Here is a 72089-nt window from a genome sequence, read left to right on the forward strand (position 1 = left end):
AGCCTTACACATAGCCTCTACTACTCTGGTGTAGCCTAACTTACATAGTCTCTACTACTCTGGTGTAGCCTAGCTTACATAGCCTCTACTACTCTGGTGTAGCCTAGCTTACATAGCCTCTACTATTCTGGTGTAGCCTAGCTTACATAGTCTCTACAACTCTGGTATCGACTTATATAGCCTCTACTACCCTGGTGTAGCCTAGCTTACATAACCTCAACTACTCTGGTATCGACTTACATAGTCTCCACTACCCTGCAATTAAATCTGTGTGGCCTTGGCTTAGTCAGTGCAGGATGGTTGTTACTTCTAGCTCGGCACCGGCCGTTGTCAGTAAGTTTGAATTGCTTATCACTAATGTTTGTGCATTGTCATTAACTGGGCTTTTGCCTTTCAATTTTGTCTATTTTCATTCCATTTGGCGTAATGGGCAAACTAGCGGTCATAAGATATGAACGAACCACTGAAAATCATTGATGACACCATTCGCGAAAACTTGTTTACCGGTTAGCCTTTGGTTACCATATCTGAAGTGTGACATTTGCCTTTTGTCATTTTCTTTCTGGCAATACATACTTTAAACACAACCAGACTTGCTTCTCGAGCACGGTGCCCAGTGAAAGAGAACCGGAAGAGAACGGGTCTTCACCAAAGCAAGCTTGTCGTAGGGAGACTAACAGGATCGGGCGTCAGTCTCAAATAAGTAGATAAATGCTCATGACGTCAATCATTGGACTGGCTGTTCCAGTCTCGATTATTTACAGACTGCCGCCACATGGAGCTAGATCTACAGCTAGGTGTAATATTGCTGACCGAATGCAAAAGAACAAACAAACAAAACAAACAAGCACGATAGGAGTATAGTGTGTGTACAGATACTAAAACAGAATATTATATTTTCAAACCTTTTTTCACCAACCAGAACAAACAAAATGTAGCGTAAAGTTTAATCCGGAAAGGCCTTTCGTTATAAACTCTGCAGCACTCGCAGGGATCGGGGAATTCCCTTGCCGATCCCTACACTTCACTGTAGTGAGTATGGTGAGTGATAACCGGGCCGTAATAAACCTGTCTCCGTCTCGTGATATCCCTTGTTGAGGAAGCGCATAGAGATTCGGGAACCTGCTTAAATAGAATGTCTGTGCGTGCGCACGAAGAATGGATATGACATCAGGAACGGAAGTTGGGAATTCCAGATTTCAGTTACTTCGTTGTTTACATCGAACTTTGATAAGTTTTCGCTGCATATTGTAAAAGTTCGAAATAACACACATGAATAACACGCGACAAGGTGTGTACGTTATCGTTACTGTCTATAGATTATGAAAAATATAGTTTTTGTGTGAAATGAAGTGATATATAGAGTGCACAAACGACAAATAATGTCCGCAACGGAAAGTTCTGATGAATTCATCGTTTGTCGTGATAAGGTCGGGTTGATCGACGCTCTGAAAAGCAAAGTAGAAAGGTTGTACGGCACAAGAGTTTTCTTTCACGAAGTATCAAATGACGGTGGCAAGCAAAAGAGATGGGTTTCCGTCACAGGAGGAAAATGGGACAGACAGAATGCAAAGGTGAGTATGGGTAAAACTCAAAACAGACACATTTTCTTATTATCTGAATATCAACTAGCCAAAATAATAGTGTCCTTAATATAATTTTTCTCTTGATATTAGAGAAAATGATGCTTGAGAAGTACTTACTAGATCAGTGCAGTGCATTAATATGTTTGATTAATTAAAAAATAATTAATGAATTAGCCTAATCCGCTAGGACTTTCAACTCTGTTACGTATCACAAAATGGAAAGTATTTTTAATAGCGCTAGGTTACTTTGAAATATGAAATCATATTCACCAATTAACTTTAAGGATGAATACTATTCAGTGTTAATATAAATGGAAACTTGCTAAATAAAATGTATGCTTAGACAATTGTAAGTACTCCATCCATATTTCAAAAGTTTGTCAAACAACAAAGTCATTTGAAAGACGGTATCCAAAATATGGTATTTTTAATCTTTTGTCACAACATATATTATCATTAATCCTAATCTAAAGTTAACACTCATAAAAACATCAAAGTTTTTCGGCAGTTGTCAAACACTGTCAAAAGAGTTGTCATCTATATAAAAATCCTGACGTAGCAAAGTTGAGTTTGTTGTTACGGAGTTGTAACTCATACATTTTGTTATTGCTACATAACATAAAATAAGAACCTTTTCACCCCTTTTGAGATGAAATGTGAAAAAACATGTACTGTATTGTGTTACTTGCTAGGACTTTGGTACTCAATCAGTCATGCCAGAGACCATCTAGAGAATTTATTGTATGGTCTCTGGTAATTCCTTATAAGCCAGTTACTGTGGTAATGACATACAAAACTAGGTCTACTAAATTACTAATGTTCAACCCTTTGTGTATATATAAGTACAAAAACAACACTGAGAAAATATGTACACGTTTTTACCTCCCCGTTATGCTCAACAGCATTACAGAGTTGAGTGTTAAGGAGTAGAGAAACATTACTTTTTATGCCTCGTATCCCACCATGCTTTGCTTTTTATAGATCTATAGACAGTATAAAAGAGTTTAGATTTTTTATTTGGTACTTCAGGCCACCGGCCCATAATACAATGGAAATATACTGTATATATATCTGCATGCTGAGTAGATTTAATAATGATTTACCGTTCAACACAAGGTTTCGTTCGAATGTTCATGACTTGGAGGAGAAATTTACCTAAGCTTTTTATAATTTGTTCGTTTTCAGCTGACATAAGTCTTATAAAATTCTCAGTAGAGGGAGGGGTAACGAGACGCTTGGGAAAAGAGTTTCTTCTTGCTTTAGAATACTGGTCACAAATCATAAGAACATGGAATTCATCTTCTACGTGGTTATGTCCCTTCGTAAAACAGAAAGTGCAGACACGTTCATTATATGGGATGTTGTTGTGACGCCCCAGTTCAACAGCAAGTCTGAAATTATTACACCAGAACATGGCTATAAGTCTACGTTGGTAAGAAGACATATCACAAGTAATATATGATTCCACATTTAGTAATGACTTGAACTGTGAGTAGTAACTGCATTTCGTTGATGATGTCAGGGAAAAGAGCCAATTTTGAGTGAGGCAGTCGTAAAATCTTCGTTTAAAATCTGTCATGAAATGTTGAATATTACCAATGTCTTGGGTTAGCCAAACTAAACCAAATCCAAACTGGAATAAAATCATTCTAATATGTGATGCCCATGTAATTTTACCATTATCATCCAGAGATTTTAGTATATAATAAGCTTGGATGGGTAGCCTGTGTTGTTCCATCTGAATTAGTCTGCACCAGTACTTGACTGCTCTTGACATGTAGTTATATGATAGGGGGATCCTACCACAGTCTCCTAGAACCATGTTGTTATTAGTGAACTTGTTTACTTTCAAAAAGGATTTGCAGAATCTGTTATGGACACTCTCAATAATGTTACAGTAGCTGGTTCCCCAGATCTCTGATCCATAACATAGGATTGGTGAAATCATAGCATTAAAAATATTATAAAGATCATGGTGATTAATGTGTCCAAATTGTTTTTGATAATTATATGTTGATAGAAGTGCTTCCCTTGCCTGGGCCGCTAGACATGCTTGGGCCTTGGTCCAAGATAACTTTGGTGAGAAAATATTTCCTAAATATCTGTACATGTTGACAACTTCTATCTGTTGACCATTCAAAAACCACTTTTCATAACTGCAAAGAGAACCTCCATTCTGGAATACTATTATTTTAGTCTTATTCAGATTGACTTTCATGCCAGTATCGTCACAGAATTTCTCCAGGGTCTTTATTTTCTTTTGAAGCTGTAAAGCAGTATCAGAGACGGTTGACACATCATCAGCAAATAACAGAGCAAACACATGAGGGAGATGAGTAGATATAAACACACCTCTACCACCTTCTTCCTCCAACATTGAAACTAACAGATTAATAAATATGATGAAGATCTGAGGGCTTAAGATACACCCCTGACGAGTACCCATGGTACACATGAAGTATGGGAATAGTCCACAATCAGTTCTCACACATGCACATAGTGTTGAATACATCTGAATTGTAAACTTGAGAGATTTACTTTTAACTCCCAGTTGAAGGAATCTGTTAAATAACATTTTGTGGTTCACACTGTCAAAAGTTTTTGAAAAATCTATGAAAAGACAATAAAACCTTCCTTTTCTCTTTGATAAATATTTGTTGACCATAGCTTGTAGGGTAAATATCTGGTCAATAGTGGAATAATTTTTTCTGAAGCCAGCTTGAAATTCAGATATAATTTTGGTGTTATCACATCAATGTTGAAGTCTGCTGTTGACTAATGTTGTAAGAACCTTACACAATGAATTTATCAAGGAGATGCCTTTGTAATTGTTTGGGTCTGAGAAGCTGCCTGATTTGTGTAGGGGACAAACACAATGACTTGTTTCATGGAGATGCCTCTGTTATTGTTTGGTTCTGAGAAGCTGTCTGATTTGTGTAGGGGACAAACACAATGAATTTATCAAGGAGATGCCTCTGTTATTGTTTGGGTCTGAGAAGCTGTCTGATTTGTGTAGGGGACAAACACAATGACTTGTTTCACGGAGATGCCTCTGTTATTGTTTGGGTCTGAGAAGCTGTCTGATTTGTGTAGGGGACAAACACAATGACTTGTTTCATGGAGATGCCTCTGTTATTGTTTGGGTCTGAGAAGCTGCCTGATTTGTGTAGGGGACAAACACAATGACTTGTTTCATGGAGATGCCTCTGTTATTGTTTGGTTCTGAGAAGCTGTCTGATTTGTGTAGGGGACAAACACAATGAATTTATCAAGGAGATGCCTCTGTTATTGTTTGGGTCTGAGAAGCTGTCTGATTTGTGTAGGGGACAAACACAATGACTTGTTTCACGGAGATGCCTCTGTTATTGTTTGGGTCTGAGAAGCTGTCTGATTTGTGTAGGGGACAAACACAATGACTTGTTTCATGGAGATGCCTCTGTTATTGTTTGGGTCTGAGAAGCTGTCTGATTTGTGTAGGGGACAAACACAATGACTTGTTTCACGGAGATGCCTCTGTTATTGTTTGGGTCTGAGAAGCTGTCTGATTTGTGTAGGGGACAAACACAATGACTTGTTTCACGGAGATGCCTCTGTTATTGTTTGGTTCTGAGAAGCTGTCTGATTTGTGTAGGGGACAAATAATACTCTTGCCCCAGCTGCTAGGAAATATACCACTGTCATAAAGTTTATTGAATAGTTTTGTTATTAATGGTGAGACATAGTTCTGGGCCAGGAGATTTGCTTGTTTTGAACAATTTCCAACTTGCATTAATTTCCTCTTGTGTAAAAGCCAGGTTCGATTCCAGACATGGGTACAATGTGTGAAGCCCATTTCTGGTGTCCCCCGCCGTGATATTGCTGGAATATTGCTAAAAGCGGCGTAAAATCAAACTCACTCACTCACTCTTGTGTAAAAGTGTCATTTAATTCACATAAATAGTCACTGTCATCTGGGGCTGTGTATTCTAGGGCTGTTACGATTCACTCGCGTATTCGGTGAATCGAACTGTAACCATTCATGAATTGAATTCGTTATTCATGGCCACTAGAATCAAATATTTATGAATATGCTATCATATATATTTACATACCCTGTACCTAAAAATATCCATAACAACATATTATATGCATAGATTCTTTCAATGACAATACTCTATTCTAATAATATTTTATTTGATAGAATTGTTTTCACTGGTCCTATATAAGTGCAGTATATAAATGTATAATTTATTAATAATTACCAAACCATGTCAAATAAATTATGTTGTTATTGTTTCACTGAATATGATAAATAATACATAAACTGCTGACTTGTTATTGTAATTGTTAATTAATATTTGTATTCGTTACCCTATATTCGTGATATGAATCGTATTCGCCTCATAGTGTATTCGTTGCAGCCCTAGTGTATTCCCCTATTGGGTCACTGTAATCATAGCGGCAGTCAGAATTACAGTTCAACAGGTTATTAAAATGTTCAAACCACTGGTCTACTGTTATGCTGGAAGGATTTTTATGATTTACTCTGCAGGAGTTTAACACTTTCAAAAAAGATTTTGAATCATGTCTGGATGCACTGAGAATTTCCCTCTGTTTATCACTGTTAATGGCAATAATCTTCCTTTTTCAAATAAAATGTTTCTTTAAATTTCCTTTTACATTCCATATATATTTCCTATGGAGCCTTAGAGCTGTTTATTTCTTTTGTTTTAATACTTCCAGCTGATCATCCTATCATGGTTAACATTTATACTAAGTTATCTTATAATAATTAGATCTACATCAAGTGCTTTTATGAGTTATCATGGTGTAATATTTATACATCATTTCATATAATTATAGTTTAGCAAGTAATAATTATCATTAGGTAAAATGCATATATAAAATATCAGCAGTTTCAGTTATAGCTTTTTAGATGGTTGCTAGCCTAAGGTAATGGGAGCGCATCTTCTAGACATACTATTCAATCAGACAAGTGTTTAATTGATTTGAAGCTTTTAGATAAATGCTAGCCTAAGGTATCAAGATTCCATCTCCCAGACAAAGGATATTTATTTAAGTATATCTGTCATCACCTACCGGGGTATATTAGAATAACATCACTTCAATTAAGACTCATTAAGGATTAGCCCCCATACAAGCTCGTCTATAGTGCATTAAGGATTAGCCCCCATACAAGCTCGTCTATAGGGCATTAAGGATTAGCCCCCACACAAGCTCATCTATAGTGACACCCTAATCTCTTTCAAAGCATCCAGTAAATATGTCAACAAGATCACATTCCTTTTTATTGTTCAAATTTCTGTTAAATACATACTGTAGGCAGGTTTTAAGGACTATCAAATACTTAAAAGCTCCAACGACCTAACTAAGGCAGGCAAACAAATAACCTTCTTGTGGATCCCCGCCCACGTAGGAATATACGGTAATGAAAACGCCGATGAAGCAGCTAAACTATCCCTCAAAATCCCAGAAATAAGCTTAAACTTACCCATCTCAAAATCAGAAATTAAAAGTGTAAACAAGCAAAAAATCACAAAAAATGGCATAACCTTTATCTAAACTCAAGTAGCCAAATCAAAAAAGTGCTCAGCAAACCACTAACCAAACCAAAAATTCTCCATCCATCAAAACAAATCGACAGAGTAATCACTAAACTCCAAACAGGACACACCAACCTAAATAACCACCTAAACAAAATAAAAAAACACACTACAGGTAACTGCCCACATTGCAAACAACTAGAAACCCCAGAACACGCACTCATCCACTGCACACACTACCTCACACATCGAACCGCATTACAAACCACCCTCAATCTAAACAAGGCTCTCACTCTAGAAGCAATACTAAACCCACAAAATAAACTAGAAAACTTCAAGGCCTTAGGCGTATTCTTAATCAAAACGGAACTAATAAAACGCATCTAAAAACATAATAACCTACCAAATCAAAATCACATAAACAAACAAACACCCACCATACCCAGCTCCCTTATTTCTCCTCCCCAACCCCATCGGTATCTATTCCAAATCTCAAAATTCCCAAATTATATATAAGCAACCCCTAAAGCTCCCTCTTAGGGTTGCACAGACCACCTTCGCCCCTTTCGGAAACACATTAAATGGCCTGGCCGGGCCCGTGTGCGAAATACGCATCAGTCGGAAAGCGCACGTTAAATCTCCAAAGTAAGTAAGTAAGTAGGTAAAGTTTTAAGGAGAGAAGGGGTTTGACTCTCTTACCAAGCAGACCTCTCTCCCACAGCCCAGAGTGTGTACCGACTCTCTGTGGCACCCTCAGTTATTATCTAAGTATATTGTAAATTGTTAATTGTTTTTGTAAATAAAATTGTGATTAGTCTCCTTTGACTCTGGCTCTTTGCTGACTAATTCCCCAAGAAAACCAGCACATCATTTGGAAGGTATTGTTCACCCAGAACAGTTCCATGATAATTTGGCGGAGAATCATCGTTTTCGGAACAACGGAGTCCAGGAACTAACTACAACCAGCTACAAGAAACCATTGGAGGACATGTCCATCCGTGATCATCTGATGGAATAACAAGCAAGCTGCATCTACCTCTGACCTCAACACTGGATTAAAGACAACCAACTCCTGCACAAAGACACCAACAAAGGAAGAAAAAGTCTTCAAATATTGTAAGTACTACATTGTTGATTACTTGTCTTTCTTTAATTTAGTACGGTACATACTAATAGGTGTCATGGCAAATATGGAGTCTGGTATGGAAAGTAACTTTGAAAGTGAAATTCCAACAGTGTCTTTATTTACGCCCCTTGCCAACAGTGTAATTCAGGCAAAATTTGGCACAAAAACAACAAATTGTTTAGTAGATACAGGGGCATCCATTTGTTGTATTTCGTCTGCTTTTCTGAGCACAGCTTTTGAAAACCTTACTCTTGGAAACTCACCCTTTCCACAGGTTAAAGGTGTTGACGGCGAATTGCACAAAGTGTTAGGTTCAGTTTTGTTAGATTTTGTCATTGAGGATCAGGAATTTTCTCAAAGATTCCATATTCTGCCTACACTTCCAGAAGCATTGATACTAGGTGAAAACTTCCTTGATGACAATGATATCATGTCTTATATTATAGCTGTCATTCCTTGATACTTAACAACAGCACCTCAGATAGGCAGAATATCAATTTCAAAGCCAATTCAGTGCAAGAGATTAGTGGATTAGCAAAAACAATAGATCAGATTTACATCCCCCCTCAGAGTGAAATTCATTTCAAGGTTAGACTATCAGAGCCCAAAGAGGATTCCCTCATCCTGATTGAACCCATTGCTTCCCTCACTGCTCATTCTGAAGTAGCAGGTGGTAGAACTCTTTCCAAAGTGAAATGCAAGACTGCTACATTAAGGCGTATGAATCCCTCACAAGAAGAAAAGGTTCTTGACAAGCGCACAGTTGTAGGCAAATTTAGTTACATTGACAAAGACTCTGTTTTTGAAATCGACTCTGACCAACCATTCATCAGCACCGTTAACACCGACAATGAGAAGAGAGACAATGACACCAGGGATTATGTTAAAATTGCACAAGAATTAGGATTTGATTTGACCAATACACAACTGACTCCAGATCAACGACACAGACTACTTAGATTTTTGGGACAAAATAGAGACATGTTTTCAACGAGTCTTGCAGATGTAGGAAAGGCTGACATGCACCAACATATCATTGAGACTGGCGACCACCCACCCGTTAAGTGTAGACCATATCGCCAATCTCCTCATCTCCAAAAAGTCACTGAAGAACTTATAGATGATTTTCTGAAGTATGATTTGTTTGTGACTACAGAAAGTTGAATTCTGTCACTTTACCAATGTCACGGCCTCTTCCTGTTTTCGATGATGATGTTGATAACATCGCCAATGCACAAGCTAAGATCTTCTCTACTTTAGACCTTGCTAATGGCTTCTTCCAAGTGCCATTACATGAAGATTCAAAGCATAAAACTGCTTTCGTCACCCATCAAGGCCTTTATCAATTCAAACGATTGCCCCAAGGTTTGACAAATTCTCCACTTTGTTTTCAACAGCTCATGAGCAAAGTGCTACGAAAATTGCTTTTTAAGGTTGCGCTGATCTACATTGATGATTTGATAATTTACAGCAAAAACTTTGAAGAGCATCTCCAACATTTGGAGCAAGTAGTTTACTATCTGAAACAGGCAAAATTAACACTAAAGCCATCCAAATGCAATTTTGCAACGGACAAAGTTTCTTTTCTGGGTCATGTTTTATCATGTGGAGGTGTTCAAGTTGATGACAAAAAGATTGAAGCAATTAGAACCTTTCCAGTGCCCAAATCACAAAAGCAGATCCGCTCCTTCTTAGGTCTCACAAACTTCTACAGGAAGTATATGAAAAATTACGCTCACATAGCGCTTCCACTGAATGCCTTGCTAAAGAAGCATTCGGAGGCAGAAGTAGGAAAGAAACCAAAGTTCCAATGGTCACTTGAGTGTGATCAGGCTTTCAACACACTCAAACATGCTATGAGTAATACACCTGTTCTGGCGTTTCCAAATTTTGACAAAGAATTTCTTCTTGCAACTGATGCCAGTGATATGAGCATAGGTTTTGTTTTGAGTCAAAAAGACGAGAAAAATAATGAACATCCAATAGCTTTTGGTGGTAGAGCTCTTCATGGCAGCGAAAAGAACTGGAGCATTACAGAAATGGAAGGCTTAGCTCTAGTTGAAGCCATTAGATCCTTTCGTCCATACCTTGCAAATTCCAAATTCACAGTCTACACTGATCATATAGCATTGAAATGGCTGAAATCCATCAAGGATGCCACAGGTAGGTTAGGGCAATGGTCTTTGGAACTTTCTACCTACATTTTTGACATTGTTCACCACAGCGGCAAAGCCAATGGGAATGCCGATGCACTCTCACGTAGGGAATATGAGGAAAATATAAACTGTAATGATCAGAAGGAAGAAGATGCTGAGAAAACAGTCTTCTCAGTAACTTCAACTCAGCAAAGCAAATCAACTAGCAGTACAATCTTGCCAAACACCCATTCATCCACACAGGTCACACAGACAACTCAGACTGAGGATAATTGCACACCTATTGTCAATCACTTAGAATCAGACACACAGACAACACATTGGTCAGTCACCTTTGAATATGAAGAAGATTATCAGTACCAGTTAATGTTGTCGCAGCATTACATGCTACAAATGCTGATGTTACCCAAGACACATTGGTTGAAGTAAGTATAAAAGAACATCCAAATTTTCGTCACCTACAAAGGATTTGTCCAGATTTCATCCAAATCTTTGACTACAAAGAGGATGATGTCCTTCCACAAAATGAAAAGGATCGTCAAAAGATTCTTATCGAAGCCAATACTTTTGAAATTGATGAAGGCATCCTATACAGATTCGTTCCACAAAGACAGAAAGGCCATGCAGACAAGTTCATTAAACAGCTGGCAGTCCCAAGAACCCTCAGGAATCAAGTCCTGCGAACCTACCATGACTCAGAGTTTGGCGGTTGCCACCATGGGAAAGAAAGGATGCACAACACCATGACACCTAAGTACTACTGGCCCAAAATGTACAGCGATATTGCTACTTATGTCCAGACATGTGAGGTATGTCAACAGACCAAGAGGCACTACCATGGCAAGAAGGCACCACTTCGTCCACTACCTGTAGAAGAGGTATTCACCCGATGGCACGTTGACATTCTCGATCCCCTGCTAACAACACCAGATAAGTACAAGTACATTTTGGTCATCACAGATGCATCATCCAGATGGTGTGAAGCCTTTCCACTTCGGACCCAAGAAGCCAAAGAAGTAGCAGATGTTCTCGTCAGAGAAATATTTTGTCGGTATGGCGCTCCAAGGACCTTAATTTCAGACAGAGATCAGAACTTCATGTCCAAACTCATCAAAGCAATTTGTGAAATTTGGCAATTAAATTTACCCATACCAGCCCATACCATCCTCAAACTAACAGCTGTGTAGAAAGGCTCAATTCCTATATCAATCAGTCACTAAGAGCCTATTGTAACAAGTCTCAAAATGATTGGCCCCGTTTTACTCCTGGCATCATGATGGCCTATCGGATGGCCCCAAATTCATCAACACAAAAATCCCCATATGTTATGCTTTTTGGCCGAGAAATGAGAGCTCCACAAGATGTAGCATTAATTCCAAAAGAGAATTTAGGCCACAATAACAAAATCTTTCAAATTTGCTTGAGGAGCTTGAAATCACTAGAACAATCGCAGCTGAAAACACTGCTCGGGCTAAGGAGGTGTATTCAGAACAATACAATAGAAAGGCTAAAGAACCAGAATTTGCCCCAGGTCAAAGAGTTTGGCTTTACTGTCAAAAAGTTGTAAAAGGTCTTTCCAACAAATTAACCAAAAAGTGGTATGGTAGCTATTATATCATCCATACAGGTCCAAATTATACCTACAAACTACGCCGAAGTTCTGACGACAAAAACACAAACCACTGGTCCTTGCCAACCGTCTGAAGCCATATTTTGATCCTGCTGATCGTCCACAGTATCCTCCAGAACCATACCTCAATGACACCAGTAACATAGATTCAGGAGTCATGGATGACAATGAGGAACCAGTCAATGATTCACAGCTTGACGGCAACAATTCCCCATCAACAAGTTCAACTTACCAAGCGGCTGATCAATCCCCTCCACAACAGAAAGGTAACAAGGTAAATTCCAAAACTAAGGCAGGCACTTCCGGCAACAAGAATTTGAAGCAAATAACCACAACAAAGAAGAAAAACCCTGCTCGAAGTACAACAGAAAAACCTACCAGTCCCACGGCAATAATGAAGGAAAATCATGCCACACCAGGTCCTAATGCTCCAACCAAGGTAAATGAAAAGGTAAACAAAAGGAAAAGAGGAGTGAATAGTAAGCATCACCAGCCCAAATCCAGAAAACAACCTGACGACAGCCCGGTACAACCTCCAAGTCCAACATCAGGTAATCAAACCAAGGATATCCCTCAGGTTTTCAATCCAGAGGACATCCACTCAATTGTAAGTTCCAAGAGGGCAAATGGCAAATGGCAAAATCTACTACAGAGTAAAATGGAAGGATCAGGAAAGAGGAAACACATGGGAGTATGGCAGCAACATTCCAGACTCCATTCGGAGAGAATTTCACCTCAAAAGAAGTATGTCAGGAAAACGATGAAAATGTCCACGGAAGAATCATAAGTTTTTTGACCAAAAGGAATCAGCACAAGACAATAAATCAGTCAATGTTCTGTCAGGTAATTCAATGTCAGGGAATGTCCATCAAGAGAACACCAAACAATGCATAGAATTAGACGTCAAACCATATCCGTTTTTCCAAAACACCTACGAAAAGTAGATCATGAAATAGAAAGAGTTATGGGCATTGAAATTATTCAAGGAGACTGCTATGTCAAGGTCTCATATGGAGATGATCATCATGATTACCAAACACGCTATTTTGAAAGTGTTCCTCCCCACCTCATACAGCGCTACCTTGATGATAGCTGGAAGGATCTTTCTAAGTGGCCTGTTAAAGTAGACAGTTGTCCATATGATCCGACTCAACTATCAATCTATAAATCCAAAAGGGTTATTTTTCCACATGGGGACTTGGGAAACATTGACAGGTTTTACTACCGTGCTACAACCATACACTATAGACGCAGTCTACCATTTCATGATCAACTCCCCATATATGCCTGTGAATGCCAATTGAAAATATTCTTGTGCAAAATACAAAATCTCCTAAATAAACGGTGCAAAACACAAAACAGCTATTAGATGTATCATGTTATGTTTATTTATGTCAAGTCTTTTCACTCTGGGTCACCAGTTTCTCAAGTTGGGAACAAATGGCATCAGCCTGATCATCTGAGTTATTTGTATCACAACAAATTTTGAGCATTCACCTGATCAGCCAATCTCAAAAGCGAAGTGAAACGAACCAAACCAAAGAAAACCTTATCGCGAATTGAAATGAAAACTAAAAGCGAATCAAACCGAATTGAAACGAACCGTATCGCAAATCGAAATGAAGTGAACCAAACCAAACCATACCGTGAATCGAAACAAAACCGAACCTTATCGCAAATTGAAATGAAATGAACCAAACCAAAGCAACCCATACTGCGAATCGTACCGAAGCAAATCAAACTATACTACTCAAAATTTGATAAGGATCGTAGATATTTTTCTAAATAAAAAAACAAAACAACTGCATAACTGGCAATATTGTGTTCAAGTGAAATCAAAAACGTCTCCAACACACGTGCACGTCCATTTCATGCCATGGGAAATGCGTTTCACATCACAGTTCATGCTTTTGCTACCATTGCACGATTTCCAATCAGGCAACGGTGTCTGATTCATTCTGAAACTGTAAACTGAATTGAGTGTTTACACTACGTTTATCTACGCAATGCCCCCTCAACATGTAAGGCGTCGCCTGACGACAGAACAACTGGGCAGATGTATTGGAATGCTTGATGCTGGCTATTCACAACGTGACGTTGCCAATGCACTAAACGTCAGCCAGAGCGTTGTAAGCAGGGCCTGGTCCCGACAGCAAAATTTTGGTACAGCAGCACACCGACATGGGGGTGGTCGTCAGAGGTCGACAACCCAACGCCAAGATCATTTTGTGGCACTTCAGGCACGACGTCATCCCTTCTGGACAGCAACCAGCCTACGTAACGACCTCCTGAACGCCTCGGGGGTGAATGTGTCAACTCAGACGATACGGAATCGTCTTCACAATGCAGGTCTCTACTCGAGAAGGGCATGTGTCCAAATCCCCCTGACTGTTCGACACTGGCGGGAGTGATTGGAATGGGCTGAAGATCATGTCACTTGGACACGGAACGATTGGGTTCCAGTTCTCTTCACCGATGAGTCCAGGTATTGTTTGGACTTTACAGACAGGAGGCAGCGGGTGTGGTGACGACAACGTGAACGTTTCCATGATGCCAACATCTGTGAACATGACCGTTATGGTGGTGGTTCCATCATGGTCTGGGGTGGAATCAACAGAGATGGAAGGACAGATCTTCATGTCCTGGAGAGAGGAACAATGACGGGGGTGAGGTACCGGGATGAGATCCTCGATGTGTACGTCAGACCCTACGCTGGTGCTGTTGGCCCTGAGTTCATCCTGATGGATGATAACGCCCGTCCTCATCGCGCCAGGGTGGTTGAGCAGTACCTTGAGCAGGAGACAATTGTCCGCATGGATTGGCCAGCGCGCTCGCCGGACTTGAACCCGATTGAGCATGTCTGGAACATGCTGCAGGTTGCCCTTTCACGTCGTAGAGCACAACCCACGACTTTGGCAGAGCTCGGACATGCCCTCGTGGAAGAGTGGAACAACCTTCCCATTGGGAACATCCGGGTGCTTATTGACAGCATATCTCGACGTTGTCAGGCCGTCATTGCTGCAAGGGGAGGTCATACTCGATATTGACACTTCATCGACTAAGTGTAATGATGGACTATCCCTCATAACTGTGTAATTCTTTCTCTTGTTTGCTGTTAACATTTTTTAATGAAATGCCTTTTGGTGTTTGCAGAATTCAGACATTCCATATTGATACAAGTTCATGCCGTTCATGAATTTTCATTCATAACATGATTAAACACGTTTCTGAGTCAGAGTCATGTCTTTTGTTATGTTTGTGGTAACTTACACACATATCACCTAGTGATCCTTATCAAATTTTGAGTAGTATATATAGCAAACCGAATGAAACCGAACCGTATCGCATTGAACCGAATTGAACTGAACGAAAATTGAAACGAAGCGAAGAGAAACAAACCAAATTGAAATAAACCAAACCTAACAACTGAGATGAACCAAAACAAAGAAAAGGCAAACCAACAAAACTAACAAATTATTCTAAAAAGGATATACAAAGGTTCTAACACCTTTTGTGTACCTTATTAGTGTAATAAATCAATGCACTTGTTATATGTACATGCACATATATGTATAAAGCATTTAATGATAGTATCCGAAAATAGGATATTTTTTCCATGATACACTTTTTTGCCACCAATACATTCGTCCTGGTCATGACACCATTTAGTAATAATTATGTACTGATCTTTTACGTCATAATTATCATATTTGTTTTATTTTCTAGTTATTACAGACAAACCGAGGAAGTATATATATGTGCCATATTTTTTTTAACATGCTAACTCTCTTTTCTTTGTTTCCATGTAAAACCTCTAATGGACACAGCCAACTATCCTCAAACCCCAATCCAGGATGTGGAACTCAAGGCCTCATACATCACCGATAAAACCACCGAGTGCCAAGACAAGCCAGCTCCACCTCAAGATTCCCTGATGACAGCAGAAAGATCATTTACATCATGTTTCGTGATACCAAAGAGACTCTTTAATAATTATTATTCACTACTACCAGTTTAATTTTATACTATCTAAGCCTTAATTATTTTTATTTTACACGTTTGGGGTCCAAACTTTTTCAGACGGAGGGGAAGTTATCATGGTTAACATTTATACTAAGTTATCTTATAATAATTAGATCTACATCAAGTGCTTTTATGAGTTATCATGGTGTAATATTTATACATCATTTCATATAATTGTAGTTTAGCAAGTAATAATTATCATTAGGTAAAAATGCATATATAAAATAGCAGTAGTTTCAGTTATAGCTTTTTAGATGGTTGCTAGCCTAAGGTAATGGGAGTGCATCTTCTAGACATACTATTCAATAAGACAAGTGTTACGTCTACATAGTTTAATTGATTTGAAGCTTTTAGATAAATGCTAGCCTAAGGTATCAAGATTCCATCTCCCAGACAAAGGATATTTATTTAAGTATATCTGTCATCACCTACCGGGGTATATTAGAATAACATCACTTCAATTAAGACTCATTAAGCCCCCATACAAGCTCGTCTATAGTGCATTAAGGATTAGCCCCCATACAAGCTCATCTATAGTGACACCCTAATCTCTTTCAAAGCATCCAGTAAATATGTCAACAAGATCACATTCCTTTTTATTGTTCAAATTTCTGTTAAATACATACTGTAGGCAGGGTTTAAGGAGAGAAGGGGTTTGACTCTCTTACCAAGCAGACCTCTCTCCCACAGCCCAGAGTGTGTACTGACTCTCTGTGGCACCCTCAGTTATTATCTAAGTATATTGTAAATTGATAATTGTTTTTGTAAATAAAATTGTGATTAGTCTCCTTTGACTCTGGCTCTTTGCTGACTAATTCCCCAAGAAAACCAGCACGACATTTGGAAGGTATTGTTCACCCAGAACAGTTCCATGATAATCCCACCAAGGTAGCTGTGGTGGTATGTCAGTTAGCTTACTACCTTTGTACACATTTTTAAAGTAGCTACACTGTCTTCTACATTTTCTTCAATCTGTTTGTATATACTGTCACAGTATGTTAAAAAGAGATCTTGGAAATTCACCATAAATAATTTACTGTTATATGGGCACCATGTATACTTGGTCCATCTTTCTTGCTGAGCTGAATCTTGATGGGCTTCATTACCAATATGACGATTATTAAAAACATTGGGGTTGCTGTTGGATTCCTCAGAGTAATTAAGTGGAAAGTCAATAGTACAGGACAGAGGGAAGTACTGAATTTGTCTGTCTGTCTGTATAAAAGAGTTTAGGCATAGAAAATAGGGCAGGGACGAGTCGAGAGCTTTTTGCATGTTTTAATTTGAGTGACATCTTTTTTTCCTATTTTTATTTTTTTTTCAATTAGGTTTTAGATAATAATGATAGGATACATGTAATTAATGTTCAATTGAGTATCTGAAAAATAAGATATGTTACATTATAATATTTGGATCAGGGACAGCCATGTTTTAATTAAATCCAGGAAAATATTTCCTCATAAACAAACAAATATAAACATGATTAACTTAAAAGAACATTTATTAGCATTTTTTTACATTTTAAGAAAGGTAATCTACATGATCTACTTGTGAATAGTCTTGAAAATGAAATGAAATATCTTAAAATACATTTCTGCAAACAAACTAATTGTTGTACAGGTCAAGTGGGAGATTTTCACCCATATATCGGGTAGCAAACGAACTGATACAATTAGACCTAGCTAGCTGATAAATATTAAATGTTTTGACCTGTGAAGATCCTGGGTAGAATAGGTCTTTAGCAACCCATACTTGCCGTAAAAGGCGACTATGCTTGTTGTAAGAGGCGACTAACAGGATCGGGTGGTCAGACTCGCGGACTTGGTTGAAGCATGGCATAGATCCCGATTGCGTGGATCAATGCTCATGATATCACTCACTGGATTGTCTGGTCCACACATATAGCTGGAATATTGCTGAGTGCGGCGTTAAAAAACCAACCAACCAACCCATGAAATGTTTCAAGCTCGGGCGTCATGTTTTCAGACAGCCATTTTATCAGGATTACTTGCGCTATGACTTGCTTCACTCTGACATTGTACTTACTCAGATGATGGCTTGTATTTTACATAAAGTTCTTTTAAAAGTTTTATAAATGAGTTGGATGTTTTACAATTGTTCTTGTGATTAGCGAGAAATTATGAACGTAGGCATTCGAAAACCCTTAACATGGGGATATGTGATCTGTTGTTGCATGCTCCATATTGCTTCCCATCTATAATGTAATCCATTTGGATCCCCAGTATCCCATTTTTGGGAGCACCTTTAGAATACAGTACCAACTTTCGTGTGGACGATCTCTGCTGTAGGTCACATGTCTCAAAGACAAGCAAACTGTTGTGATTGTGATTGTGAGAATACGTCGGATGCAAACTTGCGAACTTCGGATTGTTTTCACAACAGCTAACCGAGTTAACTACATCCACGCTGTGAAACCAAATAAAATTTTCCTAGTCATGCATACAATGTTACAGAACTGAATATAAAGGGTTAAATAGGTGACAGCCTCTTACGAAGGTTAGGGTTAGTACTGGTGTCTCGTGACTTTAGTCTACACACTCTTATGAGTGATCCCGATGGCATTTTGTACACTTGTCCCATTCTGTAATCTACAAGATACCAAGTGGTGAGGAATGAGCCGATATGGCCCGAACTGAAAACGTCTCCAGGCGACGGCCATCGTACTTGCATGAATGACATTTTATTTAATAATTCATTGGGTGATTTTTGTGAGAGAAGAGTGTGGTGGGGAACACTGTCAGGGTAATGTGAATAGTAGTAATGAACTGGGGAGGCATCAGCATGGCTTGTGACAACACACGGGGGAGTGTGCTTTTGAATCAGTTTTGAATAAATGTTGCGGGTGAAAGTGGCTTGTATGAATGTTCCAGGAGAATTTCAAGTAGCCGAAATATTTGTCACTAAACCATTTCACCCTGTTTTCTCAACATTTTTGTATGAAGTATGTTAGGAGCAGCTATAGAATCTATAATAGCCACTAAACGGGTACCTAACCCTAATGATTGTAAAGCCAGGTTTGATAGATCGTGAAGGGGATCCAAGGACTAAGGATAGAGTTTGGGTAATCCAATAGCCACAAAACAGATACCTGACCCTTATGATCGTTAAGGGGTGATCGATTGTAAAAGGGATTGCAATACACATGATACAGTCTTGTGCATCGTAAAATATTGTCGTAAAAGAATAGTTATGGAACTGAAAAACTGAGAACTTGGGGCACACTACTCTGGTGTCATATGTCCAATGGCCCATGTCTTGCTTTATCATTACTCGTAACGAAATCCACCTATTTGATTGGTCCAAGTGACTGTCTTAGTGTTTCATATTTGGTAATATTTCTAATGACCTGTACTTTTCATTTTCCAGAGTTACATTCTTGGCCTAAGTGACCCAGAAGAAACAAAGGTCATTAAGTGCTCTGCCGACTTTCTTGACGATGAAATTCTTGAAAACGTAGAAAAAAACACAAATGCTGTGTTGATAAGACAATCCTCCGACAGCATCAAGATCAGTGGTAATGAACTGGCCGTTACTCTGGCTCTGTCAGCCCTGGAGGAACTGACCGGGTGTAGCAGTGACGCCATTGAAGTGGACAGCCCTGAGATCACTTCCTGCAATGACCCCAGTTCCCAGAATGCCAAGGGCAGGGCTGCCTCTCAGAGACTGGATGACAAGTTGGAGGAGACGTTTGGAGAACACAGTGGGTCACTCCACTACCCCGACAAGATCAAGCGGGTCTTTCTGGAGGTGGGACAGCGTCAGACGGAAGACGTGTCGGACCAACAGCTCCACGGCTCAGGTGTTAGGAAAACAGCATCTGAGGTTATTGTGCGAGCGAGGGGTGAAGATACAAGAAAGGTATTTACTGCTCCAGTATGCCGGAAGAAATCATCAGATGAGGTTGATGAACTTTTGGGGAAGACAATGGAAGATGGCGTGTCTGGTAGGAGACCTAGTGAAGAGGTTTCCACGGTGACGGAGCAGTTCACATCAGCAGCACACATTAGTCCGAGAAGGAAAGGTCAGGGTTCAGATGCTGAAGAGCTGAAGGGGTTTGCTGCATCTGTTGGTTACACAGATGAGGAGATTGAGGAGGGGTTTCTTTATGCTCCCCCACCCATGAAGCCAGCCGATTTCCTCAGTCTGTTGATGAAGGTGAAGGAAGGGAAGGAGAGGCTGGGCGTTGGGACAGATGCCAGCCAGGCTGGTACTGAGGAGTTTAAGGACGATGTGGTGTGTTTGGATGATGACATCATGATAGTGGAGGATCATTTCCAGTGTGACGAAGACAAACAGACAACTAAAGGTGCCAGCAAACAAGGGGGTTTGTCACAAAGGGATAAACAGAAAAATGAGCAGAAGCAGAAAGACTTGGAAGCAGCTTTCCGCCAACAACAGAGCCGCGGAGACAGGACAAAACAACTGAAAGCAAAATCACCAAAGCACCAAAGTGTTTCAGGCACAAAGCGAAAATCAGATCCAGATTCGGATCAAGAACAGACTTGTGTGATGAAGCTTTGGGAAGCTGCCCCAGACTTGCCTGATAGGATGCCTCAGGTCCCACCCAGACAACAGAGACTTGTGGCATCGGCACAGGATGCACAACATACAGCACTTGGTGCATCAGCGCGGGCGGTACCTCAGGTACGACACGAGGCACAGAGAGGAGGGGGTGCACCACAGCAACAACAGCCAGTGCCGGTTCCTCTCATGTCTGTCAACATGCCGAGAGCTGCGCCCCCTGTTGCTGTCCCAGTGCTAGGTTACAGTGCATCAGATGGTTTGGCTCCAGTATCTACACAGCAAAACATTCATACAAAGGATGGTCTTCGTTACGTCATCATCGATGGGAGTAATGTTGCCATGTTGTGAGTGCAAAACAGTATCTGCCTCGTTTTTCGCTTATGATGTTCAAATTTCCTATACCATTGTGCAGAAAAGTTCCATATCTCAAGAAACAAATCACCGCCTCTGTAGTCTAGTAGTAGAGCATCAGCCCGAGAGCAGAAGGTTGTGGGTTCAAACCCCGGCCACGTCATACCAAAAGACGTTAAAAGATGGTACTTGTTGTTACCCTGTCTGGCGCTCGGCATTAAGGGGCTAAAACATGGACTGGTCGGCTCGGAGTCAGTATACTGTGTCTGAGTGGGGTGCCTCATGGTATCTCAGTGGGCTACCACACACACACACACACACACACACACACACACACACACACCCACACCCACACACACACACACACACACACACACCCATACACACACACACCATTCCTGTACTCATGCCTTCTATTTAAGTTGTAAAACATGTGCATCATTCAGGCTTTCCTCCCACATTATGCTGACACGCTGTGATACTAACCCCGCCGTTATATACCTCGAATAGTGTCCAGAGCGGCATTAAACCCACCTCACTCACTCACTCACTCCCTGCGGTGAACACAGTACTTCTGCCACAGGCCAGCAAGAAGTAATGATTCGTCAAATCTGAAACAGTCTATTCAACAAGTGTTTCATCTTTGTCATTTTTGAAAGGTCCTCAAGATAAACATAAAAACATACGTCATGGAAAAGGTGAACTGTCATTCAGAAATATCCTAAAACATGTAAAACATCCAAACTATTTCCATTTGCATATTTGTCCATCGTTTACAATGGTTGTGCATTTCCATGTGCAGACATCAAAGCCCTATAGAAATCTAGTGATATTTTGATGTTCATCATGTTGTGTTTATAGATATGTTGTCATACTGTCACTGTAGGTGGTGTAGTAGCACATTCTATCATCCAACTATTTGATATAAGAGCATGTGAAGCTTGAGTTAAACGTCTTGGCCAAATTACCTTCCTATGACTTAGTCAATCTGGGCAGAACATTCGATTCATGTGCATAAAGAAGGTCAGCAGGAAGGCGGGCACAAGTGGTGCCCATGGGATGCCTACTTCTTGACTAAATGTCTTCCCCCCACACAAATGTCTTCCCCCCACACAAATGTCTTCCCCCCCACACAAATGTCTTCACCCCACACAAATGTCTTCCCACCCACACAAATGTCTTCCCCCACACAAATGTCTTCCCCCCCACACAATTGTCTCACCCCCCACACACAAATGTCTCCCCCCCACACAAATGTCTCCCCCCCCACACAAATGTCTTCCCCCCCACACAAATGTCTTCCCCCACACACACAAATGTCTTCCCTCCACACAAATGTCTTCCTCACACAAATGTCTTCCCCCCACACAAATGTCTCCCCCCCCCCCACACAAATGTCTTCCCCCCCCACACACAAATGTCTTCCCCCACACAAATGTCTTCCCCCCCCACACACAAATGTCTTCCCTCCACACAAATGTCTTCCCCCACACAAATGTCTTCCCCCCACACAAATGTCTTCCCCCCACACAAATGTCTTCCCCCACACAAATGTCTTCCCCCCACACAAATGTCTTCCCCCACACATATGTCTTCCCCCCACACAAATGTCTTCCCCCCCACAAATGTCTTCCCCCCACACAAATGTCTTCCCCCCACACAAATGTCTTCAGAGAGGGAATCCTGCATGTCACATATTGTTTTCTCAGATGGCATTTTTGACAAATTGCTCCGAATATAGTTATGTGACTTGTTGATGGCCATCATGTGATGTAACAAAAGCCCCATGGATCAAGGAATCAAGTTTTTCCCAAAGTTTGTTATGTGGGATAGTAGTGTACAAAGTGGAAAATCAGATTTTTGCCAAAACTGAACTTGGTTCTTTTTTTAGATTGTAAAAAGTCAAGCAAATCCTTGAGTTTTTGAGAATCCACATGGTATTTATTCCACTTGTCTCAAATAATTTCTGTGAATATAGAAAGTCCTTCCTTGTTTGTTTCATCGTTGAGACAGGGACTTGGTGGCATCCACTCCCTCTGTACGGATATATAGGGAGCGTTGGAATCCAGTACACAAGAGGAATGGACATGGCTTCAGGTTTTTGAGTCAAGCCAAATGTTGATAACTGATGCATGATTTTGGCAGAATTCTTTCTCAGTTAACATACTGGCCTAACGTGTGGTGTGGCACTATGTGATCTGTCACTTGTACCAAGCTTCTGATCAAACAAGAACAGGCTGTGCCCAGTTACTGATGCATTGTAGGGCTTCTTTCCAGTCACGGCAACAGCAAGATCTTCTCCTGTAAAGGTATCCAGATTGCTGTGGACTACTTCCTGGACAGAGGTCACAAGGTCACAGTGTTCATCCCCGAGTGGCGGAAATACAGGAACTACCATGACAACAAGATCCGGGACCAGGACATCCTGCTGCGGCTGGAGGAATCGGAACACCTGGTGTTCACTCCATCCAGGAAGATACAGGGGAAGCTGGTGGCAAGCTATGACGACAGGTAGGTTGTGATGGCTAGCAGAGTCAGGTGAGCTATGACGACAGGTAGGTTGTGATGGCTAGCAGAGTCAGGTGAGCTATGACGACAGGTAGGTTGTGATGGCTAGCAGAGTCAGGTGAGCTATGACGACAGGTAGGTTGTGATGGCTAGCAGAGTCAGGTGAGCTATGACGACAGGTAGGTTGTGATGGCTAGCAGAGTCAGGTGAGCTATGACGACAGGTAGGTTGTGATGGCTAGCAGAGTCAGGTGAGCTATGACGACAGGTAGGTTGTGATGGCTAGCAGAGTCAGGTGAGCTATGACGACAGGTAGGTTGTGATGGCTAGCAGAGTCAGTTACGGACACAATGTTGTTAAGATCCCATTCTTTACTCCAATATTATCCTCTTTGTTTGAAGATCTGAGGACATCTTAGGAGGTCGCATCGGAAACTTTCTAATCAGCCAAACATCATTGAGGCTTCTAATTTCTCGGTGCAACTAAGCGAGGCATTCAGACAAGCACATCTGATTTCTGCTTCTCGTTCATCAGAAACATATAATCAGGTAGTTCTGAATGCAAAAAATTAAAGCAGGTCTAATAATGTGGATATTATATAAATCCTATCTTTTGTGAACACCATGGCACCTACACCTAAGAGGAGTACTATCGTGTGTGTATTTGTGTTCTGTATGCTGAGGATTATAGAATCAGGGTGGTTAAAGAAATGAAGCTGAATCATTTTATGAAGCTAGCATCTAACTGGACCAAGAACCCACACAGCATTTATTTAGATGAGGTAGTCACAGATGATCAGGTCTCACCTGTCCCCACCTCCTATGGAGATGTCATCATTTCTGTGATGAGAGGTGTGACATCGGACAATACAGGGGTACTGGTGGCAAGCTGTGATCACAGGTGGGTTGTGCTGTGATCACAGGTGGGTTGTGCTAGCAGGGCCCGGTAAGCTGTAATGACAGGTGGGTTGTGCTAGCAGGGCCAGGTAAGCTGTAATGACAGGTGGGTTGTGCTGTGATGACAGGTGGGTTGTGCCGTGATGACAGGTGGGTTGTGCCGTGATGACAGGTGGGTTGTGCTGTGATGACAGGTGGGTTGTGCTGTGATGACAGGTGGGTTGTGCTGTGATGACAGGTGGGTTGTGCTGTGATGACAGGTGGGTTGTGCCGTGATGACAGGTGGGTTGTGCCGTGATGACAGGTGGGTTGTGCCGTGATGACAGGTGGGTTGTGCTGTGATGACAGGTGGGTTGTGCTGTGATGACAGGTGGGTTGTGCTGTGATCACAGGTTGGTTGTGCTGTTATGACAGGTGGGTTGTGCTAGCAGGGCCAGGTAAGCTGTAATGACAGGTGGGTTGTGCTGTGATGACAGGTGGGTTGTGCCGTAATGACAGATGGGTTGTGCTGTGATGACAGGTGGGTTGTGCCGTGATGACAGGTGGGTTGTGCTGTGATGACAGGTGGGTTGTGCTGTGATGACAGGTGGGTTGTGCTGTGATGACAGGTGGGTTGTGCTGTGATGACAGGTGGGTTGTGCTAGCAGGGCCAGGTAAGCTGTGATGACAGGTGGGTTGTGCTGTGATCACAGGTGGGTTGTGCTAGCAGGGCCAGGTAAGCTGTAATGACAGGTGGGTTGTGCTAGCAGGGCCAGGTAAGCTGTGATAACAGGTGGGTTGTGCTGTGATGACAGGTGGGTTGTGCTGTGATGACAGGTGGGTTGTGCTAGCAGGGTCTGGTGAGCTGAGATTACAGGTAGGTGAGTCCAAGTCGTCCATCCTGACATCAACTCTGAGAACTGTTCATTTATTTTATGAAGTCTGATCATCTTTGCAGTTTGTCTTCATTTCTGTCAACAGATATATCTTAGGATTAGCTGAGAAGGAGGACTCGGTGATACTGTCCAATGACCAGTACCGCGACCTCATGAAGGAGAAAGCCAGCTGGAAGAAAATCATTGAGGAAAGGTAAGAACTGGGGGATATACTCATTTTAACATGTAGAATACAGACTACTCATACCATCATGTAGAATACAGCCTACTCATAACATCATGTAGAATACAGCCTTCTTGTAACATCATGTAGAATACAGCCTACTCATAATATCATGTAGAATACAAACTACTCATAACATCATGTAGAATACAGCCTACTCATAACATCATGTAGAATACAGCCTACTCATAACATCATGTAGAATACAGCCTACTCATAGCATCATGTAGAATACAGCCTTCTCATAATATCATGTAGAATACAGACTACTCATAACGTCATGTAGAATACAGCCTACTCATAACATCATGTAGAATACAGCCTACTCATAACGTCATGTAGAATACAGCCTACTCATAACATCATGTAGAATACAGCCTACTCATAACATCATGTAGAATACAGCCTACTCATAACATCATGTAGAATACAGCCTACTCATAACATCATGTAGAATACAGCCTACTCATAACATCATGTAGAATACAGCCTACTCATAACATCATGTAGAATACAGCCTACTCATAACATCATGTAGAATACAGCCTACTCATAACATCATGTAGAATACAGCCTACTCATAACATCATGTACAATGCAGCCTACTCATAACATCATGTAGAATACAGCCTACTCATAACATCATGTAGAATACAGCCTACTCATAACATCATGTAGAATACAGCCTACTCATAACATCATGTAGAATACAGCCTTCTCATAACATCATGTAGAATACAGCCTACTTTAACATGTAGAATACAGCCTACTCGTAGCATCATTTAGAATACAGCCTTCTCATAACATCATGTAGAATACAGCCTACTCATAACATCATGTAGAATACAGCCTACTCATAACATCATGTAGAATACAGCCTACTCATAACATCATGTAGAATACAGCCTACTCATAACATCATGTAGAATACAGCCTACTCATAACATCATGTACAATGCAGCCTACTCATAACATCATGTAGAATACAGCCTACTCATAACATCATGTAGAATACAGCCTACTCATAACATCATGTAGAATACAGCCTTCTCATAACATCATGTAGAATACAGCCTACTTTAACATGTAGAATACAGCCTACTCGTAGCATCATGTAGAATACAGCCTTCTCATAACATCATGTAGAATACAGCCTACTCATAACATAATGTAGAATACAGCCTAGTCATAACATCACATAGAATACAGCCTTCTCATAACATCATGTAGAATACAGCCTACTCATAAAAAATGTAGAAGGCAGCCAATCATAACATCATGTAGAATACAACATACTCATAACATCATGTAGACTACAGCCTACTCATAACATCATGTAGAATACAGCCTACTCATAACATCATGTAGAATACAGCCTACTCATAAAAAATGTAGAAGGCAGCCAATCATAACATCATGTAGAATACAGCCTACTCATAACATCATGTAGAATACAGCCTACTCATAACATCATGTAGAATACAGCCTACTCATAACATCATGTAGAATACAGCCTATTCATAACATCATGAGAAGGCAGCCTACTTATAACATCATGTAGAATACAACCAACTCATAACATCATGTAAAATACAGCCTACTCATAACATCATGTAGAATACAGCCTACCCATAGCATCATGTAGAATACAGCCTACTCATAACATCATGTACAATACAACATACTCATAACATCATGTAGAATACAGCCTACTCATAACATCATGTAGAATACAACCTACTCATAACATCATGTAGAATACAGCCTACTCATAACATCATGTAGAATACAGCCTACTCATAACATCATGTAGAATACAGCCTACTCATAACATCATGTAGAATACAGCCTTATCATAACATCATGTAGAATACAGCCTACTCATAACACCATGTAGAATACAGCCTACTCATAACATCATGTAGAATACAGCCTACTCATAACATCATGTAGAATACAGCCTTATCATAACATCATGTAGAATACAGCCTACTCATAACATCATGTAGAATACAACATACTCATAACATCATGTAGAATACAGCCTACTCATAACATCATGTAGAATACAACCTACTCATAACATCATGTGGAATACAGCCTACTCATAAGATCATGTAGAATACAGCCTACTCATAACATCATGTAGAATACAGCCTACTCATAACATCATGTCGAAGGCAGCCAATCATAACATCATGTAGAATACAGCCTACTCATAACATCATGTAGAATACAACCTACTCATAACATCATGTGGAATACAGCCTACTCATAAGATCATGTAGAATACAGCCTACTCATAACATCATGTAGAATACAACATACTCATAACATCATGTAGAATACAGCCTACTCATAACATCATGTAGAATACAACATACTCATAACATCATGTAGAATACAGCCTACTCATAACATCATGTAGAATACAGCCTACTCATAACATCATGTAGAATACAGCCTACTCATAACATCATGTAGAATACAGCCTGCTCATAACATCATGTAGAATACAGCCTACTCATAACATCATGTAGAATACAACCTACTCATAACATCATGTAGAATACAGCCTACTCATAACATCATGTAGAATACAGCCTACTTATAACATCATGTAGAATACAACCAACTCATAACATCATGTAAAATACAGCCTACTCATAACATCATGTAGAATACAGCCTACCCATAGCATCATGTAGAATACAGCCTACTCATAACATCATGTACAATACAACATACTCATAACATCATGTAGAATACAGCCTACTCATAACATCATGTAGAATACAACATACTCATAACATCATGTAGAATACAGCCTACTCATAACATCATGTAGAATACAGCCTACTCATAACATCATGTAGAATACAGCCTACTCATAACATCATGTAGAATACAGCCTTATCATAACATCATGTAGAATACAGCCTACTCATAACACCATGTAGAATACAGCCTACTCATAACATCATGTAGAATACAGCCTACTCATAACATCATGTAGAATACAGCCTTATCATAACATCATGTAGAATACAGCCTACTCATAACATCATGTAGAATACAACATACTCATAACATCATGTAGAATACAGCCTACTCATAACATCATGTAGAATACAACCTACTCATAACATCATGTAGAATACAGCCTACTCATAGCATCATGTAGAATACAGCCTTCTCATAACATCATGTAGAATACAGCCTACTCATAACATCATGTAGAATACAACCTACTCATAACATCATGTGGAATACAGCCTACTCATAAGATCATGTAGAATACAGCCTACTCATAACATCATGTAGAATACAGCCTACTCATAACATCATGTCGAAGGCAGCCAATCATAACATCATGTAGAATACAGCCTACTCATAACATCATGTAGAATACAGCCTACTCATAACATCATGTAGAATACAGCCTACTCATAAGATCATGTAGAATACAGCCTACTCATAACATCATGTAGAATACAGCCTGCTCATAACACCATGTAGAATACAGCCTACTCATAACATCATGTAGAATACAGCCTACTCATAAGATCATGTAGAATACAGCCTACTCATAACATCATGTAGAATACAACATACTCATAACATCATGTAGAATACAGCCTACTCATAACATCATGTAGAATACAACATACTCATAACATCATGTAGAATACAGCCTACTCATAACATCATGTAGAATACAGCCTACTCATAACATCATGTAGAATACAGCCTACTCATAACATCATGTAGAATACAGCCTACTCATAACATCATGTAGAATACAACCTACTCATAACATCATGTAGAATACAGCCTACTCATAACATCATGTAGAATACAGCCTACTCATAACATCATGTAGAATACAGCCTACTCATAACATCATGTAGTTAACTGGATGAAGCCAGATGTACAAGAAGGATAAGCTGATTTGATGTTTGTTGGAAAGTCTTTTGCTTAATTACATCTTCACAGGCAGACAATATGTAATACCCTTGATCTCTGTTAGTGAAAGGTCTGTGATGGTGGATTTCTAGAGCATCCGAGTTTCCTTGTAGTGAGGGGAGTTTTGTTGAGGGGAGATGATGCCAGACTTGAGTTTAGGGGGATGGCTACTAGCTGTGCTGCTTGTTATCTACTAAGTTCTTATGCATAAAGTGGAACCCTGAATTTGTTTCAGATTGTTGATGTATAGATTTGTGGGTGATCACTTCATGCCGGCAGAAGACCCGCTTGGAAGGCACGGACCGATGCTGGATGAATTCCTGAGAAAACATCCACAGGCGCCACGAGGCGTTCCAGCACAGCCACGGTAATGGGAGTAACAGTAGGTAGAACAGCCAGGGTAAGGGGAGTAACAGTAGGTAGAACAGCCACAGTAAAGGGAGTAACAGTAGGTAGAACAGTTGTGGTAATGGGAGTAACAGTAGTTAGAACAGCCTCAGTTGTAAGGGTAGTAACAGTAGTTAGAACAGCCTCAGTTGTAAGGGTAGTAACAGTAGGTAGAACAGCCTCAGTTGTAAGGGTAGTAACAGTAGTTAGAACAGCCTCAGTTGTAAGGGTAGTAACAGTAGGTAGAACAGCCTCAGTTGTAAGGGTAGTAACAGTAGGTAGAACAGCCACAGTTGTAGGGGGAGTAACAGTAGGTAGAACAGCAACAGTTGTAGGGGGAGTAACAGTAAGTAGAACAGCCACAGTTGTAGGGGGAGTAACAGTAAGTAGAACAGCCACAGTGGTAAGAGGAGTAACAGTAGGTAGAACAGCCACAGTTGTAGGGGGAGTAACAGTAAGTAGAACAGCCACAGTTGTAAGAGGAGTAACAGTAGGTAGAACAGCCACAGTTGTAGGGGGAGTAACAGTAGGTAGAACAGCCACAGTTGTAGGGGGAGTAACAGTAAGTAGAACAGCCACAGTTGTAAGAGGAGTAACAGTAGGTAGAACAGCCACAGTTGTAGGGGGAGTAACAGTAGGTAGAACAGCAACAGTTGTAGGGGGAGTAACAGTAGGAAGAACAGTTGTGGTAATGGGAGTAACAGTAGTTAGAACAGCCACAGTTGTAGGGGGAGTAACAGTAGGAAGAACAGCCACAGTTGTAAGAGGAGTAACAGTAGGTAGAACAGCCACAGTTGTAGGGGGAGTAACAGTAGGTAGAACAGCAACAGTTGTAGGGGGAGTAACAGTAGGAAGAACAGTTGTGGTAATGGGAGTAACAGTAGTTAGAACAGCCACAGTTGTAGGGGGAGTAACAGTAAGTAGAACAGCCACAGTTGTAAGGGGAGTAACAGTAGGTAGAACAGCCACAGTTGTAAGAGGAGTAACAGTAGGTGGAACAGCCGTAGTTGTAAGAGGAGTAACAGTAGGTGGAACAGCCGTAGTTGTAAGAGGAGTAACAGTAGGTGGAACAGCCGTAGTTGTAAGAGGAGTAACAGTAGGTGGAACAGCCACAGTTGTAGGAGGGGTAACAGTAGGTAGAACAGCCACAGTTGTAAGAAGAGTAACAGTAGGTAGAACAGCCGTAGTTGTAAGGGGAGTAACAGTAGGTGGAACAGCCACAGTTGTAGGAGGGGTAACAGTAGGTAGAACAGCCACAGTTGTAAGAAGAGTAACAGTAGGTAGAACAGCCACAGTTGTAAGGGGAGTAACAGTAGGTGGAACAGCCGTAGTTGTAGGGGGGGTAATAATAGGTGCCCGCTCATTTCTGATAATATGAGGATGGTTTAATGATAATTCTATCCATTTCTACATGTCTGTTTCGTGTACAACTGTTGGTAATATCTCTGGGTTTCGTTGATCATATCTTTTGTTTCAGTTATACTATGTCCATTCTTTGCCTCTTTAAGTTTCTTAAGTATTTAGTTTTTAATTTCTACATCCTTTGAGGTGTCAAACAATGCTTCGATATGTTTTTGTCAGTCGTTTTCCTTCTGTTCTCGCTTTCGTCTCCTTTCTGATGAGTATTTTATAGTTTGATCTCTTATCATCAACATTAGTGTTTCGAAAATAAAGGTGGTCGTCTATATTAAATCTGTCATTGCCTTGTTCATCGACGCTTGTTTTATATTGTTCTATTGTATTTTTAATTACTTCTTTATTTTTTTCAACAAAAAGTTTTGTGCTTAGTAGGGAATTATTTAACTTGGAATAGCCTCTTTCTCTCTCAATACTATTAAGTTTTAACAAGATCCAATGTTCAGTGTGATCTGATCTGTCAGCAGGTTCTATACCAACTTTATCTTTGGATTTTTCAAGGTCTCTTGACAACAAGAAGTAAACTAATCTGGCTTGTTTTATGGGTTTGGTTTGTCTCCACATATTGTCTCTCGTCTGGGTTCATATCTCTCCAAGGTTCAAAAAAGGATTGTTCATCTATGAAATCTAATATTTTTATACCCCTGTTTTCAATAGCTCTGTAGACAACTACACAAAAAGTATATCATAAATGGGATATTCCATGTGTCAAGTGAAATATCATGTTCCTCTCATTGAGTGATAGGGAAAGGAGGTATTTTCACGAGTTGCGGAGCCTTACATAACATCCACTCTGTTTGACCAGTTCTGTGTGTGTAGCCTTTCAGTATGTCTTCTATTACTGGTACATGCTTTCTTTAATCTGTGACTGTCATGTGATCTGTGTTCTATAATCTGTTATCTGTGACTGTCATGTGATCTGTGTTCTAAAATCTGTGATCTGTGTTCTGTGACTGTCATGCAATCTGTGTTCTATATTCTGTGATCTGTGTTCTGCGACTGTCATGTGATCTGTGTTCTATAATCTGTGATCTGTGACTGTCATGTGATCTGTGTTCTATAATCTGTGATCTGTGTTCTGTGACTGTCATGTGATCTGTGTTCTATAATCTGTGATCTGTGTTTGTTATGCGATCTCTGTTCTATATTCTGTGATCTTTGTTCTGTGACTGTCATGTGATCTGTGTTCTATAATCTGCGATCTGTGTTCTGTGACTGTCATGCGATCTGTGACTGTCATGTGATCTGTGTTCTATAATCTGTGATCTGTGTTCTGTGACTGTCATGTGATCTGTGTTCTATAATCTGTGATCTGTGTTTGTTATGCGATCTCTGTTCTATAATCTGCGATCTGTGTTCTGTGACTGTCATGCGATCTGTGTCCTATAATCTGCGATCTGTGTTCTGTGACTGTCATGCGATCTGTGTTCTATAATCTGCGATCTGTGTTCTGTGACTGTCATGTGATCTGTGTTCTATAATCTGCGATCTGTGTTCTGTGACTGTCATGCGATCTGTGTTCTATAATCTGCGATCTGTGTTCTGTGACTGTCATGCGATCTGTGTTCTATAATCTGCGATCTGTGTTCTGTGACTGTCATGCGATCTGTGTTCTATAATCTGCAATCTGTGTTCTGTGACTGTCATGCGATCTGTGTTCTATAATCTGCGATCTGTGTTCTGTGACTGTCATGCGATCTGTGTTCTATAATCTGCGATCTGTGTTCTGTGACTGTCATGCGATCTGTGTTCTATAATCTGCGATCTGTGTTCTGTGACTGTCATGTGATCTGTGTTCTATAATCTGCGATCTGTGTTCTGTGACTGTCATGTGATCCGTGTTCTATAATCTGCGATCTGTGTTCTGCAACTGTCATGTGATCTGTGTTCTATAATCTGCGATCTGTGTTCTGTGACTGTCATGTGATCTGTGTTCTATAATCTGCGATCTGTGTTCTGTGACTGTCATGTGATCTGTGACTGTCATGTGATCTGTGTTCTATAATCTGCGATCTTTGTTCTGTGACTGTCATGTGATCTGTGTTCAAGGTACCCCCCTCAGGCCCAGTTTGGAGGCAGACAGCCACAGCAGGTTGTGAATGTGGGCAACCACTTTCCCATTGGACATTGGGAAGCTGATGGTGTCGCCCATCACCATACAGATCACCATGGCAACATGGCCAATGGGGGAAGTGTCTGGCAGACAAGGGGGAGACAACCACCGCCCCGAGTACATAACGCCGACAGAGAGGAGCCGCCAAAACGCATTCCTAGCGTCACGGAAGACTTATTCTTACATCTGAAAAGTGTTTTTCCTGAAAAATCTCAAGAAGACTCCATCAGAAAAGTTTTAGATAACCACAGCAGTGAGACTGATTTGAACAGACTAACCAACTATTGCATGGAAGTGATTTTCCAGTGACATATATTGGTGGTGCATATTGTGTGGGAGGGAGATCCTGTGTGGTGCCCATGTTTTTTTTTAACTTGATTGAATACAATTACCTGTGCTTATTAGAAGTATTTGATAAGGACGAGGATGCTGATGTAGGCGAGTTCACTCATAAAAGGACTAATTGATGATAATCTTAAATACTAGTTACTTCATGTTATTTATACTTCATATACTTGATGGTCTTCAGTGTTCGAGACATAGTGCTGTTGTGTGCAGAAACAGTATTTCGAACAACACTTTCTTTTTATACACGTTTTACACAAACAGATGAAAGTATAGTGAAAAACAATACTAAAGTAAATTGATTTGAAATAAGTTTTAGGGAGACATGTATTTTGGAGGATTTTTTTCATTATTGCTTATTGAAATATTTTGTGTCATTTAACAATTGTTCATGGTATGGCTTTATTAATGACTCACAGTTATATACCCCAAAATCGTTTCATATGAATTTTATATATTAGAGCTGTATATACAAGACATTATGCATTCCATATCTCACTTATCTGTGTACGTCAAATCTGACAGGCAGCAATTGTAACTTGAATATTTATTGTGGGTACTTCTACAGGAGAAAAGGTGACATTGGTACTCAATTGACTGGCCACTCCAAAATTGACAAAACATTAGAATTTTGTTTCAGCTTCAAATATTTAAGTTTTAGAATGTGTAAGATTTCAGTGGTCAAGACGGAAAATTAAAAAGAGCTAAATTAATTTGTGTTTCTATCATTATGGTTGAATTGTGTAGCTGTGTGACACTATCAGCGGTTGTTGTATATTACCCTGACCCCCGTGGACTTGTTTGTGTTTTATTGAGGCATAATTGAGTTGCCTTCGGTTCCTGCCACAGCGTTCTTTGAGTGGTGTGTGCCTCCTGACCATTACTGCTCATGACAAAGTGAGTAGTGGAAATATTAACCTGGAATCTTGGAGCAGTATTATGTTGATGATTATTGTTATGATTTGTGGTAGTTCAAAGAATAGTGCTCTCTCGCCTTTGTTTAAAAGCATGGGATTTACAGGAATTTATTTAAACCTGCTCAGAGGTGGGTATTCAGCCACTGACAATTCAGAAGCAATTGTCAGACAATTTCCTAATTTTGAATGTTTTAGGGTTGTTAAGCTGTAAAAGTACGAGATATGGATATGGATGACTTGAATTTTACTGACAACAGGACCAATAAACAAGAAGAGACTTTAATGTCTAGTTTTACAATTTTGGATTGAATGAAAAAATTAAAGACCACAAGTCTCAATTTTGAATAGAATTACGTCTTTTTTCCATTTTGTCTGCAAAGCACCTAGTTTGGAAATCTTGATAAATCTCTGACTTTATGTTTTATTAAAATATTTTATGTGTGTGAAACCAGAAGAGCGATGGAGTTGAATCTGCCATAAAGCAGGTTCAGTAGCAACTCTGTAAAACTATATGAGGCCATTACTCTGCTGACATTCAAGCATCAGTTTGCTTCTTGAGGGACAGAGTCTTCCATGTAACACGCATGCTTGGGCTGGATAGGCCGGGGCCAAGCCTGGTCAACACACAAACAGAAGTGTGGCCTTTATACATGCTGTTACTATTTGTCAGTGATTTGTCATGTCAGTGTCAGGATTCTCAATGCTACAGTAGGACAGGAGTTGGGTTCTGGAAGTAGACGCCAGCATTGTGGACTTTTCGGTTGAGAGGTATGCTGTGACAAGAAACAATCAGTGTGAAATTAATTGAAAATTCTGTTACGATTTCTTCTTTATGGAATAAAATAATGTTACCCAATGATGTATTAGTTAATCTCTGAAGACAACATAACGGCCATCAGGCACAGGCCGTACCACAGAGAGGATGCATGCAGCACGTCTCACTCACCAATTCTTCGGAATGGGAATAAGCCTGAAACTTTTGCAGGGGAGATAACTTGTTGGGAGGTAACTCTTGTAGAACAATAGTTCCATCATGTTCACTGTGCAGAATTATGTGTTCATGGTGTTAAAAAACCCATCTGCATACACTGTGTTAAGTTTTTATATTTTTAACTTATCCTCCGTATTGCATCTACTGCTGTCTTTTGACAGAGAGAGCAACTGTGTGAGATCCAGCTGCTGAAGAAAGTTGTATCAACTGCCAGGAGGCAGCACCCCCTCGCACAGTCGGCACGTGACCCGTGACCCGTGACCTGGAAGTCATGACGTCACTTCAAAACACATAACTGCTTTGTCGCTTCCACTAAAGCTTATTGTGTCCATATTTTGCATTTTTCTACATTCATTGTATGCTGCTTCATTGTTAACTGTTTATGGGTTGTTACCTTTAGGGTCTCCCATTCGTAATTTCTAACGTTTATTGCTCGTTTGTGGCTCTAGTCACAGTAATTTACGGGCGCAATGTTGTTCCCGCCATTTTGTTTCTCTCCTGCGATTTTTGCCATTCACCACGTGGCCACATAATTTCGTGTTCTGCGTTTTGAATTCTTTCTTTGGCTTGGGCAATACACGAAATTTATGTATTTTGTTTTTTTTAAAGCTTTGCCTTTTCGCTTCCTTTTAGCGTAATTTTTTGCTCTCATAAACTTCAATAAAATACAAAATTTCCAAGTTAAGAATAAAAAAAATTAAACACTTATCGAAGACTGGCAGTAATTATTTCACAGGCACAACACAATGACTTGAAGTGCAGTAGATGGTGGTTTGTGAATGTGTCAACATCTACAAAGACGATGATTGTTCCCACTAAGGCTCCACTGTGTGAACTTCAACCAGTGACAATAGAAGGCCTACCAGACATGAGATGTTCAGACTCTGAGAAGTGGATTAACGACATTGAGCTGGAGGAAGATGGACTTAACCTTGATGAAGTTGCACGGGCATTTGACGTTATAAGGAGGTATGGTGACATCTACTCTAAACACGTTAAAGATCTTGCAGATACCAACATGGTCAAGCATCGGATAGAACTCTATGATGATGTGCCCTTCAAGCAGAGACATTAGCGTATACCACCAGCGATGTATGACCAAGTTCAGAGTCATCTTCAAGAGCTGTTGTCCTCTGATGTGATCAGACATCTCATAGTCCTTGGGCATCCAATGTTGTGTTAGCCAAGCGCAAGATGGCCGTTTACGTCTATGTATAGATTTTCGCCAGCTGAATAACAGGACCTTATGGACAGTTATGCTCTCCCAAGCATTGAAGAACTTGTAGATTGTCTCGGAGGGAACAAGTTCTACTCAGTGCTTGATATGAAGAGCAGGTATTACCAAGTCGAGATAGATGATAACCAAAAGGAGAGAACGGCTTTTACTGTAGGTCCACTCGGATTTTTCGAGTACAAAAGGATGCTGTTCGGCTTGTCAAACGCCCCAGCGACCTATCATATTCGTTCATCAAATTGATACTCAACTTATTGTCAGTCATGTCTCCTTAACTTTGCATGGAACAGTCAACACAGTTATAACTTAAATTCCTGACGAACAGATCACTGTGCTGTGTGAAATATAGAGAATCTTGCCCGAGTGTCTTTTGATATCAAATATATCAACACAAAATTATAAAAGCAGAAAAGCTCTGAGGCTTGCCGAGTGTAAAAAGTGCTGCTAACAGCTTCAGTACCAGAGTCATTAGTGATGTCATTTGATTGTGACGTCATGGTAAACAGTGATGTCACAATGGTCTACAAAGCATTGTGATGCAATTTCATTGCAGCGATATCTACAATGTAGAGATAAATAGAGATTACTACACGAGTGTCTGTCAGATACCATTGATCGCTCGTTAGATACGCTTTGTATATTGTAACAACGAGTTGTAAGATCAATGGTATCTGACAGGCACGAGTGCAGTATTCTGTTTCTTACACACCCGAAAATCGCACCTTTTTAGCGTCGACCCGATGAATTTTGTCTATTCTCATGATTGCAGTAGCGCATAAATACATAACACCTCTGTCATAAGTAACGTCATCCTATGTGCTGCTTACTACTCATAAATAATGTGACCCTACACAAAAAGGTTTCCGTCATATATGTGGATTATCAAGGCGATGATGAAAATTCAAACTAGACAAAAACCAAGGACACGCTGTGTGCCAAGTTGAAAGTTTACACCTCAAAGAAATTACCAAATATGTACTTCCGTATGACATTACTACCGGTGACCGACTTTTACAAAATGGCGTGTTCACTGACGACAGTACGCGGGATTTCCAGAGGAGGTTTTCGCTGATTGAGGGATCGTATACACATAAATGTGTCACGTAAGTAATCAGAAACATTCTGACAATCTGCATATTGTTATTTGTTTACCATGTTTTCCAATGTAACAAAGACAATTAGTCAGGAATGCAGATAACTACCGTCATCGTTGTGCGTGATTTAGCGTCAGTCATGGCGTCGCACAGGACGGAAACTTTTACGGCTTCTGTTAAATTTACCACGTCATTGTAATGTATATATGTGTTATTCCATAATTAGTGCAACGATACTCTTCCCATGAATATTTTCAAACGCTTGATGGAGGCAATGTATGCATCAATTAGTCGAAAGTACCTCTAAAAATGCTACAAAGTGTAAACTCACAATTTTCCGAGCACAGTTTTCGTTTCCATACCTAATTTATTTCGCATGATTTAATCTAGATAATTTGCATTAGTGACAAAGACCATTTATCCATTGTTTCGAAAATGTAGTAGGATTTCAGGGATGCATGTATAGCAGCTGAGTTTGAAATATACCTGATCGAATAGGCGTCTCATAACCGGCATTTTGTAAACACAATCCAATATGGCGGAACGTACACTTCGGCGTTCGTATATGCGTATTTTCCAAAACATTCTAAACGATTCTAGGCTTATCAGCGACGTTTAAGGATTATCATTAGTGATTTGATACCCGTGATCGCTAATATGCTATTTTCTACTTTAATTATTCGAGTAAATATCCGATATTTAGATTTCTAAACATACAGTAAATATTTATATAACGCCGTGAATTGTGATTTGGCGAGATTTACGATGTACCTAACTTTCAGTTACCTTCAGTAATTTTGAATTGCCTAAAATGACAGTAAATGATAACCAGAAGGGGGAATTCAAAACTGTAAAGATTCTGCGTGATGTATTTTGAATTTTATTCGATTTCGCAGTGAGGGTTGAAGAGAAGGGACATATGTGTCGCTGTGGCATCCAGGGGGTTTACACTCTGAAAAAACGATAATGTTGTCATAATTTCAGATAATGTAACTGATAATAATAACAAACAAACTCGCAGACGAGGACGAGTTTGTTTATTTTTATTATTAATTACACGGCCCTGTTGTTCAATAACAGACGTTTGTGAACATTCAACTGAAGCACGAGCTACTTATGAATGACTTACACTCAGGAAAGTAGTCCGTCATCATCTGACCCCAGGTCATCACCATGGAGTAGCCAATCACGGGCCTGGAATTCGATCTCACACATAAGTTTGATACCAGTTATCTCAAATGGGTTTCTCACCCACAGGTGTGTAAGAAAATGACATCTCATGGAAACAAAGTCGCCCTACTCGTCCAGCACCTTTGGATAAGGACTGGGTAAAGCAACTTGTATGGCTGGGCAGAGTATAGAAGTGTACGTCTTTCTTAACCATTGTCGGCATTTTTAAATAATACAGAGGGTTACAGAGTTGCGGAACAATATTTCAAATCTGTGTGTCAGTACATTTTGTGGCAGAAAACAGTATCGAAATTGAAGAGTAGAGTGTACTTTAAGTAAGCAGAGAGCTAGAAATTGGGTCTGACTGTGACGTCATATAGTACACTTTACAATGAGCAGTGTGACGTGAAACTAACCCTTGCACGGCTTGCTTCTGTTTCTTTAGTGGTCCCCAATTCATGTTGGCTTGCGAAGTGGACTTGAAGTGCCTGTCAGTGTTGCCTGTCAGTGTTTGCAAGTATAATATGACAGCTGAGCATATGCAGTGCCAAACTGGGTTGAAAGACCACTTGCGGAGGTTCATTCATTTTCATCGGCAATCCATTCAAACACTCATCATGTTTGCGTCTTGTTTTGTAAGGCACAGTGTTTGTCTCCCCTACTTAGTGTCGACGTAGTTGGCGCCTGTACATGCTCCTTGACAGTTATCAATATAGTTGTTCTTCATCTTTTGGTTGTAAGAAATGATTGGTCACTTGATACAATGCAGCCATGTTTACAGTCTGAGTCGGATATAGTAACGTATTGGATAGAACTGAATGTTTATTGTTTGACTGTTTGATGCTGTACCGTGCACACCCTAATCAAATCATAAACAACTTCAAGTAGTGCTGATAATGTGAAATCCCTAAGAGGCTCTCTGATTCCAGTTTGTATACAGTAAACTACGGTTATAACGAACTCAAAGGGACTAATATTTTTAGTTGGTTGTAAGCATTTATAAGTATAACTACAGCAAATAGTCGGGTCCAAAACAGTAAGTTCGTTATATCCGTCAGATCGGTATAAGCGTGTTCGTTATAACCGTAGTTTACTGTAATTACAAACAGTATCTAGCATTGCTAATATATTACAGCAATATGACAACGTTCTGTAAAAACATCGACTCTTGACCAGACAGTCTAGTGACTGACATCATGAGCATCGATCTACACAATCGGAATACGATGACAACCAGATCAGACATACTGACCACCCGATTCCGTTAATTGTCTCTTTTGACAAGCATAGAGTGCCGAAGACCAATTCCAACCCAGATCTTCATTGAATGAAGTTGAGCTGTATGTGTGCTACTCTGTTTTTATGTGAGAACCACCGATTGGTTTACCGTTTTGAAATCTCTCAAATTAGCACCAACTATGTCGTTTAAAGCGTTAGCACTATGAGAATCAATAAGACGGTTTATCGTTGAATGTCAGTGTAAATTTTTCATAGCTTTAAGAAAATCAATTCTCTTGGTTATATGTCGTTGCCATGGCAGCAGAAAGATCTTTCTCCTCACATATACTCCAAAACCTACAGTGGACCACGTGACATCCACCCTCTGGAGGCCGTACGTGACCTGAAGCATCGAACGCCAGAACGACCAGTATAATCCAGTATATTTATATTGACTTGTAGGACCAGTATAATCCATTATATTTCTATTGACTTTTAGGACAAATCGGTGCAAGTACAGAGCATGGATGGCAAGAAATGTATGGCAGATAACGTCTCCAACACGAAGACTACAGTGTCACGGGGTGTCGGGCCGTCTCCTGGCGGGGTGGTTGGACAGGGGCGGGGAATCCGCACCCCCCAGGGGCAGCACTTCTACACCCATGCCAGTCAAAACACGCTACCCAGGGACAAACCTCGCAATCTCAAGGTAGGCTGCTGAGTAGTAGTAGTAGTAGTAGTAGTAGTAGTAGTAGTAGTAGTAGTAGTAGTAGTAGTAGTAGTTGTGGTAGTTGCCTTATTATTATTATTATTGGTAGTAGTAGTGCTAGTACTAGTGGTATTATTATTGTTATTATTAGTGGTAGTGATGGTAGTAGATGCAGTAGTAGCAGTTGTAGTTGTAGTGTGGTAGTGGTAGTGATGGTAGTATAAGTAGCGGTAGTGGTGGAAGTTGTAGTAGTAGCAGCAGCAGTACTGGTAGTAGTGGTGGTGGCAGTAGTAGTGGTGGTAGTAGTAGTAGTAGTAGTAGTAGTATTTGTAGTTGTAGTAGTAGTAGTAGTAGTAGTAGTAGTAGTAGTAGTAGTAGTAGTAGTAGTAGTGTTGGTAGTGGTAGTAGTAGCTGTAGAAATAGTGCCAGTGGTGGTTGTATAAGGAGTAGTGGCGGTAGTTGTAGTAGCAGCAGCAGCAGCAGTACTAGTATTTCATTATTATTATTATTATTATTATTATTATTATTATTGTCAGGCTGTTTAGGCTCATCGTCAGCTCAGGGCCCTTGCCCCTTGCTGCCTAGTCAAACCCACCAAGAACTTTTCGGAGAATGTGAAGACTCCCCAACACTGCAGCCTTCTGCATTACCCAGCTTGTCAGAAGGGCTGTATTCCTGGTACCAAACCCACGTACTCTCCCAATGTCAGTCAACAGATTGGGAGGTACCAAACCTAAGGCACCGAAAACGATGGAGAGTCGGACAACTTGGTACTTGGGATGCAAGCGTGACATTTCGAAAGCGAGGTTTTTCCTCTTGTTAATCACATTAGTGTCAAAGAGGGGTGAAAATTAAACGATATAAAAGATTTCATTGGATTTATCAAAAAGGACAAGGTCAGGTTTGTTGACCTGGATAGGCTGTAAATGAGCCTATTCCAACGAATTCTGTATTTATAATTTTCCATGACGCCCTCTACATATTCCGGGTCGTACCATGGGTGGACCTCTGTGACAAAACCACAAGCATAGCTGAGACGCTAATAAAATGATCGGATAAGTTTTATTCCATACTGAAAGGCCTCAGGCCCATAGTACAAATCTGTTTTCGGGAGTGGTTACAGATCCGTTTAACAGGTCATATTCTAATTAACATAGCATGATAAATGAACATTGATAGATTTTTTAGAGTATCTTTATCAGTTGTTGACATGATCGTTGTAAATCTTTGTATAGTGGGATGTACATAACCAGGCAGATCAATATATTTTCTTCTAAGGTGGTCGTATTTTGGACAAACTAACAGAAAATGAAACTCATCTTCAATCACATTTAAATCACATTGCTCACATATTCTCAATTCTCTGTCTATGTTTCTATGCCTGCCTACTTCGATCCTAAGTCTATGAGAGCTGCATCTAAATTGTGCTAAACTTATTCTAAACCTTTTAAAGTTGATGTCAAACAAATAGTATTCTGTGGAAATTGTTGTCTTGAAAAGCTTGTAATAATTGCATTTTTCTGAACTTAAAACATGCGATGCCCATTTTTGCAAGTATATATCCTTAAGTCTCTGGCGTAAAGAAACTAAAAATGAATCTGGATTGTTTGGTACACATTGATTACGCCAAACATACCCATAGCCGCAATCATTTAATAACGACTTTACATCATATACCCAATTGCGGCTTCCATGTTTTTCATACAATAACATCATATTGTAACATTTTCTAGGTAATCTATCAATAGGCATTTTAAGAATCTTGAACCAATACTTGAGAATTCTAATATGCTGAAATATGTAAAGTGGTACACGTCCACATTCACCATATACCATAACACTCGATGTAGAGTTTTTTACGCCAAGGAATCGTTTACAAGCATATAGATGGACCAGTTCAATAGTTCTGTATTCAGTATGCCCCCAGACCTCTGCTCCATATAAAAGAATTGGAGTAATTTTTGTATCAAATATTTTAAAAAAGGTTTGATATGAGAGATCAGTGAACGTTTTCAAACTATGTAAGATTCCCATTAGTATCTTTTTTGCCTGCATTGCTGCATTACTGGTGTGATAATTCCACGTTAATCTGCCTGTGAAGGTTACTCCCAGATATTTATAAGAAGTGACAATTTTTAACGGTTGTGAGTTGAAGAACCATTTTTCCCTACTTGATAGTTTATTTCCCTTTTTGAAAACTAACACTTTCGTTTTCTCAGTGTTCACTTGGAGTTTACAATTAGAACAGTACAGCTCCAGTTGATCTATCAAATTCTGTAAACCTTTTATCGTACTAGAGAACAGGACTATATCATCAGCAAAAAGCAACAGAAATATCTTAACAATATCTGGATGCAGCTGTATACCATCCGTACAATTTTCCTTAATTTGTGCAGCTAGTTCATTAATGAAAAAACAGAACAGAAATGGGCTAAGAATACAGCCTTGGCGTACACCAATGTTACATGTGAAGACATCAGAGTATATTCCCCGATTTTTAACACATGACTTTACATTTTGATAAATATTGCATAATAGTTTACCCATTTTATTACTCACCCCATTTGAAAGAAACAATGACCACATTATATTTCTGTTTACAGAATCAAACGCTTTTTTGAAATCAACAAAAATTGCATAAAATTTTCCACCTTTTCTCTGCATGTATTTGTGAAATACATGTCGTTTAAGATACTGTGTTTGTGCCAAAGTTGGGCATCCACTGACAATGTGTTGGACAGTCTCATTAAAATCATTACATAATCTACATTTCATGTATACATTTTGATGCAAAATCACACATTGACGATTTCGAGTGGGAAGTGACTGGTCCTGAACAGCAAACAGAAAGCCTCCTGTTTCACTTTTCAGGCCAGACGACTTCATCCAAGCGAAGGACTCTGCAGGATTGCTGATCTTCTCAACACACTGCACATAAACTCGATGCAGTAGACGTTCAGATAGCCTCTTCTTTAAAACCTGAGTCTGGGCCGACTTGAGATGGCACTTCGCTTGGTTGACACTCATTTCTGTACCGTCCAGCAGTACAGAACCATCAACAAAATCAACACCGACATTGACATTTTGTCCCACATCCTTGACTCTTTTTAGAAAACTGTGAAATGCCTTGTTTTCATCATGACATGCTTCACAACAGGATAATCAGACAAATAAATGTGTGCAAAGTGCACAAAACAATTCTATCATGAAGAGTCCCAACGCCAATCAAACCACGTCCTCCCATAATGACTGGTAAATATAAGCGATTGAGGAAAGAGCAATGGTGGTGGAATCTATTGTCTGACATGATTATTCTTGTGAGGGTGTCAATACCCTGAATTTCCTGTTTCGTCCAATCAACAACACCAAAAGAATATGAAAGGACGGGTACAGCATAAGTATTTGTGGCTTTTACTTTATTGCGAGCGTTCAGCTCTGAACTCCAGATTTTCTTAAGTCTACATTTGTATTCTGCCCGAAGTTTTTCCTTGATATGGGGATACTGGAGTTTGTCCCTAATCTGCATCCCTAAGTACGCATAGGCCTGACCTTAAACAAGATGGTCAATAACTCCTCCTCCAAGTAAACTGACAGACCTTCCCTCTTCTACCTTACCACGTTTAAAATGAAGAATATTTCATTTGTCGAGTCCAAAGGACATGCCGATATCATTAGAAAAGTACTCGGTAAGGAGAATCTCTTTTTTGAGTGTATGTCCTCCATTTGCAATAAGTTCAAGGTCATCCATGTAAATGAAGTCAGGGGTGTTGGGATCTGTGCTTAGGAGGTCCCGGGTGATAACCTTCTCTTTGCTAAGCAAAAAGCTTAAAGGATTTAGTGACAAACAGAAAAGCAAAGGGCTAAAAGAATCGCCCCGAAATATTCCTCTTCAGAAATGGGTTCCGAAGTCACCACCTGCCCCTGCGAATACATCGTTAGTTGAGTTGACCAGCAATTCATTAAAGACTTGAGTAACGCAAGTAATCTCTCGGGGAAGTCAATACATCCCAGTGACCTCAAAATCCATTCGTGAGGTACAGAATCATAACGTTTCTAGTCTGGGAAGAGTATTGTTCGATCCATGCACAACCAAGGCGGAACATCCATTGTGTCCACAAGATAATTAAAACAGTGAAGTAATGGTGTTTGGACTCGAGGAAACAATTTCCAAAACCGGTTTCGAATACTACCAGGCCCTGGCGCCGTATTACATTTTGACTTTTTAATTACATTTTTCAGGCAATCAGGTGTTTGAGCAGCAGCATACACACATCAGTTATCAATTTCATTCTGTGGAAATGATTTATTAAAATGTTTAATTGGCCTCCGTTTCTCAATCGATAAATCACAGATTTGATTATAGAATGACATAAACAAAATATACAAAGGATCATTATTAAGATCATTGACAAAAGAGGGGTCAGAAGAGGGAGAAAAGTCAAAAGCTTCGGAGCAGCCATCAGGAATTTCATATGTGAGCCGATGAATGTGTCATCAGTGATAATTTCATCAGGTAATTTAGGAAGAATAATGCAAACGTTCATTTGCAATTTCGGGTCTGCTACTGTCTGAACTGAGGGTTCATGCAATGGCGCCTGACGAGTGTTGGCTAATAGCTCACCAGGTTCACGGCGCAGTATAATTTTAGTCGCTGGAGCTGGTCACGGATGTTTTGTTCTGTGAGATGTGCACACATTGGCATGGCTTTGTCCCAATGCTGCTTCAACAATCTGCCATTTACTCGGGGTATTTCTGGCCACCTTGTTGCTTTCGCACGCTCAAGAAGTGTGGACTTGAGTTGTTGCGTCATAGATATTCTTGGGCGGGTTCTCCCTGGCGCAAGTCCCATCTCCAGTTTGGTTGGTTTGTATAACGGAGGTAGGCTGACTGGGCTGCGGAGTTGTAAATTAGTAACCTAGTTACGTACGTTTAGTTCATCAGGCCCTTTATTATTATTATTAGGGCTCCCTGCCTACAAGGCAAGAGTCCTATTGTAATTGTTCGATTTATTATTATTATTCCGCCGATTTTTGTTCCAATCCTAACTCAAAAACTACTGCTCAGAATCTCTTGAAATTTGGCACAAAGATACCTTAGATCCTGAAGTTATATCCACAAAAATCTCAAGACTCTAGACTCAAGATCTAAGGGCAGATAACTCAAAACAACTTTAAAAATCGCAATTTCAACAGCTCATAACTCCGCCACGAAAACTCCAAAAAATTCCAAATGTCTTGAACAGGTGCGGAATCAGATGCCCAACAATTCCTCTACACATCCAATGTAGCGAAATTGCTTCGTTTGGCCGTCACATTGGATTAAGTGTTTTGGCACTGTTTTTTACCATATTCCTCAGTACTTGATTCCCCAAATGTGCTCAGCTCAAACTACCAGCTCAAAAGCTTCCAAACTCTCCATACTTTGTCTGCAAGTACCATACTACCAACTTCGTAGAAAAAAACACCAAACCGTTTGTCTGTAGCTAAACGGACAACGAAACTACAGCGTTTTCAAGAGGGAACTCTTTGACCGTTCATAACCTTGCCATATAGCAAAACTCCAAACACCCGTAACTCCGAAACTACTCGTCCGATTTCGGCCATATTTCGTGTTTGTATGTAGAATGGGGATCTCTGTTACCACGCCCAATTGTAGCGACATAAGAAATAAGACGACGGAGAGAGAAATTATGCATAATTTATGTATAACAACATCTTTCAACATATTGCTCCAAACCAGATCATTCAACAACTGTCAGACTAGGCACTCTTTGGTATTTACATGTGCAATTCGATATTGAAATACAGTCACAAATCCTACATACATCAAACTCTTTATCTCACGTGTTTTGAAAATGTCTTTTTGTGGGGGGTGACTTTACGACACTTCAAACATTTTTTTAAAGTAAAGACACTGAAAGAAGCAGCCGTAAAATTACAAATAAGTCCCGTTCACTGCACTTCAATCGCCAGCAATACTGTGTCCTCTTTGCGTTCTTGCTACATTATTGTCGATAGACCAGTGGTATGAGTTTATTTATATAACACACTAGTACGTGAGCTTTGTGTATAGTTTTCGGCCAACTGCGTTTGTGTTTATCCGCTATGGTCTACAGAAATCAGTTGCCAGGGTCAGTGAGACACAGCGTACATACAGCTGATGGACAACGCAGGAACAACGAACTATAGAAATAGATTTACATTTGGGCTGGTATCTTCAACGGTTCTGCAAAGAAAACAGTGCAACTTGGTATAATATATCGACATCTTAGTTTTTCTTTTGTGGAAGCTCATATCTGCATTGGCGCGAATTCACGATACACGTTGTCAATAGAGCTAAGCAAACAAAGAATGGCGCATGCATGCTAATTGGCCGCACAGCGTGTCGGCGTGCCTCAGTCCCAAGCGGCTGGGTCGGTCGGGTTCATATTGGAACGTGATCCACGTGCATGGTAATGGTAAGGCAAGGCAGTGGTAGAGCTATAGCGGATTACATAAGCTGCTGGCAGCGGGGTCATCCGAGAGCCACGTGTGGGCTCCTCCAGTCAAAACAGACCCTACCGCCCCACCCCCGAGGACACCTCCTTCATAAATCTTTTTTGGACTGTGGGATTTACGGTAGGTTTGTGATTGAAAGCTTAATATCGCTGAACTCTCCGTTTAAGTTACTGGTACTTGTAATAATTGTATTACCGCAACTACCAAGTGTAGTAAACGACGGGTTATATGTTAACTTCATGTTTCGATAGCAGCGATTTCTATAGTCTGTTTCATTATGGATTTTCTTCACGCTGTTTTCAGTAGTCTCTGCCAGCAGAAAGCACGCATTTTGTACGTTTGTGATTGAAAGTTTAATATCGCTGAACTCTCCGTTTAATCTACTGGTACTTGTCTTAATTGTATTATGACAATTTCAAGTAATAATAGACCGTTTATATGTTCACTTCGTTTCGATGGCAGCCACTTCTATAGTCTGTTTCTGTATAGATTCTCTTCACGCTGTTTGTAATATACACTCTGCCAGTGGAAAGTGCAAAGATTCGCCTACTTGCACGGTAGATCCATCCAGTTGCTGCCTGTCTGAAAGAATTGTTGTAAAACATGTTTTGTTGTCTTTATAAAATGCTTGGTTTTTCCTTGGAACGGATTTCCGCACTATCAAATTATTCTTTTATGATACGAACCTGTTCACTATTGATAATTCCATTTTTTTCTGAAAGATCCCAGATATATAGAGGTTATCACGCGAGTGTGTTTGGGGATGGTAAATATCCTGCATTAGGAATAAACATTGTATTTAGCGAGCCTTGGCGAGCTAAATACATAGTGTTTATTCCTAATACAGGATATTTACCACCCCTAAACACACAAGCGTGATAATCTCTTTATCATATAATGTCATTCTTCAATTCTGTGCTTGAAAATCGCTTCCCCTCACTCACAAACATTACCTAAACATTGCAAGTTTTCCTGGAATGCGCGCATCAATATTTATAACGTCACAGGGTAGGCGATGTGACAGTAGCCAATATAGTTCCAACTGAAATCTGTTTCTTATACAGTGGCGAAGCAACATATACCCAAAACAACAATTTTTTTTACTTGCCTTTCGCGACAATCCATCGGTCTGTCCGCTAGAGTAACTGCCCTTTGTCAAAGTGAAGCTACTCTAACCCTAGTCTATGAGACATCACGGCCAGTGATTGTTCACAGTCGGCCTGGTCTGTCATAACGTTAAGAAGTATACACAGCGCCAAAACGAAACAAGGTAACAATTCATACATATTTCGCCTAAACCCAACTATTTTTATTTGTGGAAAAGGTTTCAAGCCGCAGAGGTCTACAAGCACAGATATGGCTACTGATCCCGCTTGGCTAGGCCTAGTGCCCTCGCAAAATTGTTTCGAAATTTATATCTCCAAAGTTGCCCAAACTTATAAAATGCCTTAGTTACGTCGCAGTTCGACACTGACTTCAGTATATAAGACTGTTTTTTTTAATCCGGATTCACGATGGTTAATTCTGACTCGATCGCCGAATGACAAGTGCGGCGCCATGTTTGTTTATAAACACTGAAAGTAGTCCCTACTTGACCTTTGATATTTGCATCTCTATCCGCATATGACCCCAACGGATATCGTTTTTATCCGTTGGCTTTATCCTGCCGAGAAACCTACCCATTATATGATAAAATGCCTTACTTACTTACTTACTTTGGAGATTTAACGTGCGCTTTCCGACTCATGCGTATTTCGCACACGGGCCCGGCCAGGCCATTTAATGTGTTTCCGAAAGGGGCAAAGGTGGCCTGTGCAAACCTAAGAGGGGGCTTTAGGGGTTGCTTATATATAATTTGGGAATTTTGAGATTTGGAATAGATGCCGATGGGGTTGGGGAGGAGAACTAAGGGAGCTGGGTGTGGTGGATGTTTGTTTATTTATGTGATTTTGATTTGGTAGGTTATTATGTTTTTAGATGCGTTTTATTAGTTCCGTTTTGATTAAGAATACGCCTAAGGCCTTGAAGTTTTCTAGTTTATTTTGTGGGTTTAGTATTGCTTCTAGAGTGAGAGCCTTGTTTAGATTGAGGGTGGTTTGTAATGCGGTTCGATGTGTGAGGTAGTGTGTGCAGTGGATGAGTGCGTGTTCTGGGGTTTCTGGTTGTTTGCAATGTGGGCAGTTACCTGTAGTGTGTTTTTTTAATTTTTTTTAGGTTGTTATTTAGGTTGTTGTGTCCTGTTTGGAGTTTAGTGATTACTCTGTCGATTTTTTTTGACGGATGGAGAATTTTTGGTTTGGTTAGTGGTTTGCTGAGCAGTTTTTTGATTTGGCTATTTGAGTTTATATAAAGGTTATGCCATTTTTTTGTGATTTTTTGCTTGTTTACACTTTTAATTTCTGATTTTGAGATGGGTAAGTTTAAGCTTATTTCTGGGATTATGAGGCATAGTTTAGCTGCTTTATCTGCGTTTTCATTACCGTATATTCCTACGTGGGCGGGGATCCACAAGAAGGTTATTTGTTTGCCTGCCTTAGTTAGGTCGTTGGAGCTTTTAAGTATTTGATTTATTAATTTAGGTCGGTTTTTGGTATTTATAATGCCAACTTAAAGGAGTATTATTTACCAATATCATTATGGTTTAGAAACCAGTCCCTTTCTTTACTTACTTAAGTGTTATGATCTCCATTGTGTTTACAGCTAAACGACTTTTAAATTTTGATCACAAACGCTTGGAAGACTTGGGGTTTTCTTTGCTGATTGGTTGAGTTGCTTCAACAAGAACATGACAAGAGGTCACTGATATGTGTTGCTACTGTTCGATAATGTCCCAAGCCATCTCATCCCTTAGCACGTGTCAAATGTCAACATCCATTTCCTGCCAATTACAATAACATGTCACCATCACCCCTGCATGCTGGTATCATCCATCCTAAACAGGTCCTGAGCCAAAATGGACACTTTTTTCTTGGCCAAAACGGACTGGTGAAATATCCTATTGATAATCCAGGTCATATTATAGTCGCACACAGTAGTGCACATATCCTTCCGCATATCGGAATGCACTTATATAACAACAGTAGAAAATGTCTTAATGGTAATAGATTATGATCATTAAGAACTCAGTTTCAATGGTTTTTAGTACTCTGTATAACCAAAATGCAATTTTGCAAAAGTGCTTCTATGAATGGAGTGTTAGAATTGGTCTTCAGCAGCCCATGCTTGTCTTGATAGGCGATTATCAGGATTGGGTTGTCAGGCTCCCTGACTTGCTAATTTATTTCCCAATTGCGCAAATGCTAGGGTAACTTACTTTTGACGGCTGGGCCACCCGTGCCCCCGACACCCCCAGAACAGGCCAATTTCTTGCGGCCATGTCCAACCTGCCTACAGTTACTATGTTTTACGACGTTGGTACAAACAGACCATTTGAGGATTCGAACATGGTCTAGGTCGAAAATTTCGGAGCGGTGATGTCCTGCAAACGGTGACTATCTTTTGACTGAGTTGGTACAAGCAAACCATATACGGATTCGAACATGGACGGTGTCTGAAATGGGTGTAAAACATCCCGGTACGTTCTGGGATACGTCAATGACGTTCTGGGATACGTCAATGTCGTAGAGGCGATGTCTTGCAAGCATTTCCTTACTTTTGATGGCATCGGTACAACCAAACCAATTGGGGGTTCGAACATGGACGAGGTCGGAAACAGGTTCAGCACTTTATCTAAGCAATGCGACAGAAACCCGGGGTCCTGGCCAAGTAAGAACACTAATCCGATTTACTGTAGCTCAATGGACAAGGGAGCTACGCTCCCGGACTATTTGACCCCCTGCCACCCTGCCTGTAACCCTGCCTGTCACCCTGCCACAAGCTGCCGTACAGCAGACCTCTGAATAGCAGACCTTTGAACACTTGTAACTCGGAAACTACTGGTCGTGCGTGTATGTAGAGTGGGATCGTCCAGATTATTATTGCAATCATATTGTCCTATTGTAATCGTTCGATTTATTATTAGGGTTCTATGCCCTGGGACACCCTTGTACACGTCAATTACGTATCGGGGTCTTAATTTGACGGCATTGGTACAAAGAATCCATTTGAGTATTCGAATATTAACAAGGACTGGAATGGGTAGAGAACAACCAAGAATGCTCTGGCTCCCGCCAATTTTGTCAAAACGGACTAGTGACATATCAAGTAATAAATTACACTATAGCATACTCATGTGCAATGCATTTATAAAGTGGATTCAAAGTGACTGGAACTAAATGATTTATTGGTATGAGGGGCGGTCGGGTAGCCTAGTGGTTAAAGCGTTCGCTCGTCACGCCCGAAAACCCGGGTTCGATTCCTGACATGGGTACAATGTGTGAAGCCCATTTCTGGTGTCCCCCGCCGTGATATTGCTGGAATGTTGCTAAAAGTGGCGTAAAACCATACTCACTCACTCACTCACTATTGGCATGAGATGTATTTTGCCCAGTTGCTCTGAAACGGCTACTCCGATTACTTTCACACTCTACATGTGCCTGCTACTTGAGATGCTTGACATCTTTTGTTCTTTAACTTTGGCCATTGGCCACGTGGTTTGGCAGCCATTTTGGATTCAGGGTTTTCACAGTGTGTTTTGGGTACTCAGGTCTTCAAAAGCATACGACTCTGAATCCACCACATGAAATGCTACCAAACTTTCTGAGATTTGTCTCCGTACACAACATATCAAACATTGATATATTTCATGGGATATTTATTAGTTGCGGCCATATTTGATTTTTATTTTCATACCCCCCGGCGTACCTTCAACTCATCAAAGGCCCCAATCAGCCATAATCCCGTTGTTTATATTACTGGCTTCATCCTTTGTTTCTGTCACTGCCTTCACCGACGATTGTCATCACTACCCTTGTGTGTACATAACAGGCTTCTCTACTCCAGTATAACAATATCTACTCTACTGCATAAACATTGCCTCCTACTTGTATAGATACTTGTCAACCACACTCTGTATATCACTTGCTTGATAACTGTGATAGAACCTAAACCGAAACGTCACTCTTAATTGTAATAAAGAAGTTGTTCATCCATAAATTCTTATCCTCACTTAGTACTCCAACTTCTAAATGCCTATCAAAGGAGAAGTCAGTGAAATATCAAATTGTTAATTACATTACACAATACTCTTATGCACTGTATTATAAAGCGAATTCGAGTAGGCTGAAACCATATGACTCAGTAATTCTCGAAATCATAGAGCCCGACATCGCTGCCCGCATCTATATTTATTATTATTAGTATTATCATTATTATTATTATTAATTTTATTATTATTATTATTATTATTATTATTAGTGGTAGTGGTAGTGGTTGTAGTAGTAGTAGTAGCAGCAGGTCTACTAGTAATAGTAGTTGTGGTGGTAGTGGTTGTAGTAGTAGTATCAGCAGGTCTACTAGTAATAGTAGTTGTGGTGGTAGTGGTTGTAGCAGTAGTAGTAGCAGCAGCTCTACTAGTAATAGTAGTTGTGGTGGTAGTGGTTGTAGTAGTAGTAGTAGTAGCAGGTCTACTAGTAATAGTAGTGGTGGTGGTAGTGGTTGTAGTAGTAGTAGCAGCAGCTCTACTAGTAATAGTAGTGGTGGTGGTAGTGGTTGTAGCAGTAGTAGTAGCAGCTGCTCTACTAGTAATAGTAGTTGTGGTGGTAGTGGTTGTAGTAGTAGTAGTAGTAGCAGGTCTACTAGTAATAGTAGTTGTGGTGGTAGTGGTTGTAGTAGTAGTAGTAGTAGTAGCAGCAGGTCTACTAGTAATAGTAGTTGTGGTGGTAGTGGTTGAAGTAGTAGTAGTATCAGCAGCTCTACTAGTAATAGTAGTGGTGGTGGTAGTGGTTGTAGTAGTAGTAGCAGCAGCAGCTCTACTAGTAATAGTAGTGGTGGTGGTAGTGGTTGTAGTAGTAGTAGTAGCAGTAGCAGCAGGTCTACTAGTAATAGTAGTTGTGGTGGTAGTGGTTGAAGTAGTAGTAGTATCAGCAGCTCTACTAGTAATAGTAGTGGTGGTGGTTGTGGTTGTAGTAGTAGTAGTAGCAGCAGCTCTACTAGTAATAGTAGTGGTGGTGGTAGTGGTTGTAGTAGTAGTAGTAGTAGCAGCAGCTCTACTAGTAATAGTAGTTGTGGTGGTAGTGGTTGTAGTAGTAGTAGTAGCAGCAGCTCTACTAGTAATAGTAGTTGTGGTGGTAGTTGTTGTAGTAGTAGTAGCAGCAGCTCTACTAGTAATAGTAGTTGTGGTGGTAGTGGTTGTAGTAGTAGTAGTAGCAGCAGCTCTACTAGTAATAGTAGTGGTGGTGGTAGTGGTTGTAGTAGTAGTAGTAGCAGTAGCAGCAGGTCTACTAGTAATAGTAGTTGTGGTGGTAGTGGTTGAAGTAGTAGTAGTATCAGCAGCTCTACTAGTAATAGTAGTGGTGGTGGTAGTGGTTGTAGTAGTAGTAGTAGCAGGTCTACTAGTAATAGTAGTGGTGGTGGTAGTGGTTGTAGTAGTAGTATCAGCAGCTCTACTAGTAATAGTAGTGGTGGTGGTAGTGGTTGTAGTAGTAGTAGTAGCAGCAGCTCTACTAGTAATAGTAGTGGTGGTGGTAGTGGTTGTAGTAGTAGTAGTAGTAGTAGTAGCAGCAGGTCTACTAGTAATAGTAGTTGTGGTGGTAGTGGTTGTAGTAGTAGTAGTAACAGCAGCTCTACTAGTAATAGTAGTTGTGGTGGTAGTTGTAGTAGTAGTAGTAGTAGCAGCAGCTCTACTAGTAATAGTAGTTGTGGTGGTAGTGGTTGTAGTAGTAGTAGTAGCAGAAGCTCTACTAGTAATAGTAGTTGTGGTGGTAGTGGTTGTAGTAGTAGTAGTAGCAGCAGCTCTACTAGTAATAGTAGTTGTGGTGGTAGTGGTTGTAGTAGTAGTAGTAGCAGCAGCTCTACTAGTAATAGTAGTTGTGGTGGTAGTTGTTGTAGTAGTAGTAGTAGTAGCAGCAGCTCTACTAGTAATAGTAGTTGTGGTGGTAGTGGTTGTAGTAGTAGTAGTAGCAGCAGCTCTACTAGTAATAGTAGTTGTGGTGGTAGTGGTTGTAGTAGTAGTAGTAGCAGCAGCTCTACTAGTAATAGTAGTGGTGGTGGTAGTGGTTGTAGTAGTAGTAGTAGTAGCAGCAGCTCTACTAGTAATAGTAGTGGTGGTGTTAGTGGTTGTAGTAGTAGCAATAGTAGTAGTAGTAGCACCAGCAGCAGCAGTACTAGTACTAGTAGTGGTGATTGTAGTGGTTGTAGTAGTAGTAGTAGTAGTAGTAGCAGTAGTTGCAGTAAGAGTAGCAACAGTACTACTAGTAGTAGAGGTAGTGGTAGTGGTTGTAGTAGTAGTATTTGTAGTAGTAGTAGTAGTTGTAGTAGTTGTAGTAGGGGTAGCAGCAGTAGTAGGAGTAGTGGTAGTGGTTGTAGTAGTAGTGGTAGTATTAACAGTAAGAGGAGAAGTCCTTGTGCTATGTCCTTCTAAACAACTTTGTGAACCGTATCGTAACTTGTAGAACCTAAATTATTACTTGCCCGTGAAGAAAACATCCGTTTAATAAACATACATCTGTAGCACACATTGTGTAATACCAAAACGCGTGCTTATGTACTCTCGGGACACGTTTCACAAACAAATATTGAAATTCCTTGGCTTATTCAACGACATTGCGCGTGGAGTTGATAGATCACTGAGAGGAGCTTATGCACACTCGATGACTCCAGCAACCTTGTCGCTAGGGTGACGTCACATGGTATTGATTCGCCAATGGATCTTGCAACAAAATTCAACAAATTACGTCATCGGGTATTGTGGCGTTATTGTAAACTTTGAGGTGCAAGGGCCGTTCCACAAGGCGATCGTATTGTAGCGCAACGACAGTCGTTAGTCTGTTAAAGTATGTGAGTTGCGATAGTCTTAGCCCTACGATAATTTTGTGAATTCTAAAGGTGGACCGTTGTATGGTATTAAATTCATACGTTTCAACTTTTGACGTGTTTGCAGTGAGTGAGTATGGTTTTACGCCGCTTTTAGCAATATTCCAGCAATATCACGGCGGGGGACACCAGAAGTGGGCTTCACACATTGTACCCATGTCTGGAATCGAACCCGGGTCTTCGGCGTGGCGAGCGAACGCTTTAACCACTAGGCTACCCGACCGCCCCTGACGTGTTTGAAGCATTTTTATGTTAAACTCAATTGGACTGTATGCTTTGGATCGTGTAGGTATTCATACTCAACAGTATGATTCTAAAAACATTATAAATGGCAAGTAATAAATAAAGTACTAAACTCGCTCCCGTGTCAAACCAATTTTATGAAACTCGTGAATAGTTTTGGTATCTGACTCGCTTTCGCTCGCCATATACATGTACTTGAACTATTCACTCGTTTAAAAAAATTGGTATGACACGGGAGCGCGTTTAGTATTCTCTATTTAATTGATGGATTCCTTATGTAACTGTGTGATCTAGCAAATCACAACAAAGCACGGTACCGTGTGTTGCTCTACGCCATCGTGTGCGTTAAACCAGCACTTGTACGACCATCAGCTGATCGTGCATCTTCCCTAGGCAAGGGAGTTAACTGACTATGAAGGTCCAGTTTTCCACCCTTGCCGATCTAGGCTGTAAATATAGAGTTATGGTTTGGCTGGACTGACGAGTCCATGTATAGTCCAATCAAAATCACGTAACATTCGGTCGATTCCAGGATTTGTAGAGCATGTACACCGTTAAGTAGGCATCGACAGATGGTTTCAAAATCGATTCATATCTTCAATCAATGTGCTCAAGTGATTTGATGTACTTCGCGAGGTAAGACCCGTTTTATTACAATAAGATCGTCTTGCCTGGTCGTCATATGTTTTGGTACCAGCTATTTTATTACAGTTGTATATTTAATTTTATTTGGAAAAACTGAAGGTGCCTCTCTTAAATCACTATACGTTTCTTAACCTATCATTTATTTATTCTTGAGTATCAGGCTAAAACTAATCACCCTATTCTATATCCAATTATTGAGTATCAGACTCAAACTACTCCCCCTGTTCTATATCCGATTCTTGAGTATCAGACTCAAACTACACTCCCTGTTCTATATCCGATTCTTGAGTATCAGACTCAAATTACTCCCCCTATTCTATATCCGATTCTTGAGTATCAGGCTCAAACTACTCCCCCTATTCTGTGTCCGATTCTTGAGTATTAGGCTCAAACCACTCCCCCTATTCTATATCCGATTCTTGAGTATCAGGTTCAAACTACTCCCCTGTTCTACATCCGATTCTTGAGTATCAGGCTCAAACTACTCCCCCTATTCTATATCCGTTTCCTGAGTATCAGGCTGAAACTACTCTCCCTATTCTATATCGATTCTTTAGTATCAGGCTCAAACTACTCCCCCTATTCTATATCCTATTCTTGAGTATCAGACTCAAACTTATCCCCCTATTCTATATCCGATTCTTGAGTATCAGGCTCAAATTACTCTCCCTATTCTATATCCGATTCTTGAGTATCAGACTCAAACTACTCCCCCTATTCTATATCCGATTCTTGAGTATCAGGCTCAAATTACTCCCCCTATTCTGTATCCAATTCTTGAGAATCAGGCTCAAACTACTCCCCCTATTCTATATCCGATTCATTGATATTAAGCTCAAACTACTCCCCCTATTCTATATCCGATTCATTGATATTAAGCTCAAACTACTCCCCCTATTCTATATCCGATTCATTGATATTAAGCTCAAACTACTCCCCCTATTCTATATCCGATTCATTGATATTAAGCTCAAACTACTCCCCCTATTCTATATCCGATTCTTGAGTATCAGGCTCAAATTACTCCCCCTATTCTGTATCCGATTCTTGAGTATCGGGCTGAAACTACTGCCCCTATTCTCTATCCGATTCCTGAGTATCAGGCTGAAACTACTCCCCTTATTCTATATCCTATTCTTGAGTATCAGGCTGAAACTACTCCCCCTATTCTATATCCTATTCCTGAGTATCAGGCTCAAACTACTCCCCCTATTCTATATCCGATTCTTGAGTATCAGGCTCAAACTACTCCCCCTATTCTATATCCTATTCTTAAGTATCAGGCTCAAACTACTCCCCCTATTCTATATCCGATTCTTGAGTATCAGGCTGAAACTACTGCCCCTATTTTATATCCGATTCTTGAGTATCAGGCTCAAATTACTCCCCCTATTCTATATCCGATTCTTGAGTATCAGGCTGAAACTACTCCCCTTATTCTATATCCGATTCTTGAATATCAGGCTCAAACTACTCCCCCTATTCTATATCCGATTATTTTTTTTATTTATTTATTTTTTTTATATCCGATTATTGAGTCAGGCTCAAACTACTTATTATTAGTTGTTATTGTATGTTTTAAACAATAAGATTTTCATTAATTTTGTTCCATAATGATAGTGTATTCATAAGTTTGGAGAAACTGTGAGAAAGACATGATTGCGGTGTTCCCCGATTATTGTGTTTATGTAAATTTACAGAGATTACCTCCGCGGGGCGGTGTTGGTGTATGTGTTCGGTCTGGACTTGAGCGCTATATCACGTATGTTTGTCTACATTTCACCGATATTATATTGGTAGATTTTGAGAAAGGTTTGCTTAGTTCATTGTATCATTACCTCTTTGTATTTACATATATACATCTTACTGGCTCCTCTGTGGTAACAGATGTTAGACCACTGCAAGGCATAGACAATCTGGAGCAAAGCTTTTTTATTTATTACTACTCGTTTTCCAAATGGTAAGTTTATAGTATTTGGGGATCTAAACGCCAGGTATTGAAATCAGTCCGAATTTGTTGTGAATGATGGGAATTGGTACATACCGACACACAATGTGTGTAATTCCTTTGACAATCCCAGACGAAGCCGTGATGATATTTGTAATGAATATGGAAAGGTACTCCTAGATTTGTGTTTCACTCATAACGTTCACATGTTGAATGGGAGATGTTCGTGTGAGACTGAGGGTAGCTTCACTTGTTTTAAAGGAGACGGTTGATTACTGTTTATGTTCAAGTCACTTATTTACCAGAGATATCGACTTTACTGTACGTACACGGTCTGAGTCTGATCATTTTCAAATTGTTATATCATTGCAATTGCTACTGACCATAGTACAACGGAGAACGGGTCAGAAAAAGGACGCGGTTATTGAAACTTTTCGTCAGTCTGTAGCTGATATGTTATCACCTTATGTATTAGACCGTGACAGAGACCAGGTTCCACTTGATATCGAGTCTGCGGTAGAGAAATGAATTGATGTATTTCATGTTTGTGCTGAGTCCTGTGGTCTTTTAAAAAAGAAGTAAAGTACTGTTGTACTGTTTGTAAGAATAGGTACGATGATTGATAAAACACAAAAGTTTAAAAAACTTGATTTATTCAGAATCTCAGGAAGTAGGGAACTTTTGAAGGAATATTTGTAATTAATAATATAGACAAAAATATTTATGAACATTGTATGAATTATTTTGTCAATAATAGCAAAAATGGTAAATCCTTTTGAGACGCGTCAACAATATTATTCTTCACCTTCTGTGACAGGAAGCCCAAATATTTGCAATATGCAGTGGACCGAATATTTCCAGCGTGTGTTTAATTAAACTGATATACCTGTGGATGGGGACAATCTGGATGAGTCAGAAATTTGTATCAACAGCCATGATATTAATGAGTGCAATTACTGTAATGATTATGTTGTGAATAATCTCCTTTATGCTGATATAACTGAGGAAGAAGTACCATCAGCCGTACATAACTTGACACAGGGTAAATCGGCTGGACCGGATGGAATTCTTCCTGAAATGGCGAAATATTGCAGCACTTCAATTATACCATACTATTGGTTTTAATAGTTGGTTTGGTTTGTTGTAGTTTAACGCCGCACTCAGCAATATTTCAGCTATATGACGGCGGTCTGTAAATAATCGAGTTTGGAACAGACAATCGAGTGATTAATATCATGAGCATCGATCCACGCAATTGGGATCCATGCCATAAATCAACCAAATCTGCGAGCCTGACCACCCGATCCCGTTAGTCGCCTTTTACGACAAGCATAGTCACCTTTTACAGCAAGCATGGGTTGCTGAACACCTATTCTACCCCGGAATCTTCACGGGTCTGGTTTTAATAGGATTATGCATAGTGGTGTATTACCTTACGAGTGGACAATGGGTATAGTAGTTCCTCTGCATAAGAAAGATAATATGTCGTAGACTCAAGACATTAATTTTGCGAACGTTTATGATACAATTCCTGAAGCTCAGACAGGATTTCGAAGCGGATACAGTACAAATGATAATATGTTTACATTACAGTGTTTCGCACAAAAAAATATCTCTCTAAACGTCGGGGAAGACTTTATTGTTTGTTTGTTGATTTCCGTAAAGCGTTCGATTCGATTAACCGGAAGCTCTTGTGGTATTCATTAATGAAAAATGAAAAACGGTCTGTGTATTCAGTGTGATGTCAGGAGTTCAAATAACTCTCTTTTAGATTATTTCGAATCACTGAGTGGTGTTCGACAGGGCTGCGTGTTGAATCCGTTTCTGTTCACGATGTTTTTCCTTGAATTTCAGTCTATGATACAAAGTAATGATTTGCGAGCGATTTATATTGGAGAGGAGTTTATACACATATTACTTTTACTATATGCCGATGATTTGTATATTTTCGATGACACTGTAATACATCTGCAAAAAAAATATTATATTTTATCCACTTTTTGTAAAATGTGGGGACTTTAAATTAACATTTCTAAAACCGAAATGTTGGTTTTCAGAAGAGGTGTCACTTCAGGTATGATGAACGATGGTTTTTGAATGAAAAACGTATCAATGTTAGTACTTTCTATAGTTATCTGGGTTTCTGTTTTCAAATAGATTGAATAAGGCTTTGTTTGCCATTAAACAATGTTTCACTTTGTAAATATGCCAGTTAACATTTTATTTAAATTGTTTGATATTATATTCTTCTCTATGGTGCTGAGATCGGGGGTTGCAAAGGTAGTCAAATTATCGAAACTTTTCATACTAAGTTTTCTAAATTTGTTTTAGGAGTTGGTAAATATGTATCAAGTACAGCAATATTAGCTGAATGTGGAAGATATGGTTTGCATGTGTATTATCATATGAAGTGTGTTAAATACTGGTGTAAACTGATTAGAATGAATAATGAAAGATATCCCCGACAGTGTTATTTGTTAATGAAGAAGCTGGATGAATGTGGTAGAATTACTTGGGCAACTCATGTTAAATATTTACTCCACATTTATGGATTTGGTTATGTGTGGCACGAACAGAATATTGGTGATGTTTATTGTTTCTTGCAGCTGTTTAGACAGCGTTTGTTGGATTGTAACAGAGTATACAGATGAAAGTTTATGAGTCTTATAAGTTAAGGTATTATTCACACGTCAAGAAATTATTGGATATGGCATGTTATGTTATATCTTTCAGAATAGAGACCATAGACGTATGTTGTGCCTGTTAAAATTAAGTGAATTGCCTATACGGAGTAATCTGGGCAGAATAGAGGATATTCTTTATTCACAACGCTTTTGTCTGCTATGTTACAATGGTGGTATTGAGCACGAATTTCATTTTGTGTTTATCTTCCCGTTTTACGCATCATTAAGACAAAAGTATATTCCTGTAAGATTCTATAACAATCCATGCATTAATACTTTTAGCAATCTCTTAAATAGCCAAAATCACTAGCTATTCAGAAATGTAGCTAAGTATGTGAAGGATAAACATATGTAAAAGGCGACTAACGGGATCGGGTGGTCAGGTTCGCTGACTTGGTTGATGCATGTCATCGATCCTAATTGCGTGGATCGATGTTCATGATGTAAATCACTGGATTGTCTGGTCCAGACTCGATTATTTACAGACCGCCGTCATACAGCTAGAATATTGCTTAGTGCGGCGTTAAAGAACTAACCAAACCACTAAATAAACATATGTATATATATACATTGCATGCATATCAACATTTTACATGAAAAAATACATTTGCCAAACAAGTCATAGTGCCAATATAATTATCTTTCTCAAAAATATCACAGACATTACAGTCAAACATTAGGTGCAGTATTATGTGAAATACAAAGTTAGTAAATCAAACAGAATAATGAATACAAATCTTTTCTAAGTTAAACAAATAGTGCTGCAATGCATCAATATCACATCATATCCAGCCATTATGTCAGAAAATAAAGTTGCTGATGAGTACCAGTATTTAACAAGTCTAAACGAAATCATTTCATAATAATGTCCTTCAAATTTATCCCAAAAAATCTTATTATGCCCAAAATCTGAAAATTTTACAATATGTAAACAAATGGGGTGCAATCATCGAAAATACCATGCTGTATCATCGAAATATATTATTTGTGTACGACATTCACAGTCTGTTGCACAATTAGTGTCCAAACATTTGTATTCTTCATCGTGAAACAGCACCCTGGTGCAGACAAGTGTTTTACCATACTCATAGAATAAGAACACCATTGTAAACTTAATTGATTGCTGCTTTGATCTCCATCACGCGCCCATTGCACGAGTCCCGTGTCCAGAAACAGTGTTGGTTCGGAACAGTTTGACGTGGTCGGGGGAACATGTATCTTTATTTTACTGCATTGACAGATAGTACATCAAACCTCATACACGTGCTCAGCCAACTCTGGCAAGAAGCTCACGACCACGGGCGTAGGGCCATCGTATAGGTCGATGTACCGGACACTGCAGGTCACCGCTGGTCATCTCGGGGAGCCCCTGCAACGCGCACTTCACGTGGCTAACACACTCCACGAACCGAGGAGCATTCTCCGCCAGACACGACCACAACCTCCTGTTGCCCTGACAACCCAGAGAGATAAATACCACACCGGTGGCCCTTCAACAACACACGGCTTGTTGACACCGCAGGACATTGGTGACGCAGTGAGGACCCAGCGTCCAGTTGCCCGACCTCGGCCTCGTAGAGCACTTGGGTATCCAAGCCCAGTATTCGCCTCGGTTACCCATGGTCAAAGTCACGTGCAGTTGAAGGTCAAGCCCACTGTGTCCATGCCACCGATATCTGTCCAAGGAGCGCAATACCAAGGTCAAGGTCAGACGGAACGGTCACAGGCAACGCATGGTGGACGGCGAGCTGCACTCCGGCATATAGTCATAGATGGCTGTAATGCTGCATACTCGTAAGTAATACCTATGTAGTTCAGAAGAGCCACGTAGTCCTGAAGATTTAGTTTTCAGTTTGATATTTTATAATACAAAATGTGAGACACACGGTGTACAGACTGTAACTTGGCTCCGTAGTTGTTGCCAGATACGCTAAGCATGGCTTAAAATTAGATGTATGTCACCGCCAAACCATTGCAAATCGCTCTTGTCTACTTGTCTACCTGCGTCATTTGGTATTTCTTTCCAAATATAGCCCACACGCTATTATATAACGTGTATGCTGTTTGTGGCGGTGTATACACTATGAATACCAATAGATTGGATAACCTCCGTGTATTATTTCAAAAAGTAGTGATACATGGAAATTGAATTGTATCTCAGACATGGACACCATTCAACCTTTTCCGGCGCTGGGATCCACCTTGCTGCAGCCTATTTCCTTCGGCTGGGACACACAGTGGCCGTTGTGCTACCACAAACGTGCAAGAAACGTTTCCGAAAATTGCCCCTCCCTGACCAGGAACGTCTAAAACGTTTGGCAGAGTCGGGTGTTTTGGTGTACACGCCCACCAGGAGCATCCACGGTCGATACGTGCAGCACCACGAGGAGAGGTGAGACACTAGTTCTTTTCTAGTTTCCAGTTGAAGAAAAGATTTAAAAATCTCAAATGCTTCAGGTGTAAGACGCCACATTTGTTTCTCAAATGTTTAATAATTCCTAATGATATTGATTAATTTGACCACATATTCAAGTAAGGAATTGCTCCACTGTTTAGGATGCTGTTACGTCTAGCGGAACAAACCGAGGCAGTTATTGTCTCAAACGGGCACTTCCGTGACCTGATGATGGAGAATAAAACATGGAAGAAAATGGTCGAAGAAAGGTGACGTATTTCTCGTTGTTTGTGCACAGATTAAGGGTATGCATGTGTTAACAAAGACATATGTGAAGTAGAGGAAGTTGTTCCTAAGTGATTCCTAATAAGGAAGGACTTAATGAATATAAATTCTGACAGAGATTGATGACGTTCTTCCTTTTTCAATATGTCTGATATAGTGTTCCCTTTCTAACATATGTAAGTCTTGACCCCAAATGTCAGGGAGCCATCCCCCCCTATGAAGCTCTTCTGCCATGAATTGTTTGAAGGCATTTCTTAAAAGTTGACGGATGACAAAGTAGAGAACATTTTGTGGATAAAAACTTCTTTATTTACTGTTAAGGCGACGCATCGGTATGGAGCTAATGGCATATTATGAAAAGTTCTGTTGTAGATTTGTCATGTTGCCTATCAATTGAACGTTCTCTTCAAAAGGATTTACGAAATATATAATTTGTCAAGACTAATATAGAAATCTTATAAAAAGAGTAACAATACCATAATACAATTTATGCTATGAAGTTATTTAAATCGTTAAAATAACAACAATTTCATGGTGTTTATCCTCATTTCTTTGCCAGACAGTTTCGGTAGAGGTAGAAATCGGAATGTGCCAAAACTGGAGTATGTTCAAAGTTATATATCTTATATATCTTCTTTGGCAGATCTATTCTAGGATGTAGATGGTAGGTTTCACCAAAGAGGAAAACGTCTGAGATCTGCATCTAATCGTGCTTTCCTACCACGTTCAGCTGAAACGCTGTGGTATATCTGGAATACTGTGAAAAGTGGCGTTAAAACCACTCACTCACTGTAGACGTTCACCTCACATCTTGATGATCTTTTATTTGTTTTCAAAATTGAGCATCAATTTGGACGGAGGAAGGTATGTGGTTCTCTCCGCTGTACGCGTCCAATCAAACGACGTGAAGAAAACGTACTTGTAATTACCCTGCCATGCGGATTGGCCGGCTCACAGTCAGTAAACTGTGTCTGAATGGGCTATCCATATTTATCTATAATGTTTGCACTATAAAGGGCATGCGTCTGAACTAATACAAGCAGTCACATACACATGTAGATACGTCGGTTTTTTAAGTGAAATAGTGAGTGAGTGAGTTGGGTTTAACGCCGCTTTTAACAGTATTCCAGTTATATCACGGCGTGTAAGCTTAATGTGGGAGAAAACCCCGAAGTGATGCAGGTCTCAGACGTCTATCACTTCGGCGAAACCCACGAGCACGGGTATTGTGCCGGCTAACCTAGAAACATAGTTGGGGCGAACCCGGATACGAACCCACAATCATAGGTTTCTGGCGTGCCCAAGGGACGCAACTCTGGGCAGCGAATCGTGGCGCCTTAGGCGACAGGGCCACCCGTTCCCCCTATAAGTAAAATAACCTTGACCGCAATGTTACACCCAATTTCAGTTCACCCACCTCTAACACATCCAGTTGTATAACATATTCAGTGGACGTGCCTCTCCGGTATCCATCAAACACAACAGTGTTCTGTGGTCAATGTGTTGAGACACATGTGCAGTACATATTGCACACATGAGGCTATATGATTCCACAAGTCCAATCCAACATTGGAACAACGCTTCTCAATTCCAATCAAATGCACACCAAGCGTAGTCTGTATGTCAGGACTTTGAGCATCCAATGAAGTGGAGACGATATAGCTAATTAGTTTCTCTTAAAAACACCGCCGAATAACCGTAAGAGTGACTGCAAAGTCCAAACTTCAGCAATGTTTAAGGCCTTCTGTTAAATGTCCAGCTGCTGCACAACTCCTCTGGAAGAACAACACTTGTCATTGTTCTTTCCTTCCGAACATGCCATACCATCTGGCATTACACACCGGAATTACTGAGTTGTGTATTGAAGGTATTGAAATGAGCCACAACAGTCTATAAACGTTTATTTCCAAAGGGTAATTACCCTGGAGACATAACATCTATATGCCTTGAAATACTTACTTGCCGTTATTTCTAAGATGCTAATCCCAATGGTTTATCCCCATTGTATTGTACATCGACTGTCTGCCATCAGGAATAACATGTGCAAGTATGTCACGGATGACTTACTGTTGTTTATATTTATCACTTACTAAGTGTCAGGTGACCTTGGTCCAGACAGTCAGAGAGAGAGAAGGAGAAGAGAAAGAGAGAGAAGAAAGGTCTTACCCTTCGCCTAACTTAGCCTAACTAGTGCTGGGTGCTCCGGGCACCAAGACAACAACCACTGCCACTGTGTGCTGACCTGGCACATAGTGTGTTTGTATGTATATATCTGGCTGTATAAAGTAATATTGTATATACAGCAAACCATCGTCTCCAAGTTGTCACTTCCTACCGAGAACCATACGCCGACCCCTTGCATATACCAGTATGCAAATTATTCATTAGCAACGTCACGTGTGTCTGCAACGCACGCGCACCAGCCCGTTGACAGACCTTTCAAACATTCCCGTTCCTCTGCTCGTTCCTCATCTGTGGGTCTCCAGTAGCAGTCTGAGCGACGTTCAACATGGTTACACTCGAATGTCTGTGGAGGTAGATTCTCACGGACTTCTTGTGACCAGCTACTGTGAAGAAAGGTAACGTGTTGGACATACATGTAGATGCAAATTCCCCCATTCTTACAGCTCTGATGAATTGCATAGAAAATCAACAGTGTTCATGTACTGGATCCATAACTGTACAGTTCTGATGTCTCTCAAGACAGTCTTCTCCTGATCTACCTCTGATGAATTGTGCAGAGAATTAGATGAACACTCTGTGCTGATAGACACAACTTCGGGAGGAGAAAAGGTCAAAAGGTCTTGACACCAACATTGAATTGAGGGCAGTGTCCATGGCTAGGTCCTGAAAGGTCGGACCATTACAATCCAATATTATGCTAGCCTGCGTGGGCAACTCCGTATGAATATCAAGGCTAAACGTCGTGGAAAAGGTGCTAAGGTGAACATGGACGATGTAAACAAGTCTGCTGTCGCCATGGCTGCAATGCATAACTTTGGCTTTGAATGTTGAACATCATCCAGATTCAGATTTCCACCTCTTCTCAAACTTGACTAATATATAAGGATCTATTCCGAAACGTCGCCTTTACAGTAAATATTGTTGTTGTCCATAAATGTCTACTTTGTTCTCTTCTCAAACTTGAAGAAAGGACTTTATGCAAATATAATGACGTCATTTCTGCGGTGGATTTTATGCACCACCAGGGAAAGCCTTCTATACCAGTGACAGAAGTGTTTGGCACTCGAAGGGGATTATGTTTAACAATAATGAGCAAGCAGCTCCATCCTAGTTAGCGACGACGTACCTGACCTATCAAGGACACAATACCATGAAGACCGATGACGTATTGACATGCTGCCATTTTAACCAACATCGTGTGACATATCACAGGTTGTTGATGTTCACGTTTGCTGGCAACATCTTCATGCCACTGGAGGACCCGCTAGGCAGACACGGGCCGTCACTGACGACGTTCCTGAGGAACGGTTCCTGGTTAGTAAACATTCATTCTTTCATAAAAGCCCACGCATTTGACCATTGGTATCTGTCATATAAGCCCATGTATGTGACCATTGGTGTCCTTCGTATAAGCCCATGTATGTGAGCAATGGTGTCTCTCATATAGGCTCATTTATATGACTATTGGTGTCTTTCATATAAGCCCATGTATGTGACCATTGGTGTCTTTCATATAAGCCCATGTATGTGACCATTGGTGTCTTTCATATAAGCCCATTTATGTGACCAGGTGCTCTTCAACATCACAGCTCTTACTGGTAAATAACGCTAGCCTTTGCGTTAACCTATTTCGTCAATAATCGTTAAGCCACATGAAATTCCAAAGTAGGTATGTCTTAACTGCGCTGATTACAATGTTACTATATATATACATTTATATACATTCTTTCTGTCATGATTGGCCGACATTAAAGGTCAATGTTTCTAACTCATGCACAAGCACCTACCTAGCTGACTAAATACTTGCTGTATAATACCCCATCATGACCAGCTGACTAAAGACTTACTGGATAATACCCCATCTACCTAGGTGGCTAAAGACGTACTACAAAATACACCATTTACCTCGCTGACTAAAGACATACTTGATAGTACCCCATCATGACCGGCTGACTAAAGACTTACTTCATAATACCCAATTTACCCGGCTGACTTAAGACTTCCTGCATAATACCCCATCTACCTAGCTGACTAAAGACTTACTGTATAGTACCCCATCTACCTAGCTGACTAAAGACTTACTGGATAATACCCCATCATGACCAGCTGACTGATTACTTACTGGAAAATACCCCGTCATGACCAGCTGACTGATTACTTACAGCTGACTAAAGACTTACTGGATAATACCCTATCATGACCAGCTCACTAACGACTTACTGGATAATACCTAATCTACCTGCCTGACTAAAGACGTACTCGATAGTACCCGATCATGACCAGCTGACTAAAGAGTTACTGGGTAATACCCCATCATGACCAGCTGACTGAAGACTTACTGGATAATACCCAATCTACCTGTCTGACTAAAGACTTACTGCAAAATACCCCTTCATGACCAGCTTACTAAAGACTTACTGTATAATATCCAATGTAACTGCCTGACTAAAGACTTACTGGATAATACCCCATCATTACCAGCTAACTAACGACTTACTGGATAAACCCCATCATGACCAGCTGACTAAAGACTTACTGTATAATACCCCATCATGACCAGCTGACTAAACACTTACTGGATAATACCCCATCATGACCAGCTGACTAAAGACTTACTGGATAATACCCATTCTACCTGTCTGACTAAAGACGTACTGTATAGTACCCGATGATGACCAGCTGACTAAAGACTTACTGGATAGTACCCCATCTACCTAGCTGACTAAACACGTACTGCAAAATACCCCATCTACCTCGCTGACTAAAGACTTACTTTATAATACCCCATCTACCTAGCTCACTGATTACTTACTGGATAATACCCCATGTACCTAGCTGACTGATTACTTACAGGATAATTAGGAGATAAACATACTGTGTTTTCAATGTAGAGCTAGGTTACCTGTAGATTTAACCCCGCTAAATTGAATTTGGAACCGAACGCGCAGCGTTTCTATATGTTTCTAATGCGAACTCTTTTGTGTTAGCAAATATAGTGAGTGAAGCGGCATGGGTTGAGTTCAGGGTTTTGAGTGGGTTATCGATCTGAATTACAGAATCGCCGAAAAAAAAATGGTGTTGTATATACTCAAGCAGTTTGTTTACACCGTAATACTTCACTCGAACATATGACAGGCATTGAAAGCATATACGCACGGCAACTTGGTAAGCTTACAAGCGGTGGGCAGCCCTAAGGAAAACAAATCAAACTTTGCAAGGCTTTCGCTCTACATGCTATTATGACATCATAGCGCTCATTGTGACGCAAAAGATATCACGTCACAGTCGTATATAGAAAAGCGCCAAAATTGCAAGCTCTCTGTTGTCTCCAAAACGTAAATACATTCCCTTTGTTGATTTCTGTCGTGTTTTTCTGCACGAAATGTATTGCCACACATTCTTTGAATATTGTAGTAACCGCATCTGTGCATTTTGTAACCTGTAATTGTAGATATAGTTATTTAGATATGCCTACCGACAATAGGTTTCCGACTAACTGAACATAGTACTATTCTATGAATATTAGCTTCCGCGGTGATGCGGCCGTCAAACCAGCTGTTTCAATCATAGGGGGTTTATTGTGATTTAATAGCCTCTGATTGAACAATCAGAATCCAGTAAATTCTAAATTCATTGTAGAATACCCCATGTACCTGGCTCACTGATTACTTACAGGATAATACCCCATCTACCTAGCTGACTGATTACTTACTGGATAATACCCCATCTTGGAATTACTGACCTGTTAGTCAAGGCCATTATTTTAGTTTAGTTGACTGAAGTGAAAGCTCAAGGCCATCAGTATGCAACATTAGTGGCGATTCTTTCTTATATTACTTTGCGTATAAGTTTACAGGGAAACGGTTGGTTTATATGCGTAGCAAAGTTTCAAAGTTATTGTTTGAGTGTTTACAAGTGTTATCTTGCAGCAGGCAGTCCCAGAGTCGTCCACCCAACGTCGCCCGTGTCCTGCCCGTCCCTGCCGGTGAGCCCTTATTCCAGTATCTTCATCTTAAGCTGTTTGTTGTTTAACGCCGCACTCAGCAATATTTCAGCTACATGACTGTGGTCTGTAAAAAATAATAGTCTGGCCCAGACTATCCAGTGATTGACATCGAAACATGCAATTGGGATACGATGACATGCGTCAACCAAGTCAGCGTGTCTGAACACCCGATCCCATTTGTCACCTCATACGACAAACAGTCGCCTTTTACGGCAAGCATGTGTTGCTGAAAACCTACCCCGTATCTTCATGGGACTTCACCTAATATCGCGACGGAAACACGTTACAAGTTTACACACGGCGATCACATACCGTCTTATTGGTACATCTTTTGTCACACCTAACGCTGTCAGCTCTTTGTCTATTTAGCTACACAACTCTGACAACACTGACCCTAACCCTAACAGTGATAGAAAGCAGCCGATATCTTGAAACTGAACACGACAGATCTTCAGAATATTCAGAAAAAATTTTTTCGGAATATATTTACCTGAATATCTTTCGAAATTGAACGCCAGTATATATTTATTGAATATTAAGCATTTTTATTTAAATTCTGAATTGTGTTAAACGTTTTGGTACCAAGATGTTCTTTGCTGCAGGTACTCGGAGCAATACGCAAAACCCACCCTAGACAGCAGGATAACCCCACGTGAACATCAGCTGTAGGGAACCTTGAACTTATTGCCCATGGAGGATCCACACACAAAAAACACGATTCTCCTTGTCGTGTCCTTTTCTAATGATATCGGCATGTCCTTTCCACTCGACAAATGCAACATTCTTAAACTGAAACGTGGAAAGGTAGAAGAGAAGGTCAGTTTACTTGGAGGAGGAGTTATTGACCATCTTGTGGAAGGTCGGGCCCATATGTACTAAAGGGTGCATATTAGGCACTTCAGAATGCCCATATCAAGGAATAACTTCAGGTAGAGTACAAATGTACACTAAAGGAAATCTGGAGTTCAGAGCTGAACGCTCGCAATAAAATCAAAGTCACAAATACTTATGCTTTCCCCTTCCTTTCATATTCTTTTGGTGTTGCTGATTGTACGAAACAACAAATTCAGGGTATTGACACCTCACACGAAGAATCGTGTCAGCCAATAGGTCCCACCATCCTCATTCTTCCCTCAATGGCTTCTATTTACCAATCATAATGGGAGGCCATGGTTTCATTAACGTTTGGGCTCTTCATGATAGAATTGTATTGTGCAGTTTTGTAAGCACATATTTGTCTTATGGTTCTCTTGTGAAGCATGTCACAACTCATCATGAAAACAAGACATTCCACAGTTTACATAAATGAGCTAAGAATGGGGGACATAACCCCAATGGCAGTGTGGATTTTGTTGATAGTTCTGTGCCAGCCAAGGCTCAGTTTTTCAAGGCGTGGCTATCTGAAAGTCCACTGCATCAAGTTTATGTGTTGTGTGTTGAGAAGATCAGCAATCCTGCAGAGTCCTTCGCTTGGATGAAGTCGTCTGGCCTGAAAAGTTAAACGGGAGGCTTTCTGTCTGGTGCTCAGAACCAGTCACTTCCCGTCAATTTGTCATTTTGCATCAAAATGTAAATATGAAATGTAGATTATGTTTAATGAGACTGTCGAACACATTGTCAGTGCATGCCCGTCTTTGGCACAAAACACAGTATCTTTAGCGACATCATGGTATGGCACTATCATTTTATTACCGTCTTCCCCATGCTAGTGGTTTTGACACGTAAATCCATGGTACGACCCGGAATATGTAGAGGGCGATATCGAAAATGAAAAATGCAAAATTCTTTGCAATACGTCCGTTTACAGCCTCAGACGTATCCAGGCCATCAAACCTCATCTTTTCCTTTTTGATAAATCCAATGAAATCATTTATATCATTGACTTTTCTGTCCCTTTTGACACTAATGTGATTGACAAGATTCAGGAAACACATGGCAAATATGTTGACACTGGACAAATTACCCCCGGCCTCCCGTTTGCCCAGTGTCCATTACCTATGACTTAAGTACTGGCTTCCATACCACCAGCGCTAATTACTTTAAAGTGTTGTCCTCATTGTTCATTGCTAATCACCTATCAGCGCCATTCATCTGCTGGCTCCCTTTGTTATTTTCTACCCTTTGTTATTTTCCCTCTTTTGTTATCTTTTTTGTTTTGTACATGTACATATACATATGGATGCTCTCTGCCTCATGGCATTCATTCACCC

At 40.2% G+C, this 72089-nt stretch overlaps 1 protein-coding gene and 1 pseudogene across 2 annotated transcripts; one reads left to right on the forward strand and one right to left on the reverse strand.

The window, feature by feature from the left end:
- Positions 1 to 1160: 1160 nt before the first annotated feature.
- On the forward strand, positions 1161 to 35586 carry LOC139454597 (NEDD4-binding protein 1-like). 2 transcript variants are annotated; one of them, XM_071236416.1, is made up of 6 exons: positions 1161 to 1574; positions 19452 to 20953; positions 23238 to 23471; positions 25324 to 25431; positions 29663 to 29794; positions 33280 to 35586. In XM_071236416.1, the coding sequence occupies exons 1-6, from the start codon at positions 1383 to 1385 to the stop codon at positions 33650 to 33652; spliced, it is 2541 nt and encodes an 846-aa protein (XP_071092517.1). In that variant the 5' UTR covers positions 1161 to 1382; the 3' UTR covers positions 33653 to 35586. The 2 variants fall into 2 exon arrangements, with proteins under 2 accessions (XP_071092517.1, XP_071092518.1); XM_071236417.1 differs by having other exon boundaries at positions 29663 to 29809; positions 33280 to 33353.
- A 6549-nt stretch (positions 35587 to 42135) lies between these two features.
- LOC139453093 (uncharacterized) lies at positions 42136 to 43554 on the reverse strand (annotated as a pseudogene).
- Positions 43555 to 72089: the final 28535 nt, after the last annotated feature.

The sequence above is a fragment of the Haliotis cracherodii genome, unplaced genomic scaffold (assembly GCF_022045235.1).
Source record: "Haliotis cracherodii isolate W230 unplaced genomic scaffold, xgHalCrac1.p SCAF_10, whole genome shotgun sequence".
NCBI classification, from domain to species: domain Eukaryota; kingdom Metazoa; phylum Mollusca; class Gastropoda; order Lepetellida; family Haliotidae; genus Haliotis; species Haliotis cracherodii.

What these genes read in the sequence shown, in the direction of transcription:
- LOC139454597 (XM_071236416.1), top strand. Translation starts at nt 1,383, where the DNA reads ATGTCCGCAACGGAAAGTTCTGATGAATTCATCGTTTGTCGTGATAAG. An exon ending in AAGAAAATCATTGAGGAAAG is followed by an intron (nt 25,432 to 29,662) that starts GTAAGAACTGGG and finishes AATTTGTTTCAG; the next exon opens with ATTGTTGATGTATAGATTTG. An exon ending in GGCGTTCCAGCACAGCCACG is followed by an intron (nt 29,795 to 33,279) that starts GTAATGGGAGTA and finishes TCTGTGTTCAAG; the next exon opens with GTACCCCCCTCAGGCCCAGT.